Genomic DNA, 64,508 nt, shown 5'->3' on the forward strand with positions numbered 1-64,508 from the left:
TGACCTTTTTTTTTTCATCTTGTCTTTAGCTACTGGACATTTACTATTACAACAGTTGAGATTTAATAAGAACAGTATTTATTTTATTTTTATTTAAAGGCTTTTATATACCGGAGTTCATGCACTTGTGCATACCACTTCATTTAGGTTACAGGCAGTCTTATCTGGTACAGAATAAATCTGCCAATAATAAAAACTCAGAAAGGTATAACAATGAATCCAAAGTCTTATTACTGCTGTTTAATGTGCATATTTATTAAAAATAGTTTGCTTTACAAAAAAAAATGCAAGTAGTCTTCAGTCAGCTGTAAAGAGAAAAAAGTATATGCAAGTTATTGAAAGTTTAAAAAGGTTCATTAAAATAAAATCTTTAAATTAAAAAAAAGTTACCTTTATATTTTGTCACCCTTTCATCTTGTACAGTTTTATCTGCCACTAGTAAGATGGCACCAGAGGACACATGCCCATGCAAATAATGGAATTCAGCACTGCGGCCTAGAGGTAAACATGTGAGATGAGAAATCTGGATCATAATGACAAAACCCAAACCCCTTTCCCTTTCTTGCAAGCCCCATTTCAAGGACAATTTCAGAGATGCCGTTTCTTGGTAAGCTGTTGAAAAACTTTCTAGCCCACTCTGAAGCAGTCTGTATGGGCAATGAAAGGAATTAAGTGATGGGTTCCTGGAGTCTGCTGTACTCCCAAGACATACAGCAATAGGAACTTGCCTCTGCTAACAGAGGGAGGGAAACCAGCAAGTTCCAATTACTAGGTTACCATGTATTGAATAGTTGGAAAAAATTGCAAACTTGAAGAGGGACACGTGACATTTTGGACAAACTAACCCAAATCAGCTTGCAATATAATGCACAATCCTTACCAAATCTCTGCTTGTCAGGGATACATTTCCTTGCACAGTGCTTGTCTGAAGTTCGGTCCCTGGAATCGCATATCACCACACTGCAGTGGAAGTACACCTACAAAGAACAGGAGATTCACTCGTTTGTAAGACTTAGCAAAGGCTTGTTCAGAAGTGAGTAGAGCCAGTGCTCAGTTAAACATGTGACAGGATTTCTACATTAAGTACTCATTTGTTTTAAACAGAAAGAGAGCATATAGAGCTACAGTAAAACGTGCATGTGTTTTTCCTGGAAAGAAGGGGGCAGGGAAGACAAGTTCCTTCCTTTGCTGAAAAAAAACTTGTACTATTTGGATGTTTTTGAAGGAAATGAAGTGTCATTTCTCCGGGCCCACCAATTAAATCTGAACTTAATACAAGTTTAAAGTGTGCATTCCCCCTCTTAAGTTTCTGATCCCTAGGTGCTCCTGCCAGGCACATTTTGGAGCAGGGCACTGGTGAACCAGGAACTAAGATTGGGGAAAGGAGATGGCTGGAAGGAAAGCCTGAGGTGTTTGGGTTTAAGTCATGTTGAAAGCAGAGTTTGCTGCGCAACCACCACCACAACCAAGAACACATTAAAAAAGGGAAGGAAATAAACTTCCCACCCATGAACAAAACTAGCCCTGCAGAACCCCTACTAGAAAAGTTTACTATTATGCTAGAATATTTAGAGCAGAGCTTTCCAAACTCAGGAGTTGTTTGTGGCTTCTGAGAAGGTTTCCTCATCTACTCAAAATCTCCCTCAAAATTAATTTAAAAAAAAAGTTATCAAAAACAAATCTGTAAATTCTCCCAAAGTCAGAATTCCAGAAGCTTCTGAAGATATGCACAATTTGAAATCAATCCCTTACATAGGGAGAACCTATTTTTGCAGGTAGAGGAGAAAAAAAAAACCAACAAAACGACAGATTGGAAAGTGAGATGCCTATGTAGCAACTTGCCAAGCAAAAACAGAATATAGTAAATGGCACAAGAGTTGAGATTGCTCCCCACCCCCAGTCCTTTAACAAAAGCTGGTCACATACCTGTCCCAAAAGTGCATTTGTATCATGCATAAAGGTAAACATTTTTACTTCAAATCTCTTCACATGGTTAGAAAACTTTATCCTCAAATTATCCGTTACTGGGTGAAAGATAGTTTCATGTGTGTCTTTGGTATTTTCACAGCTTTGAGGAAAGAAAAAAAAGTTACTCAAAGCAAAAGTATTTAAGGGGTTTGAAAATCTGTTAAGCTATTCTGTACCTTCAGGAAAAAAAAAAAAGTAAGCTACCTGTCCTAGTGTACCGATTTTAGTATGGTATTAAAAATAGTAGGGATGTGAATCGTTTTTATAATGAATTGAAATATTGTATGATATTTCTTAGTTATATATGGTTAACTTGAAACTAACATTTTCCCCCCCAAATTCTCATGTGCACTAACAAAAGTTTGTTATGTTTGTTATTTTTTGTTAACACGTGCTAATGGGAGTTAGTGCACACTAAGCCGAAAAACATGGGAAAACGAGATTTTCCTGTGGCCAGACGAACCTGAAAGTGCAAGTGATTGGGCACCCGATTCACATCCCTAAAAAATAGTATCAATTGTATAAGCAGCTACAGTTTTATTTAAAATTAGGCAGGTATTTGACAGCCAGCTTTAGTGGAAATATGAAAACCAGCAGGGGATGGTACAAGTTATAAAAATTCCTGAATTGCAGAAAGAAAGATTGTTCAGTGTAAAGCAACCTAAAGTGGAAGCATGTAATACAGTTATAATTCTTAGTTGCAGGTAACCCAGAAAGAAGTGTTGAAAAATTTCTCCATGGAGTGTTTTAACAAAGTATATTTTATTTTACTAGATTAAGTGAAAGGATTTTTTACTTTGGGGGATTACATTAAAAACCATGTTCCCTCAAACTAGTGTCGTCATAGTGACAGGCATCCTGGCTCAGAGCAATTTACCATGAAGTGCTGATGTGAAAAGCTTTGCCAAAAGCTATAAAAAGTTGAATTCGATACACACCTTATATAGAAAAACAAATCTAGGCAGTTGGACTAGCTCAATCTATGAGTAGCTTTTGAGAACTATGTTCCCTTTATCAGGATAGTGAAGACAGAGTCTAGTGGAACTGTGCTTTTATACTGGAAAGACTACAGCCTACCTGCTTCAGTAGTCACTACAACCCATCTGAAGCTCCTCTAGCAGATGATGCTGGGGAGACAGGACATCTGCATGCCTTGGCCTTCCACTAGCTGGCCACAGGGCACGTGCCACATCATATTCCCTCCTCGTTTCCTATGGCTGTACTATAATCTACTCTCCATAAGGCTAATCCTAACCAATTGTATTCCCTACTGCAAACTATGAAGTTTGCTGTACTTGTTTTCTACATTGTTCACTTCAGTCTGTTTTTTGCCCTGTCCATGACTCTTGAAACAGTTTCTCCTCATCCAGCAATCTCCACTCTGAGCACCTGTCATCCTCCCTGTTCATACTTGTACCCCCCTTCTCTATATTTTCCTGCTCTTCCTTTCAGTTGGTGGTATCAATCCCAGTCTTGGCCCTCTAAGGTGAGGCTCCCCAATGTACATCAAGCTATTACCCCATCCAGTTATAAGCAGATCCTGGTCCTTCATGTTCCCTGTAGAAGGCCTGCTTTTTCAACAAGCTAGCTTATATTTGAGACCTTAACACACCCCTTATCTTGATAGAGACTTCACTTTCCCTGAAGACCTTTTCAGTTTCTGCTGCCATGGAGGGTACTTCTTTAAGTGGTGCATGGTAGGCTGTAGTGGTGTCTGTTTGACTACTCCTCCATTCTATTGATTTCAGCCCCTTCTACTTACAGTTCCACTCATTTTCTTTGAAGCCCACTCCATCTATTCAATATCTTCTGATTAAGTCAATGAAAAAAGGATGGGGGAGATTTAATTCCTGGCTTTCTTTGAATCATCTTCCCCTTTCCTTATTCTTGGGGACTTAAAAGGTGGCATGAACATTGAGATAAGGCAAGGAGCTATGAGGCAGAAGTCTTACTTTAGACTTCCAACTCTGCTTTACCAACTATTCACCAGCATGCCTTGACCTAGATTCAATTGCTGTCTGATGTCTCCACCTCAGATTTCACACAACCACCCTCCCCTGCAGGAATCTCCAGGCTATTGACCCTTTTTATCCTCATCTCCTCCTTTACTACATTGAGTTGATGAAACCGTTTTCTTACAATATATTCTGCTGTAGAAGTTCTGCCTCTTTGACTAAGGCACACAAGACTCCAGCCTTGGCTCATCCATAGTATTCACATCCTACATTTGTGCCTACCCTACAGAGCAGCTTGGTAAAATCCTGTGCCCATGTTAGCTTCATATAGTTTCAAGTTCATGCTGATCTTTCACTCACTAAAGAAGACTATGTACTTATGACTAGCTTCCATGCTGTTTGCATACTCACCTCCCTTCTCATACTGCCTATGCCTCCCACCCTTCCTCTAGTTCAATGGTTCTCAACCTTTTTTTCTGTCGGGACACACCTGACAGATGGTTCTCACATACACGACACTGAACACATGACTATCATGGGGCTAAATGGAAAAGTACAGTTTACATCCATAATTGTGGGTCAGGGGGTTTCCTGTGGATGCATAGCAGAATTGTGACATTCCCAGTACAAAAATGATATTCTGGTTCTAGTGTCATCTCAGTAAAACTCCTACTACCAGGCTCAATAGCCCTACTTATGAAAAGACAGCAGTTATCACCAATGCATGTCCTCTTGAGAAAACACAAATAAGACTGATACAAATGCTTACATGCTAGTAAAATACCTCACCTCTGGCATATACAGAACAGACCTGACATACTCCCAGGATCTGCAGTAATGGATACCAACTAATCTGCACACAGTTACATCTATATTATGGAATGCACGCAAAACAGTAACACTACAAATATTAAAATCAGGCCATAAATGCCAATACACCTTCTGTTAGGAAAACAGAAATAGACAAGCAGCTTTAGATCCCAACACAGAAATAATTGTATAACTATACTAATAAGCAGAATAAATGTTTCACAACTATGAACAGAATATGCAACAATTAAAAAAAACACTCAAATTTAAAAATTCTCCAAACACCAATAAAATATTTCAAAAAAGCAGACAAAATACATAATTCAGTAATTAAAATGGCAGTCAGTCAAGAAAAATAAACTTAAGCCACCTTTACTAACCCCCTCCAGCAGCTCTCCTACTCTTCCATGCAGACCAGTAGTATACACCAGAAGCAGTAGTGGCTGAAGCTCTGTACTCATGGCCCTCTTCCTTAGGGCCCCACGACCAGTTTGTCTCACACACATACCAGTTATACCCCCTTGACCAGTTTCTGTCTTTCACATACCAATCATCTCCCAACTAGTCTCTCATACACACATGCTTCCCACTTCCATGTTCTTACATATACAGGCTTCTCACTCCCATGCTGTGTGTCACACCCAGGTTTCTCACTCCTATGCTCTCCACATGCACAGGCTTCTCATTCCCATAATCACTCACACACTCCAGTCATCTCCCTGACCAGTCACTTCCATTGTCTCTCCTATATACACATACACCACCTCTGACCATGCTCTCATACACTTACATAGATTTCTCAAATGCAATCTCATATACGTTCTCTCACTTAGACAGGCCAGCCTTCTCAAATCCTGCCCTCCCTAGCCCCTGAGCACAAGTGGTAGCTGCAGCAGCCTCCTCCTCTAGCCCCCACAGGCCAAGAAAGAATCCCATCAGCCATGAGAGGCTAGTTCTGCTGTCTCCTGTGCAGATTTCTGATTTTGCTCTGGGCCCATGCTACTGCTTCCTCTACTTTTTTGTGCAGCATGGCTTTCTTCCCATGCACCCCTCTGCATGTTACTTCCTGTTCTGGGCCAGGAGGGGCAGGTGCGGGAAGAAGAAAAGGCCCAGCCGCAGTTGCCAGCTTCCAGTGACAATGCTGCCGTTCCCATCTGGGCTTGAACGTGCTGATAGCCTGGGCGGCAGAGGTGGAAGACTGTCCCTTTCTTGCTCGGTGAAGGAAGAGCAGTGGGAGACCAGTAGCATGTGAGTTTAGAATCACTGCTCTAGTTTATTCAGACTATGGCAGACTACTTCCATGACAAGGATCATGGAATTGACCTGGACTATGAATTCAAGACTCTCCACCTCCTTCACTTCATGCTGCTCCTCCTTTTGAGATCAGTGAAGGAAACCATCCCTCTTTCCTCTTCTAAATTCAGTACTTGTTCCTGATCCCATTGCCACCCAGCTTCTCAGCTTTATTTCCCCTGCAGTCATTCCTTCCATTGTCACATCTTCACTCATTCCATTGCACATTCATACTGCCTTCAAACACAGGCTGATCACAAGGCTCCTAAAATATAGTCACTGGACCTTACTTGTCCTAATTATCCCATCTCTTCTCCCTTTCAAATCCAGTGCTCAAATGTGCTTTTCACCACAAGTACTCTTGATCCACTTCAATCTGGTTTTCATCCTCTATTCTACAGATATGGTCTTTGCCAAAAAAAGTCTTCAGTGACATGACAGTCCTAGCTAAAGCCAAAAGCCTTTGATGATCATCCTTAACCTATTCACTGCTTTTGATACTGTTAGAACATAAAAGTTGCCATATTGGACAAAGGTCCATCAAGCTCAGTATCCTGTTTCCAGCAGTGACAATCCAGGCCACAAGTACCTAGCAGGATTCCATACTTATCCCAGGGATAAGCAGTGGATTTCCCCAAAGTCCAACTTAATTGTTTATGGACTTTCTCCAGAAACTTGTCCAAACTTTTTTTTTTTTTTTTTAAATACATCTACACAAATAGCTTTTCACCACATCCTCTGGCAATGAATTCCAGAGCTTATGTATTGAGTAAAAAGAATGAACCACCAATTAATGTTTATTCACCCCACTCATAAAGATCTCTATATCTCCCCTCAGCAATCTCTTCTCCAAAGATTGGGTCAACCTCTCTAGCCTTTCCTCATAGGGGAATTGTTTCATTTTCTTTTCTAATTTTGGTTGCCCTTCTCCGAATCTTTTCTAATTCTGCTATATCTGAGATGTAGTGACCAGAACTGGACACCATGGAGCAATACAGACACATGATATTCTTTATTCTTCTTTTCTTTCCTAATTCCTAGTATTCTATTTGCTTTCTTGGCTGCTGCTACACACTGAGCAGATTTCAGTGTATCAATGACACCTAGATAGTTTTCCTGAATGGAGACTAAGTGTGGAATCTTACATTATGTAACTAATTTGGAACACTCTTCCCTAAGTGCATCACTTGCACATAGCAAACAAAATTTAATGTTGATATGTGCATGTCTAGTCTCCCAGTTTTGGGAGGTCTTCTTGCAGTTTTTTACAATCATTTTGTGATTGTGGGACAGTTTTGAATAATTGTGTCATCAGCAAATTTGATCACCTCATTTATAAATATTAAAAATCAGTGGGCACTCCACTATTCACCTTTCTCCATTGGAAAAGCCATTCAGTCCTACTCTCCTTTTCTTTTAACCAGTTTCCTATTGTGGATTGCAAACAAAGTCATGGTATGGGAGCAGTGTGCTAAGAAGTCTTATGAAAAACTTTGCCAAATGCTTTCTGGAAATCTAGATATACTTAATTGGCTAACCTTTATCCATATTTATACCCTCCAAAAAAAGTGTAGCAGATTGGCGAGGCAAGACATCCCTAGGCCAATCTATGTTTGCTTTGTCCCATTAAACTATGTATTTATTCAATTTTGTTCTTTTTAAGTTTGTACTATTTTGCCTGCCATAGCCATGCCTAGTTTCCCAGATCACCCCTTTAAAATGTGACATCCCTCCAATCTTCAGGTATCAGATTTTAAAGATAGTAATTTGTAAGCTAATAGCAAATTTATTCTTCAGTTTTCAGCACTCTAGGATGTAAACCATCTGGTCCAGGTGATTTGCTACTCTTTAGTTTCAGTCTGCCCTAGTACATCGAGAGGAAAAAAAAAAAAGTTTGTGCAGCACCACCACCTTTGAATCTTGTTTCTGGCATGGATCCTTCTCACATCTTTCTCAGCGAAGACTGAAGCAAGTAATTCAGTCTCTGCCATGGCTTTGTCATCTGTAAGTGCTCCTTTTTCTCTTTGATATAATTGGTCCAAATGACAGCCTCAAAGGCTTTTTACTTCAAGTGTACCTGAAAGTTAATGAGATTTTGCTTCTATGGCAAGCTTTTCAAATTCTGTTTGCCTTCCTTATCCATGACTTGCATCTAATTTGCCAGTACTTGTCATTTCCCCATTTTCTTCATTTCAGATTCCTTTTCTGTTTCTTGGAAGATTTTTTAACCATCATAGCCTCTCACCTCACCTTTTAAATCATGCCAGTAGTCATTTAGCTTTTCTTCCACCTTTTCTAAGGCATGGCATACATCTAGTTTGGGCTTCCAAGATGGTACTTTTAAACAACTTCCATGCCAGGTTTAAACTCAACCTTTGCAGTTGCTCCTCATGTTATCATCATCACCTTTTTGAAAGTTGTTGCAGGAGATTTTAGTGTCTTCTCTCCAGTTATCAAATTTGATAATGTGATCACTATTGCCAAGTGGGTAATACTAAACACTTCTATAGCACTATACAACATATGCAGTATTATACAAACATACAAAAAGATAGTTCCTGCTCAATCTAAGACATACAGGATTAAAAAAAAGTTAAGACTAAAATCAGACAATCAGGCATAAGATTTAAAAGTGGTTTCAAAAAAGGTGGGTCTTTAGATGTGTTTAAATCCTATCACGAGAGGGAGCACGATGTACCAGTTCAGGAAGGCTACTCCAAGCACACTGTGCAGCCAGGTGGAAGGCACGGAGTCTGGAATTGGTGGTAGAGAAAGGCAAAGATAAGTCACTCCTATCTGATGAGCGGAGTGCACGAGGCACGGTGTAGAGAGAAGAGAGGTAGTGAAGTGCTTCAGAGTGAAGGCATTTGTGGATGAGAAAGATGAGCTTGAACTGTATGTGCGAGTGGATAGGGAGCCAATGCAGTGACTTCAGAAGAGGGGTTATGTGAGCATAGCAACTTTGGATAAAAAGGTAAGTCATGCACCTGATTTTAGGACAGATTGCAATAGTCTAAGTGGGAGGAGATAAGAGCATGGATAAGTGTTTGGTAGTGTGTTCAGAAAGGAAAGGATGGATTTGGACAATGTTATAAACCTGTTTTAGCAGTGTTTTGGATATGCATAGAGAAAGAGGACTCCAAGGTTATGAGCTGATGGGACAGGGAAGACAACCATGTTATCCACAAACAGATAAAGGAAGAAGAGGGGAAGATAAGGAGCTCCATATTGGCCATGCTGAGTTTAAGGTGGTGGCAGGACATCCAGGCAGCAATGTCAGACAGGCAGGCTGAGATCTGGGATTGGATTTCTGATGTACATAGGTAGATATGGGCATTATCAGCATAAAAAGATGCTATTGAATGCCACAAGAGGAAAAATCAGAGCATCAAGGGAATTAGTATATATTGAGAAGAGAGAAGAGGGCCCAGGATGAGGCCCTGAGGCACACCGATTGATAGTTCATCAACTGCCATTCCACTACCAGAGGAAATGCTAGAAGTGTGATGGGAGAGGTAAGAAGAGAACCAAGACAGGACAGAGTTCTGAAATCTAAGCAAAGAGTATCAAGAAGTATGTGGTGATCAGTGTCAAAAGCAGACAGGTCAAGGAGGATAAGGATAGAATAAAGACCTTTGGCTTTAGCCATAAACAGGTCACTAAACTTTGGCAAGGGCCATTTCAGTTGAACTTAGAGGGCAAAAACCAGTCTGGAATGGATCAAGAATGGCTTGAGATGTTTATAAAAAACAAAACAGATACTCCACCTAGAACTTGTTAATTCACTGACTATGTAAATATAATGGTTAACAGAGCAGCTACATTGCTACACACATGTATAGATCTCTTATAAAAACAAACAGCTATAATATTAACCACTAGGGGACTTATTGCAATAGGTTTCCAACTCACCTATCAATGCAACACACTGCACAAGAGTCAGACTCATGAATCATTGCTTTGAATTTGTGTTACATTTGTTCTACACCCTCTTCCAATGTCCATTTAACATTTGTATACCTGTTTATCACAACATCCCACTGTGGGCTGCTGCTTGGGTCCGAGGAAGCAGTTGACCAGCAGTTTTCTAAAAATAATTCGATTTCAGGATCTTCACTATACAGGAGTTCAACTTCAAGATACAATGGATCTTTTAAATATCTCGCTATAGGGTATTCTGTATTCTCATAGAAGTCAGAGTAGGTCCAGTCTTTTACCAAAAAAAAAAAAAGTTGTTAAAATTGCAACTTATTTACATTCAAGTAGAACAGATATGAAAAAGAATCAAGTGTAATCATTTGATACAATACTAGCCCTCAGAGGATGGCTTCTAAAGTTCTCTCTTCACTAGATAACTGAGTTTGGTCTATTTCATGTTAAAGAATGTAAACCCCCCCCCCCCCCCCACCAAAAAAAAAAAAAACCAAACAAAAAACTGACAGAATCCACAAAAGCCCTCTGATTAATATTTAGATATTTTACAAGACTGATGCAGTTTTACCATGCATGGGCTTTATTGCTTGTTCTAACAATGAAGCTACTAGAACCAGTAGACATTCTTAATATACAACATTTGGTTAGTTTCACTATATTATGTGCTCTTCCACTGAGCCCTTTTCTCCAAGGATTAGACTTTGAAACTTAATCATAAAGTGACTACAAGTAGTTTGTTTTTACCTTTACATACTCTCATGACCAGAGCAAGAGGTCCAAATCCCGGCTGGATTGTAGGGGCTGAATTATTTTCAAATCCATATTGAAAAACAATGGTCTCATTTATGGTATACCAACATGAACATTTCAGTCTAAAGGAAAAAAACACACCAAAACTATGAATAGAACCTAGAGGCAAGTTATCCTGCCAATTTAAACATTTAATGCAACATGTAGCACTCACTGGTATGCTGGGTTTGCCATTCCTGGTCTGAAGTATAACACATCATTCTCATAGATCATTGCCATTTGGTCAAACTAGAAGACAAACAATACAGAAGAGATCAGAACCTTTCCTCTAGCAACCATGTCTACTCAAAAATTAAGGGATTTCAAGCAATGACATGATGAAAAGAACATTTGATTGGCTTTTGAATGTTTAGTCAAATAGAAGAGTTATCACCTACAACTATTTATAACCTATTTATCCAAACGACTAACCAGAATACCAAACGCATCATTACCTTTCTTATTGTTCCACAGGTATCAACGTTAAATATAAATGTTGCACGCTCTTCCGTTGCTGCAGTAGGCCTGCAGTTTTTGTCCCTTAGAACAAACTGGCTGGGATCCATATCTGGCATTCCAGCTAGTTTCACAGCTGTAACAACTACTGTTCCATTAGGTAGGCATGCTGCAGGAAAATAAGAGTATACAAGGCAATGCCATGAGCAAGAGGTTGAGTTTTGCACATCCAGAACAAGTTAGCCTGTACATGCTCACTCAGTTTATTCATAGACAGTCTTTTGGGCTTAAGATCTCTCCCCTAAGGATCAGTGACACCAGAAACCAGATGTAGAGTTATAACTACTTGTTTATAAGTATTCTAAAATGGATACCTATAAGATCTTGTGAGGAATAACTGCAAGAAATTGAAAAACTCCTCTTCGTAAGACCATCACTATCCTTCATGTCTAGAGGCAGTGTAATCATGAGGTCTGAGCTCCGGAGACTCTAGAATAGTAAAGTACAAGGTAATGAGAAAACTATTCCAGGGTAAAACAAAACACAAAAAAACAAAACAAAAAAACCAAACAACCCGGCAATGCTCCTTTAAAGTTCATCTATAGCACATTAAGTAGCTTCTAGAATTACCCAATAGGTTAAAGCCAGGTTTAGCATGCATTTTGTAAGTGTGCAACTGTACTAGCTGCCTTTGACTATATCCAGATTCAGGATTTCAATTAGGCAGGCTTTTGCCTCCCTCATCCAAAAGTAATGCAGATAAAAAAATCCAATCATACATACATGAAACCCATATAACTAGCATGCATTAGAATCAATGATCTACCCTCCCAAATGAACCTACCACTTCAATTTCTATTCATGAATGTGTCTTGCTCTAAATTGTTCTATTTGTAACTGGGTCTAGAGATAGTAGAAGTCAGAAAGTAGACAGGTGTAAAGGAATATGGAGTCTATTTACCCCTTCTCCCAGGATGTGCTGTTGCAGAGCATTTAATAACCAAGTTGTAGCAATTTTAACACATTAAAAAAAAAAAATTGACATTCAAAGACTATCTAGGAATTTTCTGGAACTGTGTGATCCACAAAATGTAATACCACTAAAGCCCTTCCATCTACTTGTATGATTAGAATAAATGTCAAACAAAAAGGTTCACTGTAATGCATTTAGTTATATTGACCTTTAAACCCCTTGAAAATGTAAATATAGAAAAAGATGTACAGATTATATATAGTTGTATCACTTTAGAACATTAGCTCATTTCAGAACCGGTCTAAATTTAGGACATAAGCTCTGATGTAAACAGTGAAAATAAGTTGTGCATGATTTGTTTCACATAAACCATGTAACAAAACATCTTAGCAAAAGGTTCACATGAACATCAGTTCTCATAATTATATTCCTGTGTAACAGAACATGAAAGACTTCCATTTATTCTGCGCTTTGTACTAGGTGGTTGAAGGCATCCATCAAGCTAGTCTCTAATCAGTCATTGAAATGGATGGTATTGTTTTGCCTATACCTTTATAGGCAACGGTATAAAGGAATTTGGTGGGGGAAGAAGGGGTTGGTGACGGTGATTTGTAAAAAAAGGATGCTATTTGTAAATAAGTGAGTGGGAATCTGCCATTCTGAGTGAGGAATCTTGAGATTCTTGGGAATTCTAAAGAGGGACAGATCCCATCCTGGATTCTGGCGATATATCCTTCAAAGTCTGTTTTACCAGTCAAGCATGGTCTACAAATAAGATATTAAGGGATGATTAAAAAAAAACCCCACCAACACAAAAATACCACAAAACACCCCCACAGACACTCCTAGGCATTAGCCTAGTGTCACCTGAGATGTGTGAATATATGGGATATCCCTGGGGGGGGGGGGGGGGGGCTCCAAGCACTTTGTACTTATGTGAGTACAAAGGAGATTTTGCATTTGAGAAACAGCCAATTCAAATGCTTTGTTGGGAAACTTAATTGCCAGGATGGGTCAGACCAAGCGTCCATCAAGCTTGCTACTGGTCTTAATGCACAGCTACAGAAAAATGAGGAAAAACATTTTGCTGCCTGTGGAATTCTGTGACTCACTTGTGTATTGTTGGAGTACTGGTACCCCACAATTAAAAAAAAAATTTCACAGCTACAGGCTATTTAGTGAAATTGGATTACATGTTCAATATTTACTGAACTGTCAAGATATGGTCAGAAGAGTCATAGGAGGTAATTTAATAGATTACCTACTCTCTGAAGGTCAGGGTGGGATACTTTTGGTGTTAAACACACAAAAAAAAAATTCAGTGTGATAATCTGAATGTAGCAGAGTCCACGATTTCAAAAGGAAAGCATCAGCATATAATCTATAAATTAGGACCAACAAGTGCAAAAAAAAAAAAAGGCAGAGGGGTAAGAGATATTAAAGAGCAGCAGAAAGTGCAGAGCCTTGGGGACACCTGTGGTTATGGGATGCCAGGATGAGCAAGAATCAGCAAGTCTAACCTACTACAATCTGAGGTAAGAGGAAAATCCACAACTCCTAGCAGATATGAAAGATGAATTTGGATATCTAGAGCATCAAAAGCTGAAGTGATAACATGGATGAAGTTCCTGAATCAAAGCACCTCAGCTATGCATCAACGCTGGAGAGTGAGATGATTTCTGTGTTGTGTGATCCCAAATCAGTACTGATCTAAAATGGAGGGTCAGTGAGTTTAAGTCTTATGGGCAGAAGGAATAGTTTAAATTTAAGTTTCCCTATTCAGCAGAGATTTTTATTCCCTTAAGCCTCCAAGCCAGATCTACCTATCTTACCTGGCCTTTGGGTTTTTTGGTGCCAGAAACAAGAGATAAAAAAATCCTGCAGCATCTGGATTTTATGCATTCCCTAGAAAGGTATATAGTTGCTCAATTGCTTTCATATGTCATCCTCCCCTCATCAGAAGAGCAGATACCATACCAGACTTAAAATTCTTACCTCATATGAAACTAAAGATGAGAACCGAGGAACTTTAACCCGAAAGCTTGTTCCATTGTCCTGCAATGTGTAGCCAGAGCTCTGGGATGGCATAGTCAGTTGTATGTTTGAAATATAAGGGATCCAATCCTCATCTATGTTGCCACGAGTAACCGTCAAGTAAAGATGATCATTATCACAATATCCTATTGCATCAGGCAGGACTGAAATATTTAGTGTTGACAGTCAGTGTTCTGTAGAGACTTCATTTTTATTGCTTTAATGTTTCTAGAATTCTGTATGTGTAGTACACACCACCACTGCAGGATATTTTAATATTTAAATGGGGGATTCAATTAACACTTCCAAGAAGTATGAAAATATATTGACACTGAGCTGGAATTGAATGGAAATTCCATGGAACTACCATTTAGGATTCATCATTGGGAAGAGATAGTATTTACAATGGCTAACTTCTCTCATGGCAGGCATTGATCAGTCTAACCAAGACTTGACCCTTTAAACTGGAATCTACAGCTCTACAAAGCCACAATCCTTCTTACCCAATTACAGTTGTGGAGAAGTTAGTCTCATGTGCCATATACTGAGAGTAAGACTATGGTGCCCCTCCCTCCAGAGCTCCTGTTTTATAGCTAGAAACTTCCCTAAACTCATCTTCTCCTTCTCAAAAGGGGGCAGATCTAATAAGACCCAGGGTGAAATCTGAGCTAGTTGTCTATTTTTTTTTTTAGGCTTGTGTGGAACAAAAGCAGGTGCCTCTGTGGGATGTAAAAGGCCACATTATATAAAATGTGATGCATGCAGAAAATTTGCAGTTGTGAGACCTGTGCAGAACAACAAAAGTGCGCACATGTCACAGCCCTATGTAATAAAACTGCAGTGTGCCAAAAACCATTAATGTGGTGACCTGCAAGTGATTCTGGGGGTGGATGGGTGGGAGAGGGGGAAGCCTTCCCTTCAATAAAACTGAAGTTAATGGTCCGGCATGGACAGAGCAACTTTTATCCCTTCATGTTCTGTCTCCAAATGCATGGCAGATGTTTTGGTGGAGGCCAGGTAGGCATGAGCAATGCAGCAGAGATTTTTTCTGCCAACCTGCAGAAGGAAACAAATGTCTGGAAAAATTTGAAGGTAATCCATGATTACCCCAGAGCTGTGCACACAGTCAGACTAATGCCAGCAGTCTCTAGACACGTGCTTTAAAATTCTGCCCTGTCTCATGTGCTTAAACAAAACACTAATTTACTGGCTATGCATGCCTTACTGCATAGCCAGTAAAGTTAAAATTTGCTTCATTTACGTGCACACGTTTTTCCTCTTGCTGAGTGTTATTTACATACCCGCCTAAGGTTAGCATTGGAAGAGTGTGCACAGAAACCTGCAGCAGCTTTAGTGCTGCTTATTACAACGGTCCTAAAGTTTCTTACCTGCATCAGGGAGAGGGCATGAGATTATAGCCGTTGCAGTAAAAGTCTGGTTCTGTGGAATCACTTGGAATTTATATGTAATGCTCAGAGTATATGTTCTATTAACACCAGTGTCATGCTAACGAAAAAAAAAAGTTAAAGTTAGTTTGACCACAATTTTATTATGCCTTAAAAAAGTCTGTAAAATTTGTAGTGCTTACCTTTTTCTTAACATTAGGATCATCAAAAGGAACTGTTACTGTATAACTTGTGCTCCCATTGGGATGTTTCATCTCAGAGATATTATATCCCTGTTCATTTGCATCAGTTACAGTCAGAATTTCAGAACCAATAGTCAGGTTCACTAGTTTGGTGTCCTGAAGGAATGTCCCAATGGTCACATTGAATAGTTTCTTACTTGGAATTGTATCTTTAAAAACAATGAAACTGGATTAATGGCTTAAAAGCCATATAAGATACATGATGAAAGTAGTAGTAGTTAGTACAAATGAACACTTACTGTTTGTTATAATAAGAGGATGATGTTTAAAAGGTGTGGTCATTTCCTTTATTATAGTATGCTTGGTAGCTCCCCACCTGTTGTCATTCCATTGATGTTCAAAGAACACATTAATGCTATATGTTGTTCCATATTCTCCCTTTGTCACATGACTCTAAATTAGGGACACAAGATACAGTATACCATCAAAAGTGACCACTCATGTGGTTATATGCCACCTGTTAAATATTCACATAATACATGGCTTGAGCATCTTAGCACAGAAGAAAAAACCTATGAATATTGAAAGAGTTGCATTAACACAAGTTCATGCCACAGTAAACGTTCCACCCCCCCTCCTTAAACAGCCCAAAAAGGAAAAAAAAAAAAAAGTCAAGCCAATAATAAAGTCGACTTGTGCGCACATGGGAAAACTTTATGATCAACTCTTAATATGCAGCTCTTTCTATAGGAAGAGTTTATTAAAAAGACCAACATTAAAATCTGATCGTTCCATTGCAAGATCCATGGTGAATTATATAGAAAGGTTGCATACAAGAGATGAGACTGCATAAAGAGAACTCCCATATTATAAAGACATTTATCCAGTCTATGAAAGCCAGTCTTATTTATAAGAAGGATAAAGATACTGGGGAAGGGGAACCCTCCCAAATCAGAACTAGTTACAATTCACACATGCATTGAATGTCATGCCATTAACTGTACAGCTGAGAAATGCATGTGTTGGTATCCAAGGGGGGAAAAATATCTATTGCATGATTTGAAATCTAATATAATCCCCCCTTTGACCAGGCATCACCTTCCCAGTCCCAGAAAGCAACAGATTCACTCAGCTAAGGTGGGGAATAAGTGTTCCTGGATCCTCTGAATTTGGGGCAGGCTCTCCTGCAGGGTCAACTCACTATAAAAAAAAAGGACAATCCACATAAGGATTTGTATGCCAAACATAAATTTACTGAGGGGGGGTTTCAACTAGTATAAAAAACCCAAACAGGAGTCTACAGCCAAAACAGGCAGATTCACGTACAAAAAAAAATGCCAATACTTCTAATTCAGTCTCCAACTTGCAAACTTACATTGTAATGTCACTCTAAAAGCTAACCCTCCATTCCTTACTTCCCACACCTTCTGTGGTCCCAGAAGTTACAATGCTTCTCAAGTTCGTGAACTAGGTATGTGCATGTTCGAAACGATACAGACCAAAACAAAATAGAAAACCCCACAAAATTTCTAATTGTTTTGTTTCTTGCTGGACTTGAGTGCACACTAAGACCACACCCAAACATTAACAAAAAATGTGTCACCCCACCCCCCGAAGACACCATGACATTTTTTGGCCTACAAGCTACTACAGGTTCTTCACATTTATCCATGGGATAAGCACCATAGAATCCTATTGAACTTTGGGACCAGGATACCAGGTTTGGACATTTGGTCTGACCCAGTATTACTCCTGGGGGAATTCTGTGCAAAAAAAAAGTGTAAAGACTCATGTAAATTGATATTTTGACCAATATAAAAGTTTGCAGAATTTCCCTAGAATTTCACTGTAAGTGTCCCACTCGCTTTCCCTACTCCCCTGGCCACTTTGCCCTCTCAGGCCTCAACTCCTCCAGCTGCTAATATCTCTCCTCCATCTCTAGGCTCAACCCCTTCACTCTGCCAGTCCCAGGGTTTGACCCCATTCTCAGTACTGCCCCTTTCACAGGCTCCCCTCTGTCCCTCCCTCTAGTGTACAAAATACACCCTCTCATACAGGGTACCTCTTGCATACACACCCACACAAGCTCCCTCTCATACATCCTCACACATACACAATCCCTTTTTCATACACACGAACTCCCAATCTCTCACACTCCTTCACAATCTCCTCATATAGGCTCACTAACACTCAAGCATCCCCCCTCTCCCTGGGGTCTTATCTTCGCCGCGCGTGGAGCACAGAGTTTGCAGCACACAGGGGCCTTCCATTTTTGCCACGAGCGGCACGCTGGGCTCTCCTCTATTTTCTGCACAGAATTTGGCAATCCTGCGGGGGGAGGGGGAGGAAGAAGAGAGTCTATACTCTGCAGTAGTGCAGAATTCCCCCAGGACTACAGCAAGGCAAATCCTGTGTTTGCAGGAATGTCTCCATTCTTCCCTTTGCCTGAATGGGAGTTCTAAGACAGGAACACAGCTCTTGCTCACTTGTTGCAAATCCCAAAGCTTCAACTGAGTGCCTGGGAAAGCACCAGTTCTAAGCCTCTAAAACCCCAAAAAACTCCCCTGTGCTAGATTCACAGGATGACTGAAAGTTGAAGGTGGTTCAGAGAATATTCTCCATTGTAACAGACAAAACCCTCCACGTTAAGACTTTTCAAACCAAAACTAATACACTCTAGAGGCCAAGTAGTTACTTTTGGTAAAGTCTAGGTCATTTCAAGATTCAATTTTTTTTTGTATTTGTTGCTTAGTTTATCAATACTGCCAATTACATTAAAAATATTGAGTATGTAAACACTTTGATTTTGGCCCCAATACACTGTTCAATAATTTCAAAGGTCAATACAGAAAAGACAGCTTCAGCAATAAGCATGTACATCATTTAAAAGAGGTGGTATAATGAACATGAATTATAGGAGGAGCTGATACCATTAGCAGTCAGTTTTACATGAGTTACAGAATAGATTCATATCCCAAAGTCTTCCACCAAATTCCTTTAGGTTTTACATGGTCATACCCATTAGTTCAAGTAGCAGCATCTAAGTCAAGTGACTTAGATGCTGCTACTTGAACATTAGTCGAAAGCATTAAACATACTGGGGTGTGACAAGACAGACTAAATTAACTACTTACCTTGAAATAGCCACCTTCATCCCCTATTGGGATTTGGACTGCTATGACTTTGCCATCATCTGATAAATTATACTGCCTCTTACTAATATCTGTAGAAGTCAATTCCTGAAAGTTAACACCCATCACAACACGGCTATCATTAAAGTAACGTGCACCAGCCTGAAGTGGAGTAATGCTTTTCGGGATGCTCCATATAATTGTATTATTTATGTACTCGATACCATCTGGGAGAGAAGAGAATTAAAAGTAATCTGTACATCAAACTGTCTTGAAATAAGTTATTGTATTAAACTTCAACATGAGAACAAAAAAACCAGACTTATACATTAGTAGAAGTACCGTGTTTGTTCAGTATTTAATTTTCAGAATGTGCACATAATCTGTTTGGTGCTATACATTACTTTATTATTGAAAGCTTTGCAGCCATGAGACCCAAAGGGGCATGAAAGAAGGGTCCTTCCCCCCCCCCCCCCCCTCAAAGGGGATGTGTTTGGAGGTGGTATAAGACTGAAGCTAGTAGATGTGTGGTGGAGAAGGTTTTCATTCTGTGGGGCCTAGAGCAAAGGGAAAAAAAATTGATTGGGGAGACCTTAAAACCTTCATTCAATGCTCAATTGACATGAGAAAGTAACTAGCTTCTTAAAGATCAGAATCTCTTATTTTACTTGAGCTGGACTTTTGTGGAATCTGCTTAATCCTCATCTTGGAGGAATTTTCCTGCAATAGATTTTCTGTTTGGAACGCCCAAGTTGCATGCAGATTTAAGTTATCCCTTGAGCCTTGCATGTAATCCTGAGCTTCCCAGCAAGGATCTGTGCCTGGTTTTCCCCACAAGGGCTGCACAGAGTGGGTCAGTGCTCCAGCAAAAAAAAAAAAAAAAGAGGGGGAAGATAACTTTACGTGAAGAATACATCTCACCCACAGGGCATGCCACTGCAGTATCCACCAGCAAAATCATCCATCGTTGTTTGTAGAATGTGCTTGATCTCACAACAGAAAAAGTTACCCCACTAATCTACAAACAAAAAAATTTTAGCTATCAAAAGTTACGTTTTAAAAAAAGAAAAGTCTGACAATACATGGAATTTCAAGAACTGTAGTATACTTACATTAGTTTCTCGAGCTTCACTAGCATTGAAGGGAGCTCGCAGCAAGATTCTGGAGTCTGTTGTATTGATTCCATAGCCAGCATTCTGAGCCTCGCTCACCAGCATGGCTCTCTTTGCTGATGGGAGATGGAACACAACTTGCCAAATTGATGCAGCAACTGATGCTGCCTGGAAAATAAAGTAGTATAATGCATTTTAATGCAGAGTGGTCAACTATGACTTGCTCCATTAACCTAAAGAGGAGGATCCTAGTGAATTATTCACCAGGATTGACCACACTCAAAAGAGGTCCCAAATGAGCACGAGTTGAGACTAAAAACTTCAAATAACTGCTAGATTCTAAATAGCGCATCTAGTCTGCATTCCTACATAAAATGTCACAAAATAATTTTAGAAATAAAAGTATTACACTAAAGTAAGCAAGCTTCATTTAATGGTTAGATAAAAGATGAAATGTTCCAGTTTTTCCAGGGACAAATGAAGTTCAAAATAACTGCAGAGCTAGTTTGATTGCAAAATTGTTACAAGTCAATAGAGATTTTAACAAGCTGCAGAGCTATTACAAGAATAAGGACGCAAGCGATTAAGCATTAAATCAGAACGTGTCAAGAGGAATAAGTGAATTGATATGGTATACACTAGGGAGCAGTGATGTTGCAGTCAGGGCTTTCAAGGGATTCAGTGAATCCTCAGCCCTTTATTTTTCTTCAGCCACAAAGCTGCTTCTCTGTGGGGAAGGCAGACTATGGCAGTAGACCAGCAACAGTTTGAGGCTTTACAGGCTGCATCCTGTCCCCTACAAGGAAAGGACAGAGGAGTGGAAGGGAGGTGCCAGGGCTGCCGGGCCAATAAGGCGTGCTGGAGCAAGCACTCAGCTGCTGGAAGGGATGCTCATGGCAATGGGGCCTAATGGAGGCAGATAGTGCAGGCCCACGTGATGTTAGACATGCAGAGTCTCACCTCCTGCCTCAAGTGAAAAGCAGGGAGTGGAAGTGTAGGACTGGGATAGCTGGGAGCCACTAGCTGAAGCTGGCCTACCCATTAGGGATGTGAATCGTTTAACGATTAAAATTATCGTCCGATAATTGTAATATAGTCTTAAATCGTTATAGAACACGATACAATAGAAATTCTAATGATTTATCGTTAAATCGTATTAGTGCGCACTAACTGAAAATGATACAAATTGACACTTTCCAGGTCAGTAAAGGTCAGTTAGGAATGAATATGTATTCCTATTGGCTGGCTGCCCTCTTATCTATTGATGTTACCAAGGTTCCAACTGAAGTGATGGTTGGGGGGGGATGGGAAATGAAAACTGTTGGTAGTTGACAAAAAAAGTAATGTGATCAGTCAATATAACTAGAACCTGTGGCCTATTCCTGATACCAGGGGTGTTGTGATCTTCCTGCACTCAGTGCCCTATCCCTGATACCAGTCTGAGACAGCTCCCTCCCTGCATTACTAGTGAGAGGCTGGCTTCACAGACAGGGGGGAGCTGCCTGACCCTCACTCCTCCGGGGTATTGTGATCTTCCTGCACACAGTGCCCTATCCCTGATACCGGGATGTGTGCAAGAAGATCCCAACACCCCCGGTATCAGGAATAGGGCACTGTGTGCAGGAAGATCACAACACCCCTGGTGCCAGGGTTAGGGCACTGTGTGCAGGAAGATCACAACACCCCTGGTATTAATAGGGATAGGGCACTGTGTGCAGGAAGATCACAACACTCCTGGTATTAATAGGGATAGGGCACTGTGTGCAGGAAGATCACAATACCCCTGGTATCAGGGTTAGGGCACAAGTTCTAGTCACATTAACTGATCACATTACTTGTTTTGTCAAGCTACCAACTGTTTCCATTTCCCATCCCCCATATACTGTCAGTGGGGAGCTTGGTAACATGAATAAATAAGAGGGCAGCCAATAGGAATACATATTCATTCCTAAACTGACCTTAACTGACCTGAAGTGTCAAATTGTATCATTTTCAGTTAGTGCGCACTAACTCCCCGTTAGTGCGCACTAATCGGAAAAAACGATTAATGATTTTTTAACTAAAAAATCGTGCCTAACACGATTTTCTTGCCCTGCCACACGATTTCTATCGTTAAGACGATATGGAAAACGATTCACATCTCTACTACCCATTGCCTGTGTGGATCCGAGCGCAGGAGAATTTGGAAGTTAGATAAGGAGGAAGGATTTAAGTGGCAGCTGAACTGGTCTGGACTTGTTATAAGGTAGCAGTCTAGGACAGGGCTTCCCAAACCTGTCCTGGGGACCCCACAACCAGTTTTCAGGATATCCACAATGAATATGCATAAGATATACATTTGCATGCCATGGAGACTCTGTATAGGCAAATCTCACGCATATTCATTGTGGATATCCTGAAAACTGGCTGTGGGGTCCCCAGGACAGGTTTGGGAAGCCCTGGTCTAAGAGAAGATTGTGCAGCTGTGTTTTTTGATCAAGGAGCCAGCAGTAATGTTTGAGTGTTTGGGTCAGTGAGCCAGAGTACTGGAGGGAAGGGAATAGGAAGCAATACTGCTGGGGACTGGAAGGGAGAAGGGGTATGAACTGTACCTTCTCAGTTCTGCTTCTCTCAGATAGTAGAAAGTATTTGATTCTCTTATTTTGTCTACAGTGCAGGGAAAAAAGTGTGCTTTTCTGTGTTACATTGATAGTGACATTTTGAGTTTTCCAGTTAAAAGCTCTCTCAATTCTATTTCTAATTTGAGTTTGTTCTTAGGTGAGGTATACTGCTATTGTATAATTTCTGTGACAGGACCTGTAGTAGTCAAACTTGTTTTCCCAAACTGTAGACCTCCTTGTACAAGGGAGTATTATGCTCTAGAGCTCTGAGCATGTGCAAGAGCTTGACATGTGTATCAGTGATCATGTGTGAAAATGAATATGCAAGTACAAGGGTAAAACATGTATTATATTCCCAAATATCATATATCTGTATATAAGTTTAAATACAAAAATTCTAAAATATAAAAACCACAACACTCATTCATAACCACTCACTGACAAAAATATTGCAAAATAATATTTTCCAAAAAGTGCAGAATTATAGCTCCATTTTTAAATCTATTAAAATGTAGTGGTCTTATTTTTACTATCTAGTCATACTGAACAGGTGATTGTCAAATATATAGAAGAGAGGAATAAGGACCCTTGTTTCACCAGGGGATTAATAATCATAGAAGCCACCATGTTTCCATACAGGAGCTGTTCAAATTCATATCAATCCCCTGAGGAAACAATTGGTGAAACAAGGGTCCTTTGTTGGGAACGTATAGAAGAGTGAGAGGACTATCACCTGTTCAGTATGAATAGATAGTAAAAATAAGACCACCACATGTTAATAGAGTTAGAAATGGAGCCTGGCTAGTTATATTTTCTTAATAGGAGGTGCATTGTGTTTTAGGGCCTGTTGTAAGAACTGAAGTCTTGGTTTTTCCATAGATAGATTTGAGTGCTGTCAGTTAAATGCTGTTTTGGTTTGGGAGGTTTACTATATTGTAATAAATTCAGTTCAGTCAAGGCTTTTGAAGGCTACCCCTTTTTACTTTTTTTTTGCAAAGTTTTCCAATGCATTGCTGTGGTGACAGTTTATATTTTTCTTCAGAAGACATTATGAATGTTTTTTCATGTAAAATTTGTTAGGAAAGGGCCTTGGATGGAGCTGGGGAAAGGAGATCTAGATAGGTGTTGGGAACAGGGAAGGAAAGTTTGTGGAATTAGAAAGAGTTACAATATAAATGAAAGAGGCTAAATATTGCTTCCTTCTTTTTCAAGAATACAGTACTGAAGTCTTTCCAGATTTATACCCCAGGTACAGTCTCACTCTTTGGCCTTGAGTCTCACGTATTGGGACATTAAATCTCACTTTTTGAGATGAAGGGATGGAATGGAAAGTGCAAATTAGGTTGTTAGGCTAGGAAGGGGTGGTAGGGGAGGGAATGGAATGTGTATTTCATATGTTTCCCATTACATGTCAATTAGATGTGCATGCTTGTATAGGAAACATACGAAACGACAGCACATCCCTAATGGAATGAGATTATGCCAGATTGAGGAGGGGGAGGGAAGTGAATAAGAACATAAGAAAATGCCATACTGGGTCAGACCAAGGGTCCATCAAGCCCAGCATCCTGTTTCCAACAGTGGCCAATCCAGGCCATAAGAACCTGGCAAGTACCCAAAAACTAAGTCTATTCCATGTAACCATTGCTAATGGCAGTGGCTATTCTCTAAGTGAACTTAATAGCAGGTAATGGACTTCTCCTCCAAGAACTTATCCAATCCTTTTTTAAACACAGCTATACTAACTGCATGAACCACATTCTCTGGCAACAAATTCCAGAGTTTAATTGTGCGTTGAGTAAAAAAAGAACTTTCTCCGATTAGTTTTAAATGTGCCCCATGCTAACTTCATGGAGTGTCCCCTAGTCCTTCTACTATCCGAAAGAGTAAATAACCGATTCACATCTACCCGTTCTAGACCTCTCATGATTTTAAACACCTCTATCATATCCCCCCTCAGTCGTCTCTTCTCCAAGCTGAAAAGTCCTAACCTCTTTAGTCTTTCCTCATAGGGGAGTTGTTCCATTCCCCTTATCATTTTGGTAGCCCTTCTCTGTACCTTCTCCATCGCAATTATATCTTTTTTGAGATGCGGCGACCAGAACTGTACACAGTATTCAAGGTGCGGTCTCACCATGGAGCGATACAGAGGCATTATGACATTTTCCGTTTTATTCATCATTCCTTTTCTAATAATTCCCAACATTCTGTTTGCTTTTTTGACTGCCGCAGCACACTGAACCGATGATTTCAATGTGTTATCCACTATGACACCTAGATCTCTTTCTTGGGTTGTAGCACCTAATATGGAACCCAACATCGTGTAATTATAGCATGGGTTATTTTTCCCTATATGCATCACCTTGCACTTATCCACATTAAATTTCATCTGCCATTTGGATGCCCAATTTTCCAGTCTCACAAGGTCTTCCTGCAATTTATCACAATCTGCTTGTGATTTAACTACTCTGCACAATTTTGTGTCATCTGCAAATTTGATTATCTCACTCGTATTTCTTTCCAGATCATTTATAAATATATTGAACAGTAAGGGTCCCAATACAGATCCCTGAGGCACTCCACTGTCCACTCCCTTCCACTGAGAAAATTGCCCATTTAATCCTACTCTCTGTTTCCTGTCTTTTAGCCAGTTTGCAATCCACGAAAGGACATCGCCACCTATCCCATGACTTTTTACTTTTCCTAGAAGCCTCTCATGAGGAACTTTGTCAAACGCCTTCTGAAAATCCAAGTATACTATATCTACCGGTTCACCTTTATCCACATGTTTATTAACTCCTTCAAAAAAGTGAAGCAGATTTGTGAGGCAAGACTTGCCCTGGGTAAAGCCATGCTGACTTTGTTCCATTAAACCATGTCTTTCTATATGTTCTGTGATTTTGATGTTTAGAACACTTTCCACTATTTTTCCTGGCACTGAAGTCAGGCTAACCGGTCTGTAGTTTCCCGGATCGCCCCTGGAGCCCTTTTTAAATATTGGGGTTACATTTGCTATCCTCCAGTCTTCAGGTACAATGGATGATTAATGATAAGTTACAAATTTTTACTAATAGGTCTGAAATTTCATTTTTTAGTTCCTTCAGAACTCTGGGGTGTATACCATCCGGTCCAGGTGATTTACTACTCTTCAGTTTGTCACAGGCCTACCACATCTTCTAGGTTCACCGTGATTTGATTCAGTCCATCTAAATCATTACCCATGAAAACCTTCTCCATTACGGGTACCTCCCCAACATCCTCTTCAGTAAACACCGAAGCAAAGAAATCATTTAATCTTTCCGCAATGGCCTTATCTTCTCTAAGTGCCCCTTTAACCCCTCGATCATCTAACGGTCCAACTGACTCCCTCACAGGCTTTCTGCTTCGGATATATTTAAAAAAGTTTTTACTGTGAGTTTTTGCCTCTACAGCCAACTTCTTTTCAAATTCTCTCTTAGCCTGTCTTATCAATGTCTTACATTTAACTTGCCAATGTTTATGCTTTATCCTATTTTCTTCTGTTGGATCCTTCTTCCAATTTTTGAATGAAGATCTTTTGGCTAAAATAGCTTCTTTCACCTCCCCTTTTAACCATGCCGGTAATCGTTTTGCCTTCTTTCCACCTTTCTTAATGTGTGGAATACATCTGGACTGTGCTTCTAGAATGGTATTTTTTAACAATGACCACGCCTCTTGGACATTTTTTACTTTTGTAGCTGCTCCTTTCAGTTTTTTTCTAACAATTTTTCTCATTTTATCAAAGTTTCCCTTTTGAAAGTTTAGCACGAGAGCCTTGGATTTGCACACTGTTCCTTTTCCAGTCATTAAATCAAATTTGATCATATTATGATCACTATTGCCAAGTGGCCCCACCACCGTTACCTCTCTCACCAAGTCCTGTGCTCCACTGAGAATTAGATCTAAAATTGCTCCCTCTCTCGTCGGTTCCTTAACCAATTGCTCCATAAAGCTATCATTTATTCCATCCAGGAACGTTATTCTCTCTAGCGTGACCCGATGATACATTTACCCAGTCTATATTGGGGTAATTGAAGTCTCCCATTATTACTGCACTACCAATTTGGTTAGCTTCCCTAATTTCTCTTAGCATTTCACTGTCCATCTCACCATCTTGACCAGGTGGACGGTAGTATACCCCTATCACTGTAGTCTTCCCTGATACACAAGGGATTTCTACCCATAAAGATTCAATTTTGTATTTAGTCTCATGCAGGATGTTTATCCTGTTGGACTCTATGCCATCCCGGACATAAAGCGCCACACCTCCTCCCGACTGCTCCTCTCATTGCGATATAATTTGTACCCCGGTATAGCACTGTCCCATTGGTTATCCTCTTTCCACCATGTCTCTGAGATGCCAATTAAGTCTATGTCATCATTTACTGCTATACATTCTAATTCTCCCATCTTACTTCTTAGGCTTCTGGCATTAGCATACAAACATTTGAAAGTTTGTTTTTTGATTGTATTTTTATTCTGCTTTTTAATTGATAGGGATAAGTTAGAATTTTTTAGCTCAGGTGAGTTTTTAGTTACAGGCACTTGGACTACTTTTCTAATTATTGGAACCTCACTGTCGGGATGCCCTAAGTTCGTTTACAGAATCTCCTGCTTAGAATGTTACCACATACCACTGCTAGGGAGGGCAACAGAGAATCTTCCCAGCAAGTTTGGAGTAGGGACTGTAGTTGACTGGACATTTGCTACTGTCCAAATGTGAGAAAAGATTCCTGATGTGCACTATAGGATGTACTTAGACAAACCATATCAAAAAGTAGTATTTTAGCCAAAGCAGCTCTATCCTGAACTAGAGAAAGGATGTCACTGCAGGCACCCTCCCTTTAGTTCATAAAAAGCTTCAAACCACCTTAGGTAGTTGTGTACAGGTTGTATGTCAAAAGGAAATTTAGTAAGGCTTATGCCTAGACTAGGCAGAAAAAAAAGTTTTAAGAAACTGAATATTGGATCTCCAAGCAAGCTGTTGCAGTACCTAAAAAACATTCAAAATTTGGTTAATGCTTTCATTCCCACATTACTAGCTCATAAGCCAAAATTGCAATTCAAAAAGTTGCTTTGAGACTTAGGTGCACAATATATAAAAACAGGGATGTTACAATTTACATGTAACCCAATCATTTGGGATTAGCAAGTGTTTTTTTTGGGGGGGGGATGAGGGAGGAAGATGGGAGAAATCTTGCAATTTAAAAAGGCTAAATAAATGGACTATCAACTATTAAAAAAAAAAGTAGTAAAAGTTTTGTAGACATTAAATGGGTAAAATATCTTTACCCCAGACTCATGTTACTTAGGACTACAGATTTAGCCAATTTATGAGTTTTACTAGCCATCTTGAAGATATAACATGTCGCAGACTAGAAAAAACCCCCACATTGACAAGTTTACATAGTCATTCCTGTCAAACATTTAGTGTCCCTCATTGTGGCATTGTTCCAAAATATTACCTCCCTTCTGTCCAAACAAGATTCCCACAAAATATCAAAGCTCATTGAAAAGCCAACATGCTAATTTATAAAATGCTAGTAAAGTCTAAAACTGGAGCACAGATAAGGACGGCCACCCAACCTTACCTCTGGAAGCACATCAGTCCAGTCATCTGGCTGATCTTGAATATAGTCCTTAATTCCTGGAATTTCTCTCCTGACAGATACCTTTAAAGTCAAGAAAGCTTTGCTGTTAACTCAAGATACATGATCTTAAATTTTCCTCAATTCGGGTCTCAAATTTTCCAGCAGGAGTTATTTTCTAAAATACACACTTAACTTCTCTAGAGCATGAAATTCAGTCTCATAATGCGTCTGATCGCATAAGAACAGATGCCATACTGGGTCAGGCCAAAGTCCATCAAGATCAGCATCCTGTTTCAAACAATAGCCAGTTGAGTCACATGTAGCTAGCAGATTCCTGGATAGAGATGACTCCCCCTATTCTGTCTGGCTAATATGTTATGGACTCTTCTAGGAACCTGTTCAAATCTCTTAAACCGTGCCATGCTAGTTGTCTTGAAACATCCTCTGGCAACAGAATCCATGGTTTGTGTGTAGAGTAAAACTATTTTCTATTTTAAGTTATCAAAAATCCAGTCCCAGATTTCAGCCTGTTAGTCCAACATTGCTGCCTTGGTGTCTCACTACCTTAAAACTCAATATGGCCAAAATAGAGCTCCATTTCCCCTCAATCCCACCTTCTCTGCCTCTATTCATCCTTTGTCCCCTCAGGTTTGTAATCTGAGTCTTCGGTCTTCCTCTCCTTATATCAAAAGCCTCTAAGATGGACCATTTTTCTCTACAGCATCACCAAAATCCATCCTTCCTTTGTGAATACGTTACCAGAACCCTTATCCACGTCTCCTCCCAGGTCTCCCAGCAAGAAATCTCTCCCCACTTCAATCTATGACTCAGCTGTGACTTCCCCCATCCCCCCAATCACTACACTCAGACCTCCCTCTTCTGAAGTAGTTACATTGGAGTCCTATTCATTCCCACATATAGTTGGGAAAGAGGAGCTTGACCTGTAAATGCCTTTACTTTACAGCTCTGTCTTACACCATCTGAGCAGAATGCATGAGGAGAAGTCAAGCCTATCTATGCCTGTCTCCTAACTCCATGTTTTCTACCTGGCTGTACTATGCACTTGGAATAGACTGAGCATCATGCTCCTCACTAAGTCTCATCTAAAAACCCACCATTTGGAGACTGCTTTTAAATCAAGCCTGGTTGTCTGCTTTCAGCCTAACTAATTTAACTATTCTTACTATATGAAGCTTACCAAGTATCTTGGCTTATGTTTGTCTTGATTAGGTTGTGAGCTCTGTTGAGCAGGGACCATCTCTTATGTAAGTCTTGAGTAGTGCTATAGATGCATTAAGTAGCAGTATTCCCCTTTTCAGATATCCAGCATTACTTTTTGATGCAAACAAAAAAGGAACAGTGGCTACAGCAGCTAACTGATCATACTTAGACCAAAGAAAAGCCATATACCTGTTTACACTCTTCATATGGCCTCAAAACCACTTCTACACCAACTCCATCAAAAATTGTGGGTGGGGAGAAGAATAAGCAAGAAAAGAGCACCAATTCATGCCATCTCCCCTTATATACACACACCCCGCATTTCATTTTTTCAAAATGGAGAACATTTTATAAAGAGACTGGAGAATGGAAATTTAAACATTTTTATATACCGATAGCCATAAGCACATCGAACCGGTTTACAAACAGTGGTAAGGCCAGAAACAAAAGCACAACCTTTACATAGAATGCATAAGAACATTTAAATGCTTAAGGAAATAATGAACGCATTTAAGAGGTATTTAGGAAGATCAACCATCAACAAAATGAGTAATACAAGTTAAAATAATCTGTAGTTAACTTGGTATCAGTGCTATGAAATAATAGATAAGATTTCAGTTAGGTACGGCAGATTCTATAAGAATCATGAAGGCCTAAAGGAAGGGGCAGGGACGGGTGTTTAGGTGGGGTATTACAAGAATTAAGGGAGGGGGAAAATAAAACTTCTGCACAGGTTGAAGTAGACTAGGCTAAGATAAGACTTAGGGAGGATAGGAGTAACTATACAGCCAGAAGAACGCGCATCTCAATCTATGAAATCTACCTCACAAATGTAATTGTAAACACTATTTATGATTTTTACCCATGAACAGTACCTTACAGGTACATCTGATCATGACCTACTTCACTAAACAAGTGATTGTCTAGCGATTTATTGTAAGTGAACTTTGTGGCACCTGTTAGAATGTATGATAGTATGCACCCACTTAAATTAATTTATGTGCCTACATGTAAACTGTTGCGATGGTATAGAAAAGATTTTAAATAAAATGAGTCAACCCTATCCCAAGGGGGGCGGGGGATGAACCCCTAGGCCAGGGGTGGTCAATTCCAGTCCGAGGGCCACAAACCTGTTGAGATTTTAGGATATCCTAATGAATATGCATGACAGATTTACATACAACTGAGGCAGAGTGCATGCAAATCTCATGCATATTCATTAGGGATATCCTGAAAACCAGACTGGTTTGTGGCCCTCGAGGACCGGAAATGCCCACCCCTGTCCTAGGCTCTCCCAAGTCTCACTACCCCAAGTCCTGATTTTCACAGGGTAGGAGAAGTGATACCTGGTTGCACTTGCCCTGATGGTGCTACAATTAAAAAAAAAAAAAAAAAAAAAAAAATTGTAGCCAGAAGTCAACAAAATGGCACCTGCCAGGTCTAGACTGACCATTTTGGACAGAAGAGTTTGTAAGTACTTCTATCCTGCACCCTCCACTGTTAAGGGCAGGTTCCAGCAATACATACATAAGCTATAACAAATGAATTTAAGAAACGAGGAAAGTATAAGATTGAAGATACAATATTAATAAAATGCATCTCTCACCAAGGGCTTAAGCCTACACAACTTTATTCAAAGCAGTTATTGCTATTTGGTAAATTGCATGATTAAAGTAAATCAATATCACAAAACATTAATAGCCTGAAATGAAGAGGAGATGTATATGCAAATGAAAGTCTCCATTTTGCACATTACAGAAATTTGTGTTCATGAATATTTGATAATTCCTGCTACAAGTTATTCCATGTTTTGTAGTCAGTGAATAGTTTTATTCCACCTTTACAGGACATAAGCCTGTTCAAGGTGGAAAATATAGAACATTTAATGCAGAAGCATTAACAAAAATTCACTATACAGCAGTTTACAAACCCATGGGTATGGCAAGTCCGTCGCCTTAAATCATTCCAATATTTAAGAGTTCAGGAAGACTAATACACTGGGCTTTCATGAGCCTTTCACCTCTCCCAGGTACTGAATGCCAACTTGTCAGGCCAGCCTATTCTTCCACTGAAGACAAATACATCTATCATGCAGAAAAATAGTGTTCAATTTCCAAATTAGAGCTTCCAGCTTTGAATTTTTCAACTGGAGAAGAAAAGCATTCCACAGATTTGGAGTTTGCTATGGCATTCTCCAGAACATGTAACCCCTGGTCAGATAATTCCAGATAGAAGCCAAGGGGCGTATACCTCAGTTCCGATGCTATCCCAGTGGTCCCCAAACCTGTCCTGGAGGGCCACCAGCCAGTCAGGTTTTTGGGATATCCTCAATGAATTTGCATGTACTGCCTCCATAACATGTAAATTCTCTCATGCATATTCATTGAGGATATCCCAAAAACCTGACTGGCTGGTGGCCCTCCAGGACAGGTTTGGGGACCCCTGCACTATCCAGAGGTCAAAAGGTAGTCAAATTCATCCAGGATTCTTGGGGGGGGGGGGGGGGGGAAGATATTCTAGGACCTTTTAAATGTTGCTTAGCTGTTAAGCTGTGCTTTTAGTCCAATCCCACACAGATAATAAAAGTTAGAGCAGCAATAATGCTGGAAGCTGGATTGTTTCCATCTCAGTTTTACTGAAAATTGATGAGTTCTTAACAGCTCATTTGATTTACACTTGATCTTAATTTTGTGACCTTCCTCTTTCAGCAAGTGTTTGATAAATTATTGAAGGAATGGGCATTATCTCCTCCAGTTCAATAAGTGACTTTAATCTCTTGCTCTTCTCCATTGTTAAATAGTTCGAATTTAGTCTCAATTAAGCCAAGAAGCGCCACCAGCTCACACTTCTCCTGTCTTATCTTTCCATGATGGCACATGGCTGGCACCACCTTAATTCTTGGGTCAGTAGTGACACTTTGAAACACTCATGTCTGATAATGGATGCAATGCCATGCTGAACACCCCTTCCTCAAAGAGAGATCCATCCTTGATACCTAGGGAACTCAGCCAAACAAGACAGACTTTTTGGTTAAAAAAGGAGAACAGGAAGCATGGGAAGGACTTCCTCCTCACTTAAGTTTTCCCAAAACCATGGACAAAAATAGGTAACAAGGCACTCCATTACTACTTTTATCCAGGTCTCTGTCCATGAGAATACCAGAATCCTGTTCCCTGAAAATTATTCAGAGCAGGCACAGCCAAAGATGTGTTGTTCCTAAGAGGGTAACTTGGGGAAAATCTAACTAAATCAATGCCCTGAGATGGTGGCAGGGCTTTATATACTATTAGAACACATCTTTCTCCCACATGAGAGAGAGAAACACAAACTTTGCCAACAACCTCACTACTCCCATACCCAAGATTTGGATCAATCCTAGACATGACTATTAGGTTCACTATAGTGGAATACATAGAGCTTTAATGGTAGTGGAAAGAACCAGACACCACGTTTTTAGCTTGGTTGGACTAACTGAAGATAGCTGGTAACATCACAATTTTAGATGACAAAATGAGCCAATACCTTTAAGAGTTCAAAAAAGCCAAGCACAAGATTACATTTTAATCAATACAGAGCAGGTGGCTATATCTAAAGGCTTGTTGCCAGCAGATTCTTTGCTGCCATATTTTAATTTTTTGCAATTACTCAAGGAAATTTTGGGAGACCAATGTAATTAGTATTACAGTAATCCAAATGGCTTAATACAACTGACTGAATGTTTAATGTACCCTGTCTTAAGAATAAGCATTAGTTGTCTAAACAAATTGAGAATAAGCTCTTTAACAGCTGTTATCTGTGGGCTTCAAGAGTATCTCTGAGGTACAGTACCATCATGGATCAAAGTCGGTAAGTTGCTGGGGAAGGGGCTATAAAAAGCTCAGCCTTCTCTACATTTACTTTGAGCTTATTTCTCAGTGCTTGAAGACATACAATTAAGTGTTTTACAGAGTACTCCTAGGAGGGTCGCAAGGGCAGAAAAATCCAGATACTAATCAGCATTAGTGAATACTTTCAACCCTAGACTTATGAAAATGGCTTCCAGAGATTAAAGATATGCATTTAAACTAAAATTGGGGAGAATGGGGACCCTCCATAGCAAACATAGGGAGGGAGCAAGATATTTAAATCTTATCTGGCATTATAGACCAAACAGAAGCCTCCAGTCAGCTATGGAAGGTCTGCTCCAGGTACCAACAGTTAAAGATGTGAAGAAAACCTAATTTAAGAAGGATTTTTTCCCCACAGACAGTCTGTTGATTTGCAGTTTGGTGCCATGAGAAGTATAGTTAAAGAACTCTGCCTTTTTACAAACAGGTGACATGCTGGCTTTTCCCACCCTATCCACAGCCTGAAGTATGTATCCCTTTCAGATGTAATATACTTTAGTTAAGTTCCCTTATTTTAATTGGAAGTAGTATTGATGCTTATTCAGTTTTAAATGTTGTAAACCACACAAGCCATTTGTTGATGCTGTTATAGGCTCAAAGGCCTATAATAGCCATTTAAGAAGTCCATACTGCCTTCAGCTCTTGTAATGTACAACCCTATCATACAGTTATTCTTATAGACAAGAGCTGGATGTTAAGAACTTCATATATATATATATATATATATATATATATATATATATATATATATATATATATATATATATATATATATATAGATATATATATAGATATATATATAGATATATATATAGATATATATATAGATATATATATAGATATATATATAGATATATATATAGATATATATATATATATATATATATATATATATATATATATATAGTAAAAAAAAGTCTTTATTGGGCCAGGAATTGCAAGTTTTAATATGAAATAAGATGTGTACTCTTCAAAATCAATTTCAATATTCTATAGTATTTATAGGTCTCTTGTGACTTGCCCTGAATTGTTGCACACATTCACCCATAGGTATTTGTATGCAACTTCCTGCTCAAGGTTTTGAACTAGTGTCCAAGGAAAGTTGTTTAAAATTTTCCTCTACAGAAAAGGAAACTGCCAATATATCCAGGCAGCTCTTCAATATTGAGAATCACAAGAGCTAATGTCAAGTCATCTGCAAATGAGTGCAATATCTTTGCATCATTAAATGTCTCTGGAGTTAAAGCAAGATCCATAGCCCAAATAGTTGGAGCACTCAAAAGGATTCAGTACCAGGCAAAAAAATGGTGAAAGAATCTCCCTGAAATGTTACTTGCTGGATTTTGATATTGCATGCAATCTGAATTATGAAGATTAACAGTCTGCTACATTTTCATGGTAAATGTTATATACTCTAGGATTCACTCTATGCATTTCATGGCAATTATTATTGTGTGATAGATTAAAAAGAAACTATCCATGTTATATTGGATGTTTTCACTTATTTTTATAATTAGTCAATGGTTTTATTCAGCATCAACTGGTCTTTTGTTCCAAAAGAAACTTAACCAGTTTTATTACGTTATTAGAATCACTCACAGATTATTTGCATCTACTGCAGTGAACTCATAAGTAGACATGCTTTTGTTGATTTTTGGAAGATATTGCTTAGATCTCCAGGGGGGGAAGGAAGTGTACTTTCTGGTAATAAATCATGGTGTTTGTTCTGGTTTTTCATCAGCTAATGTCTGCAGTTTTCTCTGATTTGTGTAGAGTTGATTTAACTGCTTGAGCGAAAAACTGGGTACCCCATCAAGGGCAGGGCTCTTTTAAATGACTTTCACACATCTGATTAGTTCAGGCATCATCCCTTTCCATATTCTCCTGCATGTTGTGTAGCCACTCTTTCCATTTTATTCTACAATACATGTCTACAAGATTTAAGCAAAATGCTACACATTTCAGACCACTGAAGGGTGGGGGGCCTCTTGGAGTCTGGCCCTTCTGGCAATTTGAAATTCTGTAGAAGGGTTGGGGGGGGGGGTGAGTATTCCTAGAGATCTGAACACTGGGGAACCTTAACTGGTGGGCATCTGCCCTCAGGGAGGTGCGAGATTGCCACAAATGCACCACCTTGCCAAATACTAGTTACACACCACTATATGGTTTTTGCTCTCTACTCTATCCCTCTTCTCCCCCTCTTACTGCCCCATAGGAGGGAGAATGGGGCCATTGCCTTACCAAAACCTGGCCCTTCCCCTCTTTCAGGAAGGGTGGATACAGCCTTCCTCCATATGAATGAACTCATACCTACTCAAAATTAAAGACCATAGTCACTAGCCACTGGATGCAGGTCAAAGAGATCAGTTTGTTTACTATGCTTAGCACCTCCAAGCTGACACCTAAACTCCCCCTTCTAAAAATTGTCAGCTCTTGAATACTCTGACGTATTTCAAGCAGCACCTCCAAAGTTCACTTAGCTATAATTTTAAGCCCATTTGTAGGAAGATTCTCAGGTCAGTTTCAATCTTAAGCAGTCTGAAGGTTAAAGAATTTTTCCAGAAATGTACTTAATCCTGGATTGCTCATATCTCCACAAGACTCAACCCCCCTTCACAAATATACTTAAGAAAAAAAAAGTATTGGGAAGGGCAAGGAATGGAGTTACATGAAAACCCCTCCCCACACTGACCTCCATTTTAAGAAAAAGTGCCTTTGTAGGTCTTCAACAAAATCATGCCTATAAGAATCTCCCTACCAAATTAAAAGTAACTGCAGCTTACCTCCATGTAGTTTGTTTCACATAGAATTTCTCTTGGACTCCAAGGAAAATAGGAACAAGATAACGCTCTCACATAGCTTGAAACTTCTCTCATATCAGGTGTAGTAGATACATCAATTTGCACAGTTATAGTAAAGTTCTTGTCATCCTGAAGAGGAAAAGGAATACAGGAAGTTGCGACTTAAGAGCATGGCATTCAGTATGTCAAGACTTAATAGCTTCCACCAACATCTAGACAAGGAAAGTTGCTGAAAAAGACTTCAAAAGTCAAATATGTAGACAGTAGATCACTAAGTTTTGGGGCAATATGGCAGTGGGAGTAGCAGAATTGCCTCTTGAGTGGCTCAGTTTAATGTACCTTTCCCCTAAATTTTAGGGGAGAAAATTAGATAAACAGTAAAGCATGCCTGCTAAACATGCTTGTGTACTTTTCACCTATTTGTACAAGTGGCAGGTTGGAGTATAGAATAAGCCTATATATGGTTTTGAAAAACCCATGTTAGATAAGTTTTCCTCCCTGACTTAAAATGGGGACACATCACAATCCAGCTAAGAATATATGTGGGCTTTTGAAAAAGCATGTACTCTTGCCTAAACTGAGGGCAATTTACAGACAGGCTGGTTACATTGAGTTAACTTTAAAAACTGCTCCCAGTACTCCAATGTAGTATCCTTATGTCTCAGAAGAATCCACCTCAAACATCTCAAGGACAAGAATATTAATCCATAATTTCTAAAAATATCTAGCAAGGTCACCTATAAAATAGGTTTTAGTACCTATCAAGTCAATTGGCTTGAAGGAAAAAGGCTCCCTGTTTAAAGATTAGAGTTTTTTTTTTTTATATAGCAAGGTTGAATATTCACACCAATATTAAATAATTACATTAATATAAAGAGGCAATAATGGATATGTAATTCACATTAGAGTAAGATTTGTTGCTCTGTGTACATCTTCTGTATGAAGACAGGCTCAAGACAGTCACAGATGTTAAGTTTGTCTTTCTAGCAATTATTCAATATCAGCACATCTAGACTCCACATTTACTGTGAGCTAGATTTACACCACTAAAAACAGATTAAACCCTAGTTTAAGTTTCATCTTCTAGGTTATTTAACTTACCACTATTTGAGAATAGCAGCTTATAAGAGAAGCACGAAATTCAATGTTGCCCCTAAAATCAGTAGAGATAGTATAGCCACACTGCACAGCCAATGCCTCGTTGATTTCAAGAACTCTTCCATATTGATCTAAAGGGGTATTATGGGGTTTAGAGGGAAGAAGGAAGACAAATGTTCAGGGCAATATATAAGATTCTGAAGAAAGCCCATGGAGCCACAATGCAATTATAAATGCTTTTGTTTTCTTTTAAGCTACCTACTGTGCACTAATTTGACTGCACAGTAGGCAGTAGGGTAGAAAATTAGGAAGCTACCTCAGTGCAGATGCACTATTATTCCTTTCAAGTACTTTCAAAGCTTATGCTGGTAGCCTAGTCACAGCTTCTCAAACTTGTCCTGGTTTTCAGGATATCCACAGTGAATATGTATAAGAAATTTGCATATGCAGAGTCTGACATGCACATTAAATTGTGGATATTCTGAAAACCCAGCTGGCTGTGGGGTACCCAGGACAGGTTTAAGCCCTGGCCCTAGATGGTGAATGAACTGGTTTTTCAGTAAATCTTCGGACTGACTAAGTTACTATATACACAATGTGTGAAAGATTTAACACACTTTGCTTGGGGATTTTATATATTGCTCTGTAGTAGGATCAAAGCATTTCCCTCAAAATCCCCACAATAAGTCCTTAAAGCTCTCAAAACCCTCCTCAGCTCCATGCTTCCCAAACTATGGAGCTACAAGTCCTACAGAACTAGCCAAAGTGTTTACTGGAGGGTGGATGCCCCAACAGAAGTTTTAGAATTTTAACATAATGGGCTACTGAAATCAAATGAGGACTATTATGCACATTTATGGTTCCTTGTATTGTAAGGGAGGGAAAGAAGTTTGGACTAAGCATGATCATACTAATGAGATTTATGCTCATTTTAAAGATTCTGATGTTGGTAGTGATCAAACCCCCATATTTTCTGTTTGAAGAAACCTGACCCGATTTACATAGAATGTCAGCCTCTGTGCCTGAGCTTTACATTCTATGTAAATCTAGTCAGGTTTCTTCAACCATTGAAATATATTTCAATGTACATGTTAGGTAGCACGAGTAGTTACTGGGTTTATAGGATATTAGTTTGGAATGTTTTCATGACCAATAGGCCAGACCACCTTACATTTTGCCATTTAAGCCTCATCCTTGACAATCATGTTATTTAGGTGTGATTGTCAAAGAGTAATTTCACTGCAGAGCAGCCAATCATGTATGAATTTTCATAAGACAGTGACTTTACAAATTACTAGCCATCATAATAAGCTCTCCAAGCAGCAAACTACCTTCCATGTGCCATCCTGACTTGGGACCATGTTTCAAGCATCTACATCAGGGGGATTCTCTTGTACTATAGATTGCTTTTATATTTTGTAGAAGAAAATTGTTTTTCAGAGACCAGAGAAGCACATTTTATTTGCAAAGATGCAAAACACTTTAAAAGTGAATCTTTGGCCTGTGATTAAAATAGAAAGCAAATGAAGGTTGTTTGCTACAGGGAGGGCCTATTATGATGGCTAGTAACTTGTAAAGACAACGCTGCTTTAGGTTTATGATACAGTTGTGCTCTTCAGTTATTGATATTGCTTAAGAACATCTCCAGATCTGAAAAATCTGCTGATTAGGACCATTGGATTCTGAGTTGGGACAACAAGAATTATGACCTACCTCAGTAAAACATGTTTTTAAACTAAGGTACTGAAAAGTACAGGGTCTATGTTTTATGAATGGACAAGAGAAACTGCATTGTCTAATCCCCAGCTTGTCCAAGAAACATTTATAAAAGATTTTATGATTGCTATAGTAAGGATGAGACAAAATGTACAATTTAGAAGCAGCAACCATTTATATAATACTGCAATATTGTAGAGGATTTCTCAGAGGAAGTAGACTAGCAGGCTTCTGTTATAAAAAGCCAGTGGTGGGCAGTTCAAGACCCTTTTAGTTGAATTTGGAAATTTTGCTTCATGAGTGAATCAGTATACATTAAGACAGACAATGTAACAAAGGCTAACAAGATACCTAAACTGCTTACATTTTTAGTGTAATCTTGCTTCCATATATTAGTTGCTGTTACAGAAGAGACCATATCCTCCACAAATATGAGTATAATCTAGTAGTGTACTTTTAATCAGACTAGAACTGGTTCTTGATCACAAAGCCTACATGATGTAGATTGTCATATATAGTTAGTCACCACCTGGACACATTAAGTCAGTCACTCTGTGAATATCTATTTTGGAGGTTGATGCTCCATGTTAAGAGTGAAAGCCTAATTTAAGATGTATGTAAATATGAAGGTTTAAAAAAAAAAAAAAAAAAAAAAAGGAAACTATTGTTTAACCCTCTGAAGTATAACCATCTTTAGATCTGCTCAATCTGGAATACCCACTCCATAGTAGGTATATTTTATGTACGTGAAAAATCAATTTATTCTATATGGAACAAACTTGACTGTTTTGTTGGGAAAGAAGACTTCAAATAAGATTAGGAATCAAAATTGGCTTCCCCCCCCCCCCCCTAATAATTCTCTATGTAGAGAGTCCAACTTTAAGAACTGAACTTAAACAAAACAAAACAGCTCTCTTCCTAGTATTGCAGAGATCATAACAGCTTGGACTTCTGGTATTTATGTAATAGAATTCAGCCAGGGCTGCTCTCAAAAATACAATTGGCATGAATTTTGGCTGGCCAGTTTACTGGGTGTATATTACAGGTTATTGGGGTGAATAGTTCATTTGATATAATAGAAAGCCATGTATGAAGTAGCTTTAACTATGGTTTTAAAAAATATACTCCACTTTGATGTTCAAAAGGAATGGATCAACTCCAAATCAAAATGACAGTTACAATTAAGAATATAGCCAAAGTCACCATGAAAGCCTACAGAAATACCATCTTTCCCTATATATTCCTGGCCAAAGTCACACATGCAATATCTAGAAAGTCAATACACAAAAAAAGCCCACCATAAAACAGTCATAAATTACTTGAATGTTAAACAAAAAAAAGTGCAGATTTAGAGAAGCTTTGTAACATCAATAGCAAAGGAGTTAAATGAAAACCCTGGGGGAGGGAGTCAGTCAGTGACAGAGTAAAACTCGATACTTAAGATGGGAAACCCAATATCATTTTTAAAGCATATTTCATATTCATTGGTCCAGTGACACCTTCAGATTAAATGCACTTATAAAAACAGTACAGACCCAATGACTAAGGCAGGAAGCTATCAAAATATTGTCTGCTTTTTAAAATGTGCAACAGTTTCATCTAGGACTTTGTCTCACATAAAAAAGGCTTAAACAGAATAAGTTATTTATCCTTCAGTGGTTCCTTAAGTAATCTTACCTACAGCAGAAAACCTCACATGTTTATCCAAGAAGTGTTTAGCATCCAAGTAAATCCGTGCAAGTGACAGTGCAGGCACACAATCCAGAGTAATGAAGTCTAAAGTACACACACAAAGAGACAGATCAGTTTTAACAAGAGCAATACGTAACCTGGAATTTGAAGTTGGTAGGCTGTGTACCTGCAGCTGTCGTGTGTGTCCATACTTCTGGGGCCAGCACGCCTAAAAGAACGTGTACTCTGAAACACAAACATGCAGCTTCCTTGTGTAAGAGCTCATACAATTAAATTTTAAGTTTTTAAACAAACAGAAAAACGTTATATAGGAGGACTGTCTCATATATTACATAAATATAGAGATCTCATTATAGGTCTGTTACTACAGGGTTTAAACATTCAAACCTCAAAAGAAATAAAGAATAAATTTCCAAGCCCATAGTAGTAAAGATAAAGGCGAACTATGCTGCACATAAAAACACTTCCCCCTCTTACTTGAGCAAACCCTCAATGCCTCGTTACCTCCATCCCCATTCATTTTACAGCTCTTCAATTTTATCTTGCGTCTCCATTTTTCATCCCGATTTTAGAACTATACAGGAGCTTATAAATATCCCTTACCTAAGCAAAAGATTAAAGGCCATAGCCCATTAGCATTCCAGGCACTAGTAAATGCTACACCTCTGACACTGCAGCCAAACTGAGCAACCAACTGGACTTAAAACCAAAGACAAAAAGCTTTAAAAAAACAAACCCCACCCCCAGCAGACCCTTCCCTGCTTCAGGGCTATTGCAGGGGTGTCATTAAGTTAAAGCAAAGTGCCTACTCCCTGTTACTTTCTTAATTAGATCTTTTCACCTGCTATTTGATTTCATCTAATTTATTTCATTCTGTTGTCAGTTATTTCTCTCCTCAGCAATTAACCTTTTACAGCTGAGGACAGCTAAGTCTTGAAGGGGTTTTTTTTTTTTAAATAAGTTTACCAGAATCCCAAAAAGAACCCTGCAAAGTATTTAGAATAATACAATATTTCCAAAAGCATATTTTGAATGTATTATCAAGTGAATTACCAAGAATGCTTAATATTTAGATAACCCTTTTAATATATATCTATATCATTATGTATGTAATCTATATTTTGGATGGCAAGCATTGAGTAGAGTTTAAATACTGATTATAATAACAGTAAATAGATTATGACAAGCTGTGCTAGTTAATCCCTTCAGAAAGATATATTTTAAAAAAAATTGGGTTCTTCAAGCAACTGATAATTTGTTCAGTTCTTATGTCAATGGGTAGCTTGGGCTACACAGCACCTGACAGTGCAAGCAAGCAGAATATACAAATCTTTACACAATTTTGCCAGCACAGTTTTGTTCTATGTTAATCCATTGTTTCCTCTTTCCTTACCAGTAATCACAATTATGTAGTGTAACAAACTTTAAGATAATAATGGTTTCTAGAGATTTTTTGGTGCCCATAGTGCAGAGACTATTTCAGCCCAAAACAAAACGGATAGGGGAGGAAGGCGAATTAGCCGCCCCCCCCCACAAAACAATGAACACCAACTGATGTGACCCTGCATCCTGCAGGATACGCAAAGGAGGACTGAAGCAAAGCCACAGGTGGTATGCATGACTAGCTGCAAGGATGCCGGAGCTCATGAGCCTTGAGCAGCAGAAGTGGGAAAGGGGAGGGAAATCGACCACTGCTTAGATCCAGAGACCACCTGCATGATGGACCAGGGAAGAGGGGATAGGGAGGGGGTTGGGATGCCGTAACCCAGGCAGGGGGGCTTTGGGGTTGCTCCCAGTTGCCCACATGGGACCCCAAGGCTCATGACTAGTAACTGGGGCGGGAGTGCCTCACTCTTCCCGTGCATGCGCCCCCGAAGGACGGCGTGCGCCATTGCCCCGAAGGAAACCCTTATGCGGCCTACAGCTGGATTGTTAAGGAAGGCTGAGGTCCGGGGGTGACTGTACATAGTCCATCATTGCACGCCCACTGCCAGATGCCCATAGTGCAGAGGCCTATTTCAGTCCAAAAGCGAAATAGACCTGGGGGGAAGGCAAGGTGGCCGTCCCCCTGTCAAAACAAAGAAAGACTGCCAGCAGGGGGCCTATTTCAGTCCAAAAGCGAAATAGACCTGGGGGGAAGGCAAGGAGGCCGTCCCCCCCCCCCCCCCCCCGTCAAAACAAAGAAAGCCCATAGTGCAGAGGCCTATTTCAGTCCAAAAGCGAAATAGACCTGGGGGGAAGGCAAGGTGGCCGTCCCCCCCCCCCCGTCAAAACAAAGAAAGCCCATAGTGCAGAGGCCTATTTCAGTCCAAAAGCGAAATAGACCTGGGGGAAGGCAAGGTGGCCGTCCCCCCCCCCCCCCCCCCCCGTCAAAACAAAGAAAGCCCATAGTGCAGAGGCCTATTTCAGTCCAAAAGCGAAATAGACCTGGGGGGAAGGCAAGGTGGCCGTCCCCCCCCCCCCCCCCCGTCAAAACAAAGAAAGCCCATAGTGCAGAGGCCTATTTCAGACCGTTACGAAAGTGCCCGGGAGAGGGGCACCAGCCCGCTCTCCCACCGAAAGAGACAAAGAACTGTGCCCTGCATCCCGCAGGGAGCACAGAAGAGAAGGCCCATAGTGCAGAGGCCTATTTCAGACCGTACGAAAGTGCCCGGGAGAGGGGCACCAGCCCGCTCTCCCACCGAAAGAGACAAAGAACTGTGCCCTGCATCCCGCAGGGAGCACAGAAGAGAAGGCCCATAGTGCAGAGGCCTATTTCAGACCGTACGAAAGTGCCCGGGAGAGGGGCACCAGCCCGCTCTCCCACCGAAAGAGACAAAGAACTGTGCCCTGCATCCCGCAGGGAGCACAGAAGAGAAGGCCCATAGTGCAGAGGCCTATTTCAGACCGTACGAAAGTGCCCGGGAGAGGGGCACCAGCCCGCTCTCCCACCGAAAGAGACAAAGAACTGTGCCCTGCATCCCGCAGGGAGCACAGAAGAGAAGGCCCATAGTGCAGAGGCCTATTTCAGACCGTACGAAAGTGCCCGGGAGAGGGGCACCAGCCCGCTCTCCCACCGAAAGAGACAAAGAACTGTGCCCTGCATCCCGCAGGGAGCACAGAAGAGAAGGCCCATAGTGCAGAGGCCTATTTCAGACCGTACGAAAGTGCCCGGGAGAGGGGCACCAGCCCGCTCTCCCACCGAAAGAGACAAAATAACTGTGCCCTGCATCCCGCAGGGAGCACAGAAGAGAAGGCCCATAGTGCAGAGGCCTATTTCAGACCGTACGAAAGTGCCCGGGAGAGGGGCACCAGCCCGCTCTCCCACCGAAAGAGACAAATAACTGTGCCCTACATCCCGCAGGGATCACAGAAGAGAAGGCCCATAGTGCAGAGGCCTATTTCAGACCGTACGAAAGTGCCCGGGAGAGGGGCACCCAGCCCGCTCTTCCCACCAAAGAGACAAATAACTGTGCCCTAGCATCCCGCAGGGAGCAGCAGAATGAGAAGATGCCCATAGTGCAGAGGGCCTATTTCAGACCGTACGAAAGTGCCCGTGAGAGTGGCAACAGCCCGCTCTCCACGAAAGAGACAAGAAACTGTGCCCTGCATCCCGCGGGAGCACAGAATAGAAGGCCCATAGTGCAGAGGCCTATTCAGACCGTACGAGAAGTGCCCGTGAGAGGGGCACCAGCCCGCTTCTCTCAACCGAAAGAGACAAAAGAACTGTGGCCCTGGCATCCCGCAGGGAGCACAGAAGAAAGACGAGGGGGGGGGAGGAGGGGACCCCATAGTGCGAGAGGCCTATTCAGAACCTTGTAACGAAAGTGCCCGGGAGAGGGGGCACAGCCCCGCTCTCCAACCGAAAGAGACAAAATAAACATGGTGCCCTGCATCGCCGCAGGGAGCACTGAAGAAAGGCCCATAGTGCAGAGGCCTAATTTCAGGACCGTACGAAAGTGCCCGGGAGAGGGGCACCAGCCCCGCTCTCCCACCGAAAGAGACAAAATGAAACTGTGCCCTGGCATCCCCCGCAGGGAGGCACAGAATAGAAGGCCCATAGTGCAGAGGCCTATTTCAGAACCGTACGAAAGTGCCCGGGAGAGGGGCACCAGCCCGCTCTCCCACCGAAAGAACAAAGAACTGTGCCTGCATCCCGCAGGGAGCACAGAAGAGAAGGCCCATAGTGCAGAGGCCCTATTTCAGACCGTACGAAAGTGCCCGGGAGAGGGTCACCAGCCCGCTCTCCCACCGAAAGAGACAAAGAACTGTGCCCTGCATCCCGCAGGGAGCACAGAAGAGAAGGCCCATAGTGCACAGGCCTATTTCAGACCGTACGAAAGTGCCCGGAGAGGGGCACCAGCCCGCTCTCCCACCGAAAGAGACAAAATAACTGTGCCCTGCATCCCCGCAGGGAGCACAGAGAGAAGGCCCATAGTGCAGAGGCCTATTTCAGACCGTACGAAAGTGCCCGGGAGAGGGGCACCAGCCCGCTCTCCCACCGAAAAGACAAAGAACTGTGCCCTGCATCCCGCAGGGAGCACAGAAGAAAGGCCCATAGTGCAGAGGCCTATTTCAGACCGTACGAAAGTGCCCGGGAGGGGCACCAGCCCGCTCCCCCCGAAGAGACAAAAGAACTGTGCCCTGCATCCCGCAGGGAGCACAGAAGAGAAGGCCCATAGTGCAGAGGCCTATTTCAGACCGTACGAAAGTGCCCGGGAGAGGGGCACCAGCCCGCTCTCCACCGAAAGACAAAAGACTGTGCCCTGCATCCCGCAGGGAGCACAGAAAGAAGGCCCATAGTGCAGAGGCCTATTTCAAGACCGTACGAAAGTGCCCGGGAGAGGGGCACCAGCCCGCTCTCCCACCGAAAGAGACAACGAACTGTGCCCGCATCCCGCAGGGAGCACAGAAGAGAAGGCCATAGTGCAGAGGCCTATTTCAGACCGTACGAAAGTGCCGGGAGAGGGGCACCAGCCGCTTCCCACCGAAAGAGACAAAAGAACTGTTGCCCTGCATCCCGCAGGGAGCACAGAAGAGAGGCCCATAGTGCAGAGGCCTATTTCAGACCGTACGAAAGTGCCCGGAGAGGGGCACCAGCCCGCTCTCCCACCGAAAGAGACAAAGAAACTGTGCCCTGCATCCCGCAGGGAGCACAGAAGAGAAGCCCATAGTGCAGAGGCCTATTTCAACCGTACGAAAGTGCCCGGGAGAGGGGCACCAGCCTGCTCTCCCACCGAAAGACAATAACTGTGCCCTGCATCCCGCAGGGAGCACAGAAGAGAAGGCCTGAAGAAAATCACACGGATGTGATGCAGCTGACAAGGAAGATACACTCCCTGCGCAGAGGCTAGGGAGAAAACAGGGGGGGGGGGGGGAGGAGGGGACCCCATAGTGCAGAGGCCTATTTCAGACCCCGTACGAAAGTGCCCGGGAGAGGGGTACCAGCCCGCTCTCCCACCGAAAGAGACAAAGACTGTGCCCTGTATCCCGCAGGGAGCACAGAGAGAAGGCCCATAGTGCAGAGGCCTATTCAGACCGTACGAAAGTGCCCGGAGAAGGGGCACAGCCCGCTCTCCCACGAAAGAGACAAAGTAACTGTGCCCTGCATCCCGCAGGGAGCACAGAAGAGAAGGCCTGAAGAAAAATCACACGATGTGATGCAGCTGACAAGGAAGGTACACTCCCTGCGCAGAGGCTAGGGAGAAAGACGAGGGGGGGGGGGAGGAGGGGACCCCATAGTGCAGAGGCCTATTTCAGACCGTACGAAAGTGCCCGGGAGAGGGGCACCAGCCCGCTCTCCCACCGAAAGAGACAAAGTAACTGTGCCCTGCAGCCCGCAGGGAGCACAGAAGAGAAGGCCTGAAGAAAAATCACACGAATGTGATGCAGCTGACAATGAAGGTACACTCCCTGCGCAGAGGCTACGGAGAAAGGACGAGGGGGGGGGGGAGGAGGGGACCCCATAGTGCAGAGGCCTATTTCAGACCGTACGAAAGTGCCCGGAGAGGGGCACCAGCCCGCTCTCCCACCGAAAGAGACAAAATAACTGTGTGCCCTGCCATCCCGCAGGGAGCACAGAAGAGAAGGCCCATAGTGCAGGCCTATTTCAGACCGTACGAAGTGCCCGGGAGAGGGGCACCAGCCCGCTCTCCCACCGAAAGAGACAAAGAACTGTGCCCTGCATCCCGCAGGGAGCACAGAAGAGAAGGCCCATAGTGCAGAGGCCTATTTCAGACCGTACGAAAGTGCCCGGGAGAGGGGCACCAGCCCGCTCTCCCACCGAAAGAGACAAAAGAACTGTGCCCTGCATCCCGCAGGGAGCACAGAAGAGAAGGCCCATAGTGCAGAGGCCTATTCAGACCGTACGAAAGTGCCCGGGAGAGGGGCACCAGCCCGCTCTCCCACCGAAAGAGAACAAATAACTGTGCCCTGCATCCCGCAGGAGCACAGAAGAGAAGGCCCATAGTGCAGAGGCCTATATCAGACCGTATAAAGTGCCCTGGAGAGGGGCACCAGCCCGCTCTCCCACCGAAAGAGACAAAAGAACTGTGCCCTGCATCCCGCAGGGAGCACAGAAGAGAAGGCCCATAGTGCAGAGGCCTATTTCAGACCATACGAAAGTGCCCGGGAGAGGGGCACCAGCCCGCTCTCCCACCGAAAGAGACAAAAGAACTGTGCCCTGCATCCCGCAGGGAGCACAGAAGAAGAAGGCCCATAGTGCAGAGGCCTATTCAGACCGTACAAAAGTGCCCGGGAGAGGGCACCAGCCCGCTCTCCCACCGAAAGAACAAAGTAACTGTGCCCTGCATCCCGCAGGGAGCACAGAAGAGAAGGCCTGAGAAAAATCACACGAATGATGCAGCTGACAAGGAAGGTACACTCCGGCGCAGAGGCTAGGAGAAAGACGAGGGGGGGGGAGGAGGGGACCCCATAGTGCAGAGGCCTATTTCAGACCGTACGAAAGTGCCCGGGAGGGGGCACCAGCCCGCTCTCCCACCGAAAGAGACAAAATAACTGTGCCCTGCATCCCGCAGGGAGCACAGAGAGAAGCCCATAGTGCAGAGGCCCTATTTCAGACCATACGAAAGTGCCCGGGAGAGGGGCACCAGCCCGCTCTCCCACCGAAAGAGACAAAATAAACTGTGCCCTGCATCCGCAGGAGCACAGAAGAGAAGCCCATAGTGCAGAGGCCTATTTCCGACCGTACGAAGTGCCCGGGAGAGGGGCACCAGCCCGCTCTCCCCACGAAGAGACAAAGTAACTGTGCCCTGCAGCCCGCAGGCACAGAGAAAGGCCTGAAGAAAAATCACACGAATGTGATGCAGCTGACAAGGAAGGTACACTCCCCTGCAGAGGCTAGGGAGAAGACGAGGGGGGAGGAGGGGACCACTGCCAGGCATGCACCTTGCACTGATGGGAAAGAGGGAAGGAGGAGGGGAAACCGTAACCCTGGGCGGGGGCTGTGGGGTTGCTCCTGTTGCCCAAGCGGGACCCCGAGGCTCGCAGCTACCTAAGGCGGGAACGCCTCACTGCTCCGTACACGCGCTCCTATTGAGGGCGTGCGCTACTGCCCGAAACAAAAGGCCTAAATGTGGACGGTGAGGACAGGCTGGGGTCCCTCCCGAACCGAGCACAGGACGTCAGCCACCGCCCAACGCCAGATGAATATGGCACGTGTCTGTGGCCGCAGCGTGGGCGTACTCGGCCCCCCTCTGGCCCGCACCACGCTGCGGAAGAAGGCCGAGCAGTCATCTGGGCTGCCACCGTCCAACGCCACCAGCCTGGTCCGATGAATAACAAATTTGGCGGTGGCGAGGAGGTAATTAACAAGATTGCCCCTAGCCCTTCCGCTGGTTCCCAGGCGTGGCACATCCGTAGAGGAAGAGGTGAGGGCTAAAGTGCAGCCAGAAGTGGAGGAGGAGGGCCTTCAGCTCTGCGAGGAAGGGTGAAAGGGAGGACACCGCAGGAAGATGTGCTCCAGCGAGTCTCTACCCGCAGAAACAGCACCCTCCTCCCGTAACCCTGACGCGCGCGCCAGCAGGCTGCCGGTTGCGACGGCCCCGTGGGCGATGCGCCAGCTCAGGTCCCCGGTGGGCTTTGGAATCAGTTCCGATAAAAACTGCTTCCACCGGGGTCCACGCTCATCGCCCAACACTCTCCGCCAGGGGGTGTCCGGGCGGCCGGAGAGAGAGACCCGGTGCACACAGTGGTGCACCAGGTCTGCGAGGGCCGCCCTCGTGGCGTCCTGGAGAGGGAGACCCCATAGTGCAGAGGCCTATTTCAGACCGTACGAAAGTGCCCGGGAGAGGGGCACCAGCCCGCTCTCCCACCGAAAGAGACAAAGTAACTGTGCCCTGCATCCCGCAGGGAGCACAGAAGAGAAGGCCTGAAGAAAAATCACACGAATGTGATGCAGCTGACAAGGAAGGTACACTCCCTGCGCAGAGGCTAGGGAGAAAGACGAGGGGGGGGGGGGGAGGAGGGGACCACTGCCAGGCATGCACCTGTGCACTGATGGGAAAGAGGGAAGGAGGGAGGGGAAACCGTAACCCTGGCGGGGGGGGGGGCTGTGGGGTTGCTCCCGGTTGCCCAAGCGGGACCCCGAGGCTCGCAGCTACCTAAGGGCGGGAACGCCTCACTGCTCCCGTACACGCGCTCCTATTGAAGGGCGTGCGCTACTGCCCGAAAACAAAAGGCCTAAATGTGGACGGTGAGTTCAGGCTGGGGTCCCTCCCGAACCGAGCACAGGACGTCAGCCACCGCCCAACGCCAGATGAATAATGGCACCGTGTCTGTGGCCGCAGCGTGGGCGTACTCGGCCCCCACTCTGGCCCGCACCACGCTGCGGAAGAAGGCCGAGCAGTCATCTGGGCTGCCACCGTCCAACGCCACCAGCCTGGTCCGATGAATAACAAATTTGGCGGTGGCGAGGAGGTAATTAACAAGATTGCCCCTAGCCCTCATCCGCTGGTTCCCAGGCGTGGCACATCCGTAGAGGAAGAGGTGAGGGCTAAAGTGCAGCCAGAAGTGGAGGAGGAGGGCCTTCAGCTCTGCGAGGAAGGGTGAGAGGCGAGGACACCGCAGGAAGATGTGCTCTAGCGAGTCCTCTACCCCGCAGAAACAGCACCCTCCTCCCGTACCCCTGACGCGCGCCAGCAGGCTGCCGGTTGCGACGGCCCCGTGGGCGATGCGCCAGCTCAGGTCCCCGGTGGGCTTTGGAATCAGTTCCGAATAAAACTGCTTCCACCGGGGTCCACGCGCATCGCCCAACACTCTCCGCCAGGGGGTGTCCGGGCGGCCGGAGAGAGAGACCCGGTGCACACAGTGGTGCACCAGGTCTGCGAGGGCCGCCCTCGTGGCGTCCTGGAGAGGGATCCGCCGCAACTCCTGCAGCCTGCTGAGGCTGCGGGAAGGGGGACAGGGAGGTCGAGGGGGTCCCTGTTGAATGGGGGGGGCCAATTAGCAGGTCCGGGAGAACAGGGGTAGGGGTGGGCAGGGGTGGGGACTCCCGGCCTGAAGGACCCCCTCGGACGGGCTGGAGGGGCCGGGGGGTAAAAAGGCCCCGTATCTCCCTGAGCAGGTGACCGGCTACGTACGGGTGCCCCATGCCCATACGCCGGGCCAGCGCTTCTGGGGACACCCAACATCGCCGGTCAGTGCTCAGGAGATCTCCGACCCGTGTGGTTCCGGACGCTATGAGCCATCGGCGCACCTGAGGGGACTCCAGGGCATTCACAACCAGAGCGGGGTTGTGAATAAGGGGCTCTGCCGGAGTATCCAAACTCAGGGGCGCCGAGGGGTCTCGTGTTCCGGAGACCACACTCCAGGCTTTGAAAATGTCCTGGTAGAAGAGGGGCAGCGCAGGGAAGTCGCGTGCGTACACTTCCCTGTTGATTATCAAGAGCTGCCAGTCGTACCGCAACCCGCCCACATGCTGGAGGAAAAAGGCCCCCAGCGGGCGCCACTGCGGAGGCGGGTCTGCGTACAGGAACCTCCGCAAGGCCTGGAGCCGCAGGGTGTGGACCTTGCATCTAATGTCCACCACCCCCTGCCCTCCCTCCCCGAGGGGGAGCCCCAGGACACCCGCGGAGACCCAGTGCTTCCCCCCGGCCCAGAAGAAGTCCAGCAACTTCCTCTGGGTCCGGGAGATGAACTCCGAGGGCGGCCTCAGGGCGGCCAGCCGGTGCCACAGCATGCCGGACACCAGCTGGTTCACCACCAAGGCCCTCCCTCGGAAGGACATGAGCTTTACGAGACCCTTCCACGCCCCCAGACGAACTGCGATCTTCTCCTCCAACTCCTTCCAGTTCGCCGGGGCCGCGGACTTCGCAGCGGAGAGGTGGACACCCAGATATTTCAGGGTCCCCCTGCCCCAGGAAAAATTAGCAATCTGGCTAGGGGGAGGGTCCACCTGTTGCGGCCCTACCCAAAGTCCGGAGCTCTTGACCCAGTTGATTCGGGCCGAGGATGCGGATGAATAAACCCGCTGGCAGGCTCGCACCCTCTCCAAATCAAGTGGGTCACGGACCACGAGGAGCACGTCGTCAGCGTACGCCGACAGGGTGATCCGCATCTCCGGCGTCCGCAGCACCAAGCCAACGAGCCGCCTGCGCAGAAGACACAGAAACGGCTCGATGGCCAGGGCGTAGAGCTGACCGGAGAGCGGGCACCCCTGACGTACTCCTCGACCGAATGCCAGAGGCGCCGTCAAGGACCAGTTGACCTTAACAAGGCACTCCGCAGAAGAGTACAGGACACGGAGAAGACCCACGAAACGGGGGCCGAATCCGAATGCCTGGAGGGTTCCCATGAGGTACGTGTGATCCACCCTGTCGAAGGCCTTCTCCTGATCAAGGGACAAAAAACCTACCGGCCCCATAGTGCAGAGGCCTATTTCAGACCGTACGAAAGTGCCCGGGAGAGGGGCACCAGCCCGCTCTCCACCGAAAGAGACAAAGTAACTGTGCCCTGCATCCCGCAGGGAGCACAGAAGAGAAGGCCTGAAGAAAAATCACACGAATGTGATGCAGCTGACCAAGGAAGGTACACTCCCCTGCGCAGAGGCTAGGGAGAAAGACGAGGGGGGGGGGGGGGAGGAGGGGACCACTGCCAGGCATGCACCTGTGCACTGATGGGAAAGAGGGAAGGAGGGAGGGGAAACCGTAACCCTGGCGGGGGGGGGGCTGTGGGGTTGCTCCCGGTTGCCCAAGCGGGACCCCGAGGCTCGCAGCTACCTAAGGGCGGGAACGCCTCACTGCTCCCGTACACGCGCTCCTATTGAAGGGCGTGCGCTACTGCCCGAAAACAAAAGGCCTAAATGTGGACGGTGAGTTCAGGCTGGGGTCCCTCCCGAACCGAGCACAGGACGTCAGCCACCGCCCAACGCCAGATGAATAATGGCACCGTGTCTGTGGCCGCAGCGTGGGCGTACTCGGCCCCCACTCTGGCCCGCACCACGCTGCGGAAGAAGGCCGAGCAGTCATCTGGGCTGCCACCGTCCAACGCCACCAGCCTGGTCCGATGAATAACAAATTTGGCGGTGGCGAGGAGGTAATTAACAAGATTGCCCCTAGCCCTCATCCGCTGGTTCCCAGGCGTGGCACATCCGTAGAGGAAGAGGTGAGGGCTAAAGTGCAGCCAGAAGTGGAGGAGGAGGGCCTTCAGCTCTGCGAGGAAGGGTGAGAGGCGAGGACACCGCAGGAAGATGTGCTCTAGCGAGTCCTCTACCCCGCAGAAACAGCACCCTCCTCCCGTACCCCTGACGCGCGCCAGCAGGCTGCCGGTTGCGACGGCCCCGTGGGCGATGCGCCAGCTCAGGTCCCCGGTGGGCTTTGGAATCAGTTCCGAATAAAACTGCTTCCACCGGGGTCCACGCGCATCGCCCAACACTCTCCGCCAGGGGGTGTCCGGGCGGCCGGAGAGAGAGACCCGGTGCACACAGTGGTGCACCAGGTCTGCGAGGGCCGCCCTCGTGGCGTCCTGGAGAGGGATCCGCCGCAACTCCTGCAGCCTGCTGAGGCTGCGGGAAGGGGGACAGGGAGGTCGAGGGGGTCCCTGTTGAATGGGGGGGCCAATTAGCAGGTCCGGGAGAACAGGGGTAGGGGTGGGCAGGGGTGGGGACTCCCGGCCTGAAGGACCCCCTCGGACGGGCTGGAGGGGCCGGGGGGTAAAAAGGCCCCGTATCTCCCTGAGCAGGTGACCGGCTACGTACGGGTGCCCCATGCCCATACGCCGGGCCAGCGCTTCTGGGGACACCCAACATCGCCGGTCAGTGCTCAGGAGATCTCCGACCCGTGTGGTTCCGGACGCTATGAGCCATCGGCGCACCTGAGGGGACTCCAGGGCATTCACAACCAGAGCGGGGTTGTGAATAAGGGGCTCTGCCGGAGTATCCAAACTCAGGGGCGCCGAGGGGTCTCGTGTTCCGGAGACCACACTCCAGGCTTTGAAAATGTCCTGGTAGAAGAGGGGCAGCGCAGGGAAGTCGCGTGCGTACACTTCCCTGTTGATTATCAAGAGCTGCCAGTCGTACCGCAACCCGCCCACATGCTGGAGGAAAAAGGCCCCCAGCGGGCGCCACTGCGGAGGCGGGTCTGCGTACAGGAACCTCCGCAAGGCCTGGAGCCGCAGGGTGTGGACCTTGCATCTAATGTCCACCACCCCCTGCCCTCCCTCCCCGAGGGGGAGCCCCAGGACACCCGCGGAGACCCAGTGCTTCCCCCCGGCCCAGAAGAAGTCCAGCAACTTCCTCTGGGTCCGGGAGATGAACTCCGAGGGCGGCCTCAGGGCGGCCAGCCGGTGCCACAGCATGCCGGACACCAGCTGGTTCACCACCAAGGCCCTCCCTCGGAAGGACATGAGCTTTACGAGACCCTTCCACGCCCCCAGACGAACTGCGATCTTCTCCTCCAACTCCTTCCAGTTCGCCGGGGCCGCGGACTTCGCAGCGGAGAGGTGGACACCCAGATATTTCAGGGTCCCCCTGCCCCAGGAAAAATTAGCAATCTGGCTAGGGGGAGGGTCCACCTGTTGCGGCCCTACCCAAAGTCCGGAGCTCTTGACCCAGTTGATTCGGGCCGAGGATGCGGATGAATAAACCCGCTGGCAGGCTCGCACCCTCTCCAAATCAAGTGGGTCACGGACCACGAGGAGCACGTCGTCAGCGTACGCCGACAGGGTGATCCGCATCTCCGGCGTCCGCAGCACCAAGCCAACGAGCCGCCTGCGCAGAAGACACAGAAACGGCTCGATGGCCAGGGCGTAGAGCTGACCGGAGAGCGGGCACCCCTGACGTACTCCTCGACCGAATGCCAGAGGCGCCGTCAAGGACCAGTTGACCTTAACAAGGCACTCCGCAGAAGAGTACAGGACACGGAGAAGACCCACGAAACGGGGGCCGAATCCGAATGCCTGGAGGGTTCCCATGAGGTACGTGTGATCCACCCTGTCGAAGGCCTTCTCCTGATCAAGGGACAAAAAACCTACCGGCCCCATAGTGCAGAGGTGAAGGGAAAGAAAGGGGACTACCAATACCACAATGCACTGGGGCATTGGTTCAGAAATGGTCAAAAGCATCCCTCCAGAAATCAGGTCACTGTGCGGCTCAGTCTGAGATTTTGTCAATGTTTACTCTATTTTGAGTAAAACAAGTTGAGAACACCAGGTGATGCCTATCAAATTCCATGTCATTTTGAAATAGAAGTCCAGTCCTGATTTTTTTCATGCCTGTTCAATCTTGTGCTTTCTAGCATGCATTAAAGTGGTGTTAGGGAAAGAGGATTAGAGTGAACCCTCATAATGACATGAAGCTGGATTGGAAACAATGTACAAATACTGGATCCTACAATTTTTGATTCATAGTGGATTTCATCTACTTAAGTTTAAGGTGAGATGAGCAGATGACTTCCTGAACACTGATACATCTTAGGTTGGTCCATTCTATAACATTTTGGGATTCACTTACCTGCTTTTCTAATTGATCATGCCAGCATCCTGGATAATAATTAGAATAACATTGTAATTTTTTTGGCATTGATGGATTTTCTGATTAGTAACCTTTTCTAAGAATATCCTTGGGAATATGAACTACTTGCCTAATGAGCTGCAAATACGTTAAAAAGATGTTCTTTAAAAAATGCTGAAAAAGCAGAATGTGCTATATGATGGAGAACAGCTCAAAATTCCTGATCAGTAACATAGACTCCAGTTTGCTATGCACTTTACAGATTCAGTGGATAAGCTATTCACACTACAGTCATCTCCTATCTGTCCTACTGTATGGTATGCAGGACTCCCTAGCATCCTAAAACCACTGGCTACAAGCTCGTACAGAATGCTGCTGCTTGCCTGATAACAAAAGTACATACTTTTGACCACATCACCCTAGTCCTGAAAAACTTACACTGGTTGCCCATAGCCTACTGCACCAAATACTTAATCTTGACTCTGACCTACAAATCCCTCAACTACCAAACATTTACCCTACCTCAGCAACACCATCACCTGCTATGAGCCCTCCTGTTGGACCACTACAGCCATGTTACAAGCTAACCTTGAGACCCCACCGCTGAGAACCATGCAGCTCACCAACACCAGAAACAGAACCCCTTCAGGCTCTACCCACAACCCTTTGGAAACTCCCTGCCTCCTTATTTATTTAGTTAATTTTATATATTCTGCCTTTTGGCACTTCAGAGTGGATTATATTCAGATACTGTAGGTATTTCCCTATCCCCCAAAGAGTTTATAATGTAAGTTTGTATCTGAGGCAACAGAGGGTAAACTGACTTGCCCAAGATCACAAGGGAGCAGTAGTAGGATTTTAACCCTTGGCTTTTTCCACTGCTCAACCACTAGGCTACTCCTTCACATAGCAGGCTGACCTCAGACCTCCTATCATTCAGAAAACTATTAAAATCATGGCTGTTTTCAGCAGCGTTCACTATCAGCCACTAACATCAGGAATTACTACTGTCCTGATCCTCTGTATCCATTGCTCAGACACTGACACTTGTACCTCCTAGAATTGACAGAAAAGCCCCATCTTTTCTGGGCAAAACACAATGACAACCCAGATCTACCGAAGCAAACCCATGATGCAAATCTGATATAATCCTCTCCTGTTCCTACTGGCACAATTCTTCTCAGAGTATATAAACCAAATAGTATTACTATGTCTATCTTATTTTGATCTATTTAATTAATTGTAATTCACTTTTAACTCTCTTCTTGGAAAAGCATGTCATAAATGAATGATCTAATTTGAAATATTTACTGTTTAAATGTTTTAGAAAGTTTACATATTTACACAACTTGATAGAAGCTGTTATGTAGTTTGCACTAGGGAAGCACTATTAACCATTTTTTAAAAATATTCAGGCTAAACAAAAATATCAACACTTTTTTGCTGACTTATTTTTCCCCAAAGTTAGAATGTACATAAGTGTATGAAGTTTTGAAAGTTCACCTCATTTACTTCCCTCATCTGTGCAGTGCTCAGTAATTCAGGATGTTGCTGTCCTCTTTGTCATCAGAAATCTGATAACACCGCTTCACATATAAACATATCCTGTATTTAGAATCTCTAGGCTTGTGGGAATAGAACCAGTGCACCAGGCCCTGTGCCTAGAGTGAACCTGAACATCTTCAATCTTGCAGATGCCTCAGGTCCCATGCATTTGGACATGCCCTCACATGCACAGGCATGCTCTGCACCATAGGCACCTGGCCATAAGAGGTTTGTGAAGGCTAAGCCTGTCTTTCCCAAAGCCTGATGGCATGGCCTAATGGCATTGTTAACCTGCATGAGCCAAAAGAGATGGCAGTGTGTGGTGTCATCAGCCAGTGCAGCCAAAGGCAGGAGAAGGACTGGACCGAGGCATTATTATCAGCCCATAGGGATGTGAATGAGAAGAATTAAGCCCTTGAGATCCCTCAATATAGTCAGGGCAGAGGCAAATGAGGAAGTAGTCATAGATCTTGTTCTACCACCTTTCTCCTTGTAGATTCACATCTACTATCTTAAAACTTTGGCTTATGTAATGTCAGCTTCAAAAGCCAGGAAATTCAGGCTGAGGGTCGTGAAGAGTACTTGAAGGGTGTGTCTAGCACATTCATGTACTTACTCCCCTCCTCCTCCCTACCCAATTCACATCTTCTCATAGTTCTTTCTTTTTTCTAAAAGATTTTGAAGGACGTTATCCTTCTTACAGTATGTCCTTCTTACATAGTTCTGTTCTGCTAGTAGCCGCCCGTGCCCTATGAGAGAGGAGCCACACATTTTCAAACCTTTATCACAATGAAGAGTGTTTTGTATTTTTTTCTGAAATCTGGATGCCAAGGTCTATTGCCTTTGCCTGTAGCCCATAATATTATTCCAGGTTGCTAAGGAAGTCTTGAATGGGATATTTTTTCTTAAAAGCTACTTCTATGATGCTTAGAGGTTAGTGTAGTTACTGTGAACTAGAAAGACAGACTGCATCTTTGTGTAGGTAGGATGAATACTTTGCATGTCAAATGGGTATTCTGTGTTTTTCTGATAATATAAGGCTTTTGATAGTTTGGTGTCACACAGGGATGTGATGCTATCATGGCAAGACACTATCATGAAGAAATAGCCTTAAGAACTCTCTACCTAGCTTGATGCACTCTCTACCTAGCTTCAATCAAGCTAGGTAGAGTATATTGTACAAATCAACTCTTCTTTTACCTTTCATCGCTCCAAATGACAGAAAATCTTCAGTGATGTCAACTTTGCTGTTCGTACCTCTGACTGTGTATATAAAACTGCACCCCCAAACCTACCCCAGCCCCCCAAACCCCACCCTGAGTTAAAAGTGCCCCCTTTTACAGTGGCATAAATAGTTAAGTTCTCTCTTAACCCCCCCCCCCCCCCCCTTAATCAGCATGTGGGATCAGGGATATTTCTGCTATATTATAGCATTTTGATAAATCTAGACCAGAGAATGAAGAAGGCAGAGTCAAAGAGTTTTTAAAAAGGTCAGTAGCTCAGGCTTCTAACAAAACAATACCTACCTTTTAAAAACAGTTTTTGCAGTAAGGAAAAGCTCTTTCCCTCTTTAGACTTGCAATTGTTTAAAATGGTATGATAAATGTGAGCTAGGCTTGTCAGTTTAATCATATGAGGAAAAGAAAAATATTTCCATAGACTGGAATAGGAGATCCATACATGTGACAAATGATCTTCTGGAGACATGCCTGCTTTTGGCAGGAGTAAATATATTCAGGTTTATGGGAATATCATATTGAATAAAGATGGTGTAAGTTTGCAGTTAAACAATCCCTTTAGGGCCAGTCTGTAGGGGTGCAGCATGACAAGCTATCTTAATGGTATCTATGCTATGCTGCCTCCTTCATGCCACAAATTTCTTTTTGGAGCCCTGGTGTGTTTTCTTTTTCCATCCAAAGTCTCTCTCAGATAGCAACTGTCACAAAAAGAGCCTATTTGGCAAAACCACACATTATTGGTCTTGTACAATAAGGCTGAGCAAACTTTTCAAGCCTTGCCCACATTGCAGCCATACAATTGGTTTCATTCCTCCAAGTTGGATAACATCATATATATATATCTATATCTCTGTATCTAACATATAGAGTCATTCATCAAAATGTGTTATGGCGTTAACGCCCGCAATAATGCCATAAACATGTGTTAATGCCATAATGCACGCGATACTAATGGTATTGCATCGCGCGAATGGAATTTTTTCATAGGGGTGGGATAGTGGAAAGGTTTGGGCTGGATTAATGAAAATGAAGGGCATTTTCGCACCATGCAATAGCATACCGCATGCTGGAAATAACTGTACCTTTTTTCCTAGCCTTAAGCTGTGCAAAATGCCTGAAACGGCCATAACACAATTTGCAATAAAGATTGCAAATTGCATTTTGGGCATACGGAGAAGGGAGTGGAGTAGAGAGTAGAGCACAAAGTGTAGGTAGAGAGAGCGAGCCTCTGGGGAGATTGTCACAGTATACAACTATTTATATCAGTATAAGAGGGCCAGCTAACAACTCGAGGTGAGGTTTTGGTGATGGCTTAAGGTTTTGGGGTCAGTTTTACATGCAGAGTGAGATGTACGAACAACACGGTACACCTTGGTGAAGATTTGACATCATTTGGAGTGAGGAAAGTCTCACTAATATGAGATTTCTACAATGTTCTCTCGCCCTAGCTTGACGGGCTCTATACTAGGGTACTATCAAGATAGGGCGAGAGAACACTGTAGAAATCTCATGTCTGTGAGACTTTCCTCACTCCAAATGACTTCAAATCTTCACTGAGATGTACCGTGTTGCGGTCTCTACCGCTTCCCTCCGCTTAGGGCTCAAACCCGCCTACCTCCGCTTCAGGAATCACCGCATTCCGCCCACTCTGGACCCCGGGGGCTTCTCTCACTCCACGTGGCGGCCGCCATTACGTGCCTGCTTCTCGTCAGTCTCGCGCGCGGAGGACGCCCGTCTTGAGCGCTCAACTCCCGGAAGCCTGGCCCCGCCCGTGCTGCTGACGTCACCCCAAGCCCGATATAACCGGCGCTCAAACTCTCTCTCATCGCCTTGCAACGAGGTTCACAACTCCATAGTTGTTCTTAGTTGCGTTCCTGGTGATCTCCACGTTTCCTGCTTCTGACTCCGGTTTGCTTCCGACTCCGCTTCAGCCTGCTGCCTGCCTCTGACTCCGGTTTGCTTGACTCCGCTTCAGCCTGCTGCCTGCCTCTGACTCCGGTTTGCCTCTGACTCCGCTTCAGCCTGCTGCCTGCCTCTGACCCGGTTTGCCTCTGACTCCGCTTCAGCCTGCAGCAGCCCCTGACCCGGCCTCTTCGCTTCAGCCTACAGCCTGCTTCAGCCTCCGGTTTGCTACCGACTCCGCTTCAGCCTACAGCCTGCTTCAGCCTCCGGTTTGCTACCGACTCCGCTTCAGCCTACAGCCTGCTTCAGCCTCCGGTTTGCTACAGACTCCGCTGCCGCCCGCTGCCCTGCCTTCAGCCGGCCCTCGGCCCTGTACAGCCGGTCCCTGCTTCCCGGGTACCTTGGACTTCCTATCCTTCCTGTTTGCTCTGGTCCCGGTCTAAGCCTATCTCAGCCCTGGACTTTCTGCCTCTATTCCAAGTCCCGAGGTCCCAGTGCCCTACGGGCTCCTCCCGGGGGGTCCTGGTTCCCGGGTGAACACCTCCTCTGCTGGCTCCGCCCCCGGCCTACCCTGTCACCCTAGGTAGGCCGGCCCAAGGGTCCACTATCTCGCCAGCAGTGTCCAACTGCAACAGTTTGCAAGGCCATGGACTCGGCGGAGGCCCCAAGCCTGCAGGCCATTCCGGGGATGGCACAACGCCTCCAGCAGCAACAGCACTGTATCGACACACTTGCTGCTACCGTGGAACAGCTGGTCTCCCCTGGAGGCCCTCCTCCGGAACCGCCTCCAGCCCCTCCTCCGGCACCAGCACCCAGTTCAGCTTCAGTGACTCAGTTACCCACGCCGACCCGGTATGCCGGGGATATCAAGACATGCCGTGGCTTTTTAAATCAGTGCTACGTGTATTTTGCCCTCCTGCCTGCACAGTTCTCCTCTGACGCAGTTAAAGTAGCATATATATTCTCGCTACTGGATGGTAAGGCCCTTGACTGGGCTTCACCCATGTGGGAGCGTCAGGACCCCTTGCTACAGAATCTGCAGGAATTTGTCCTCAACTTTCGCCTCGCTTTTGATGATCCTGCACGCCAGACCACTGCGGCCTCGGAGCTCTTGCACCTCAGCAAGGGACACGCTCGGTGGCCGATTACACCATAGACTTTCACACGCTGGCCATGGAAGTTGGCTGGCGAGATGATTGCCTTAGGGGAATCTTCCTGGAGGGGCTTGCTAGTCGCATCAAGGATGAGTTAGCAGGCCGGGACCTCCCGGAAGACATAAATGACTTAATTGACATCGCTAACTTTTATAGACATTTTATTCCACAGTACTCGCATCGGGTCGCTCCTCTTACTGCCCTGACCCGCAAGGGAGCCGACGCCAAGAACTGGCCTGACGCTGCGGTCGCAGCTTTCACCGACTTGAAAGAGGCGTTCCTCACGGACACCTGTCTCTGTCATCCCGATCCCGCCAGACCTTTCATCGTCGAGGTCGACGCCTCCAGCATTGCCATCGAGCGGTCCTCAGTCAACACTCCGACTCCGGACAGCTCCTGCCATGTTCTTACTTCTCCAGGAAGTTCTCCCCGCCGAGATTAATTACTCCATCGGCGACAAGGAGCTGCTGGCGATTAAACTCTCGCCTTTGAAGAATGGAGGCAATGGCTCGAGGGGGCCCGACACACGACCACCGTATATACGGATCACAAAAACTTAGAGTTTTTGTCCCAGGCTCAACGACTAAACCAACCCTCGCCAAGCCCGCTGGGCCCTGTTCTTCAGTCGCTTTGATTTCGTTTTACAATACCGGCCGCGGCCAAGAATCTCCGAGCTGATGCTCTCTCTCGGACCTCCTTTTCCGAAGAAGACCAAGAACCTCCACAGTATATCCTCGACCCTAGTAAGGTTCGCCTGTCCGCCCTGACGGTCCTCTCCCAAGATAGGACCGTGGTTCCCCGACGAGACCGTTTAAAGACGCTACGCTGGGCTCATGACTCCCTCACTGGAGGGCACGCAGGACGCGAGAGAACCCTGGAACTCCTTAACCGCTTCTACTGGTGGCCAACATCCGACAAGATGTGCGCACCTACGTTGGTTCCTGTCCCACCTGTGCCCGTCAAAAGCCCAGTCCCGGACCCCGTGCGGTCTCTACAGCCTCTGCCAGTCCCCACAGAGCCCTGGACCCATCTAGCTACAGACTTCATGGTGGACTTGCCCCGTCTCGCGTCAAACGGTTATCTGGGTTACCGTCGACCGCTTCTCTAAGATGGTGCACCTTGTTCCGTTGACCAAGTTACCCTCTGCACCCGAACTAGCTCTCCTCTTTGCCCAGCATATTTTCAGGCTACACGGCCTCCCGCAGGACATCGTTTCCGACCGGGGACCCCAGTTTGTTGCACGCTACTGGAGGGCTCTCTGCAAGTGCTTCAAGGTAAAGCTCAGCTTCTCTACAGCTTTCCACCCGCAGAGTAACGGACAGTCCGAAAGGATGAATCGGTCTCTGAAAACCTACCTACGAGCCTTCACCAATGAAAAGCAAGACAACTGGTCAGAACTACTGCCCTGGGCCGAGTTTGCCTATAACAATCAAGCTCATGCAGCCACCGGGCTCTCACCATTCCAGCTAGTCTACGGGAAACAGCTGAGACCTCCACTTCCCTCGCTATTCCCAGCGCCTCTCCAGCCGCCCAGTTGACGGCGCGCCAGCTACAGACCTTGTGGCAGAAGACCCAGAACCAAACTGCTCCGCTCAGCCTCTTCCGCCAAACCGGCTGACCGCCACCGATGACCGGCTCCTACCTATCAGCCAGGAGACCGGGTCTGGCTTAGCACCAAAACATCCGTCTCCGTCTCCCCTCATGAAGATTTGCGCCCAAATTCTGTGGGCCATTCCAGGTCGCCGAAAGAGTGGGGTCAGTTTCGTATCGGCTGAGGTTGCCATCCTCTCTTCGAGTCCACAATGTTTTTCACGTATCCTTGCTTAAGCCCGTAGTCCTCTCTCGCTATCACCCGCAAACCTCCGGGTCCTTCTTCTACTACCATCGACGATGATCCCACTTACCAGGTACGTGAGGTCCTGGACGTTCGCTTCTACAACCGCAGGTGGGAATATCTACTCGCATGGGAAGGTTGCGGCGATGAGGACAACACCTGGGAACCCAGCCGCAACATCCTGGACAAGTCCTTGTTGCAGCAGTTCCATCGTGACCACCTGGAGAAACCCGGTCCTCTCAAGAGGGGCCATAAAGGGGGGGTACTGTTGCGGTCTCTACCGCTTCCCTCCGCTTAGGGCTCAAACCCACTACCTCCGCTTCAGGAATCACCGCATTCCGCCCGCTCTGGACCCCGGGGGCTTCTCTCACTCCACGTGGCAGCCGCCATTACGTGCCTGCTTCTCGCCAGTCTCGCGCGCGCGAGGACGCCCGTCGTGGGTGCTCAACTCCCGGAAGCCTGGCCCCGCCCGTGCTGCTGACATCACGCCCAAGCCCCGATATAACCGGCGCTCAAACTCTCTCTCTCTCTTTGCTATATTTGTATATTACCTTTGCTAAGGTGCTTTATGGAGCATAACCTAGCATCAGCAATAAAACACTGCTTTTCCTGGAATCTACTGTTGTGCTGACACAGGGCGTGAATGCGTGAGTGTGGCATGAAGTGCTATGTAGCAGATCCTATCAGGAGGAGAACCTGCAGGATGCTGGCTTTGTGTTTCAGGACAGGGGATGCTGTGGACAGGGGCCTGCAGGACAGGAGCATTGTTTGTGTTTCAGGGCAGTGAATATGTGTCTTATCACATCTACAGAGTGAACCTGCTACAACACTCCACACCCAGACAGACCCAGACCCAGCTAGAGACACACCAAACCCAGAAAGAAAGGTCACACACCGTAGGCAAATGGTAAGGGGTGGAACATTTTTCAAAAAACTTAGGTGACCAGCCAAAATTTTTAGAAGCTGGGAAAAATTCCATCCCACCCTGTGCAACATTTATTTTTTGCTTTTTTTTTTTTTTTTACCATTTTCACTAATTATTCCTAGTTTTGTCTTTATTTTTTAATTATTTCTTAGGCCAGGATTCATCATTCTGTGCGAAATGATGAAGCCTGTGCTACAGGGGGCAGGGGGGCCAAGGAAGGGGGGGGGGGCGATAGCCTGCAGCCGATCGCACCACGGTTGTGTGATGCGGCCTGCTGTAGGCTATCGTGGGCATAGCATCACCGTAAAAGGTGGTGTTATTCCCTGTGCTACTGCCGGCGATAATGTTCGAAACATTATTGCCGGCGGGGGTGCCACCACTGCCTCCTCCCTAACTCCGCCTTGACTCCTCCCCTCCCCCTAATTTTAATGTTACTACTGCCGCGAAAAAGGCCCTTTTCGCGTGCGATAGGGCCTTATCGTGTGCATTAGGCCCTAACGCACGTGATAAGTGTTTAGAAAATAATCCCCTTAGGCCTGGATTTTCCATTCTCGCAGAGAATGGTGAATCCAGCGGTAACGGGGTAGGGGGATGAAGGGAGGGGCGGGCCTGCGAAATCCGGCAGCGATCGCACCACTGAGTGTTATCGCTGCCAGATTTCGCACCCAATAGCGCCATCGTGAAAGGTGGTGCTTTTAGGCGTGCTACTGGCGGCGATAATATGGCTTATCTTATCGCTGCCATTGAAGATACCGCCGTGTCTGCCTTCTCGCCGCCCCGACTCCTCCCCTCCCCAACTCCGCCCCCGCTTGCTATCGCATGCGAAAAGGGTAGAAAATAACCCCCTTAGGCCTGAATTTATCAAAATGCACTAAATACTGCATGCGATGGAAAAAGGGATGTCTTTTATGGTAATATGCAGTTTATTGCAATTTGCGCTAATACCTATACAAAGAGCTAAGTTACTGCAAATTGCGATAACTTTTTTCAGTTGGAGATAAGTGCCAGAAGTGTGGTATTTCCTACATACAACCACTGGGGGCACCCTGTTTACTATCAGTAGCCACTAGGGGGAGGGGGGGGGGAGAGAGAGAGAGAGAGCCTAGCCATAACTCACCAACACTAGATAGGTATTTATATCTGTATGGGAGGTCCACCTAGTAACTCGAGGTGAGGTTTAGGTATTAGTGTAGGGTTAGGGGCCACTTTGACATTCAAAGTGAAATGTACGAATGGAACAGTGCTCTCTTGTGAAGATTTGATGACCTTCAGAGTGAGGAAAAACTCACTCAAAGATGA

At 44.7% G+C, this 64,508-nt stretch overlaps 1 protein-coding gene across 3 annotated transcripts; it reads right to left on the reverse strand.

Moving 5' to 3' along the window:
• Nucleotides 1–208: 208 nt before the first annotated feature.
• Nucleotides 209–41,448, reverse strand: LOC115088059 (zona pellucida sperm-binding protein 2-like). 3 transcript variants are annotated; one of them, XM_029595956.1, is made up of 22 exons: nucleotides 41,270–41,448; nucleotides 40,833–40,891; nucleotides 40,652–40,750; nucleotides 37,262–37,389; nucleotides 36,143–36,289; nucleotides 28,252–28,332; nucleotides 20,043–20,210; nucleotides 19,852–19,948; nucleotides 18,934–19,157; nucleotides 16,099–16,252; nucleotides 15,800–16,008; nucleotides 15,600–15,717; nucleotides 14,173–14,375; nucleotides 11,579–11,693; nucleotides 11,204–11,373; nucleotides 10,924–10,997; nucleotides 10,704–10,831; nucleotides 10,047–10,236; nucleotides 1,927–2,068; nucleotides 881–977; nucleotides 391–495; nucleotides 209–305 (listed from the first exon to the last, which is right to left on the reverse strand). In XM_029595956.1, the coding sequence occupies exons 1-22, from the start codon at nucleotides 41,290–41,292 to the stop codon at nucleotides 298–300; spliced, it is 2,739 nt and encodes a 912-aa protein (XP_029451816.1). In that variant the 5' UTR covers nucleotides 41,293–41,448; the 3' UTR covers nucleotides 209–297. The 3 variants fall into 3 exon arrangements, with proteins under 3 accessions (XP_029451816.1, XP_029451818.1, XP_029451817.1); XM_029595958.1 differs by lacking the exon at nucleotides 40,652–40,750 and having other exon boundaries at nucleotides 40,804–40,891; nucleotides 41,270–41,435; XM_029595957.1 differs by lacking the exons at nucleotides 40,652–40,750; nucleotides 41,270–41,448 and adding an exon at nucleotides 41,171–41,191 and having other exon boundaries at nucleotides 40,804–40,891.
• Nucleotides 41,449–64,508: the final 23,060 nt, after the last annotated feature.

The sequence above is a fragment of the Rhinatrema bivittatum genome, chromosome 3, assembly GCF_901001135.1.
Source record: "Rhinatrema bivittatum chromosome 3, aRhiBiv1.1, whole genome shotgun sequence".
NCBI classification, from domain to species: domain Eukaryota; kingdom Metazoa; phylum Chordata; class Amphibia; order Gymnophiona; family Rhinatrematidae; genus Rhinatrema; species Rhinatrema bivittatum.

Excerpts from the sequence above, each read along its gene's own strand:
- LOC115088059 (XM_029595956.1), bottom strand. The coding sequence starts at position 41,292 with ATGGCCTTTAATCTTTTGCTTAG. Across the intron at positions 37,390-40,651 it reads TGTGAGGTTTTCTGCTGTAG|ATCAATATGGAAGAGTTCTT; the intron begins GTAAGATTACTT and ends ATACCCCTTTAG. Across the intron at positions 16,253-18,933 it reads ATGAAGGTGGCTATTTCAAG|AGTCATGTGACAAAGGGAGA; the intron begins GTAAGTAGTTAA and ends TCCCTAATTTAG.